The sequence below is a fragment of the Arachis hypogaea genome, chromosome 1, assembly GCF_003086295.3.
Source record: "Arachis hypogaea cultivar Tifrunner chromosome 1, arahy.Tifrunner.gnm2.J5K5, whole genome shotgun sequence".
Lineage (NCBI taxonomy): Eukaryota > Viridiplantae > Streptophyta > Magnoliopsida > Fabales > Fabaceae > Arachis > Arachis hypogaea.
Window position 1 is genome coordinate 10,112,154 of NC_092036.1, and position 69,954 is coordinate 10,182,107.

At 33.5% G+C, this 69,954-nt stretch overlaps 9 protein-coding genes and 1 long non-coding RNA gene across 22 annotated transcripts; 6 read left to right on the forward strand and 4 right to left on the reverse strand.

Moving 5' to 3' along the window:
* Window positions 1-1,128: 1,128 nt before the first annotated feature.
* Window positions 1,129-8,283, reverse strand: LOC112795754 (cytosolic sulfotransferase 12). Its single transcript, XM_025837896.3, has 3 exons — window positions 7,509-8,283; window positions 2,168-3,366; window positions 1,129-1,789 (listed from the first exon to the last, which is right to left on the reverse strand). The coding sequence occupies exons 1-2, from the start codon at window positions 8,195-8,197 to the stop codon at window positions 3,270-3,272; spliced, it is 786 nt and encodes a 261-aa protein (XP_025693681.2). The 5' UTR covers window positions 8,198-8,283; the 3' UTR covers window positions 1,129-1,789; window positions 2,168-3,269.
* Window positions 8,284-12,507: 4,224 nt separating this feature from the next.
* Window positions 12,508-13,092, reverse strand: LOC112801991 (cytosolic sulfotransferase 12). The gene has a single exon (XM_025844999.1). The coding sequence runs from the start codon at window positions 13,090-13,092 to the stop codon at window positions 12,508-12,510; it is 585 nt and encodes a 194-aa protein (XP_025700784.1).
* Window positions 13,093-13,394: 302 nt separating this feature from the next.
* LOC112795764 (uncharacterized) lies at window positions 13,395-22,078 on the reverse strand. 4 transcript variants are annotated; one of them, XM_072237270.1, is made up of 8 exons: window positions 21,715-22,010; window positions 21,493-21,602; window positions 20,635-20,714; window positions 19,988-20,129; window positions 19,763-19,912; window positions 19,274-19,475; window positions 18,327-18,428; window positions 13,395-13,724 (listed from the first exon to the last, which is right to left on the reverse strand). In XM_072237270.1, exons 1-7 carry the CDS (start codon window positions 21,797-21,799, stop codon window positions 18,328-18,330), a joined length of 870 nt encoding a protein of 289 aa, XP_072093371.1. In that variant the 5' UTR covers window positions 21,800-22,010; the 3' UTR covers window positions 13,395-13,724; window position 18,327. The 4 variants fall into 4 exon arrangements, with proteins under 4 accessions (XP_072093371.1, XP_025693701.1, XP_025693694.1 ...); XM_025837916.3 differs by having other exon boundaries at window positions 21,493-21,636; window positions 21,715-21,850; XM_025837909.3 differs by lacking the exon at window positions 13,395-13,724 and adding an exon at window positions 17,945-18,205 and having other exon boundaries at window positions 21,493-21,636; window positions 21,715-22,078.
* On the forward strand, window positions 16,087-17,094 carry LOC112802067 (cytosolic sulfotransferase 12-like). Its single transcript, XM_025845110.1, has one exon. The coding sequence runs from the start codon at window positions 16,087-16,089 to the stop codon at window positions 17,092-17,094; it is 1,008 nt and encodes a 335-aa protein (XP_025700895.1).
* A 431-nt stretch (window positions 22,079-22,509) lies between the features above and the next one.
* Window positions 22,510-28,130, forward strand: LOC112795782 (pentatricopeptide repeat-containing protein At5g06540-like). Of its 3 annotated transcripts, XM_029297461.2 has the most exons (5): window positions 22,510-24,725; window positions 24,811-25,507; window positions 27,434-27,539; window positions 27,660-27,755; window positions 27,844-28,130. In XM_029297461.2, exon 1 carries the CDS (start codon window positions 22,646-22,648, stop codon window positions 24,248-24,250), a length of 1,605 nt encoding a protein of 534 aa, XP_029153294.1. In that variant the 5' UTR covers window positions 22,510-22,645; the 3' UTR covers window positions 24,251-24,725; window positions 24,811-25,507; window positions 27,434-27,539; window positions 27,660-27,755; window positions 27,844-28,130. The 3 variants fall into 3 exon arrangements, 1 of the variants encoding a protein (XP_029153294.1); XR_011882141.1 differs by lacking the exons at window positions 22,510-24,725; window positions 24,811-25,507 and adding an exon at window positions 27,183-27,322; XR_011882150.1 differs by lacking the exons at window positions 22,510-24,725; window positions 24,811-25,507 and adding an exon at window positions 27,188-27,319.
* A 20-nt stretch (window positions 28,131-28,150) lies between these two features.
* On the forward strand, window positions 28,151-33,011 carry LOC112795792 (D-aminoacyl-tRNA deacylase). Its single transcript, XM_025837956.2, has 9 exons — window positions 28,151-29,006; window positions 29,265-29,448; window positions 30,000-30,142; window positions 30,409-30,472; window positions 31,256-31,308; window positions 31,494-31,549; window positions 31,905-31,979; window positions 32,080-32,265; window positions 32,678-33,011. The coding sequence occupies exons 1-9, from the start codon at window positions 28,680-28,682 to the stop codon at window positions 32,763-32,765; spliced, it is 1,176 nt and encodes a 391-aa protein (XP_025693741.1). The 5' UTR covers window positions 28,151-28,679; the 3' UTR covers window positions 32,766-33,011.
* Window positions 33,012-35,797: 2,786 nt separating this feature from the next.
* On the forward strand, window positions 35,798-38,092 carry LOC112717814 (uncharacterized). The gene is made up of 4 exons (XM_025770015.2): window positions 35,798-36,116; window positions 36,241-36,302; window positions 36,419-36,482; window positions 37,841-38,092. The coding sequence occupies exons 1-4, from the start codon at window positions 35,999-36,001 to the stop codon at window positions 37,999-38,001; spliced, it is 405 nt and encodes a 134-aa protein (XP_025625800.1). The 5' UTR covers window positions 35,798-35,998; the 3' UTR covers window positions 38,002-38,092.
* A 1,951-nt stretch (window positions 38,093-40,043) lies between these two features.
* Window positions 40,044-43,563, reverse strand: LOC112795800 (uncharacterized). 3 transcript variants are annotated; one of them, XR_003198947.3, is made up of 5 exons: window positions 43,143-43,563; window positions 43,013-43,068; window positions 42,345-42,427; window positions 41,246-41,338; window positions 40,044-40,263 (listed from the first exon to the last, which is right to left on the reverse strand). It is a non-coding gene; the product is annotated as an uncharacterized lncRNA (long non-coding RNA). The 3 variants fall into 3 exon arrangements; XR_003198948.2 differs by having other exon boundaries at window positions 40,044-40,260; window positions 43,143-43,487; XR_003817992.2 differs by lacking the exon at window positions 40,044-40,263 and adding an exon at window positions 40,981-41,103 and having other exon boundaries at window positions 43,143-43,455.
* Window positions 43,564-51,511: 7,948 nt separating this feature from the next.
* Window positions 51,512-54,497, forward strand: LOC112795811 (uncharacterized). Of its 6 annotated transcripts, none has more exons than XM_025838001.2 (8): window positions 51,512-51,734; window positions 51,817-52,004; window positions 52,136-52,475; window positions 52,752-52,946; window positions 53,063-53,152; window positions 53,309-53,367; window positions 53,850-54,000; window positions 54,146-54,497. In XM_025838001.2, the coding sequence occupies exons 3-8, from the start codon at window positions 52,167-52,169 to the stop codon at window positions 54,227-54,229; spliced, it is 888 nt and encodes a 295-aa protein (XP_025693786.1). In that variant the 5' UTR covers window positions 51,512-51,734; window positions 51,817-52,004; window positions 52,136-52,166; the 3' UTR covers window positions 54,230-54,497. The 6 variants fall into 6 exon arrangements, with proteins under 6 accessions (XP_025693786.1, XP_025693769.1, XP_025693778.1 ...); XM_025837984.2 differs by having other exon boundaries at window positions 51,837-52,004; XM_025837993.2 differs by having other exon boundaries at window positions 51,560-51,734; window positions 51,837-51,972.
* A 2,166-nt stretch (window positions 54,498-56,663) lies between these two features.
* Window positions 56,664-60,109, forward strand: LOC112795835 (phosphatidylinositol 4-kinase gamma 5). The gene is made up of 2 exons (XM_025838019.3): window positions 56,664-56,955; window positions 57,539-60,109. Exon 2 carries the CDS (start codon window positions 57,817-57,819, stop codon window positions 59,746-59,748), a length of 1,932 nt encoding a protein of 643 aa, XP_025693804.1. The 5' UTR covers window positions 56,664-56,955; window positions 57,539-57,816; the 3' UTR covers window positions 59,749-60,109.
* The last annotated feature ends 9,845 nt before the right edge of the window (window positions 60,110-69,954 follow it).

The following is a 69,954-nucleotide window of genomic DNA, read 5'->3' on the forward strand; positions in this document are numbered from 1 at the left end:
TATTTTTTTCGAAAAAACATTGTTGAAAAAACGAAAAAGAAAAGAAAAATTTTTGAAAAGGATTTTTGAAAAGAAAATTACCTAATCTGAGCAACAAGATGAACCGTCAGTTGTCCATACTCGAACAATCCCCGGCAACGGCGCCAAAAACTTGGTGGACGAAATTGTGATCATTGTTCTTTAAGTTGTATGAAATTATTATTGTGGCACCAGTTGAATTCACAACTCCGTTCAACTAACCAGCAAGTGTACTGGGTCGTCCAAGTAATAAACCTTACGTGAGTAAGGGTCGATCCCACAGAGATTGTTGGTATGAAGCAAGCTATGGTCATCTTGTAGATCTCAGTTAGTGAGTGGAATCATAGAGTCAAATGGAATTAAATTGGATAAATAAAATAAATAAAAGGGATAGAAATACTTATGTAAATCAATAGTGGGAATTTCAGACAAGCGAATGGAGATACTGTATGGCTCAAGGACGCCTACTTTCCTACTGCTTCAACTCAATCCTTCTTACTCCTTTCCATGGCAAGCTGTGTATAGGGGTTCACCATCAGCGGTGGCTACTTTCAATCCTCTCGGGAAAATGATCCTATGCGGCTGTCACTCGCATGGCTAATCGTCTGGAGGCATCACCCATGGTTGATGCCTACATCCCATCCTCGCAGTGAAAACTACGCTCACGCGCTCTGTCACAGCACGGCTAATCACTGGTTGGTTCCTGCGCCTACTGGAATAGAATCCCTTGATTCTTTTGCGTCTGTCACTAACGCCCAGCACTTGCAAGTTTGAAGCACGTCACAGTCATTCATTACCGGAATCCTACTCGGAATACCACAGACAAGGTGAGACCTTCCAGATTCCCAGGATCCTACTCGGAATACCACAGACAAGGTGAGACTTTCCGGATCCTCATAAATGCCGCCATATATCTAGCTTATACCACGAAGATTCTGTTGGGGAATCTAAGAGATACACATTCAAGCTCTGTTGCATGTAGAACGGAAGTGGTTGTCAATCACGTGCGTTCATAAGTGAGAATGATAATGATCGTCACTTTCATCATTACACTCATCATGTTCTTGGGTACGAATGAATATCTTGGAATAAGAATAAGGGAGATTTGAATAAAAGAAAATAGAATTGCATTAATACTTGAGGTACAGCAGAGCTCCACACCCTTAATTTATGGTGTGCAGAAACTCCACCGTTGAAGATACATAAGTGAAAGAGGTTCAGGCATGGCCGAATGGCCAGCCCTCTCCATGATCAAGTGACCGAATATTCAAGAGATTAAACTGTCAAAAGATGTCTAATACAATAGTAACTTATCCTATTTATACTAGACTAGCTACTAGGGTTTACATGAGTAAGTATTTGATGCATAAATCCACTTTCGGGGCCCACTTGGTGTATGCTTGGGCTGAGCTTGATCAATCCACGAGCTGAGGCTTCTCTTGGAGTTGAACTCCGAGTTATGACGTGTTTTGGGCGTTCAACTCCGGATCATGACGTTTTTCTGGCGTTTAACTCCAGACAGCAGCATGTACTTGGCATTCAACGCCAAGTTACGTCGTCAATCTCCGAATAAAGTATGGACTATTATATATTGCTGGAAAGTTCTGGATGTCTACTTTCCAACGCCGTTGAGAGCGCGCCATTTGGAGTTCTGTAGCTCCAGAAAATCCATTTTGAGTGCAGGGAGGTCAGATTCCAATAGCATCAGCAGTCCTTTTGTCAGCCTTCTTCAGAGTTTTGCTCAAGTCCCTCAATTTCAGCTAGAATTTACCTGAAATCACAGAAAAGCACACAAACTCATAGTAAAGTCCAGAAATGTGAATTTAACATAAAAACTAATGAAAACGTCCCTAAAAGTAGCTCAAACTTACTAAAAACTATATAAAAACAATGCCAAAAAACGTATAAATTATCCGCTCATCAACCATATTGGTGCCCAAACTTAAATCTGGAGGACCAGTATAGGTAACTTAGAATTTCGGAGACTAAAATGAGTAATCGCGTAAATCTCAAGGACCAAAATGGGAATTTAGTCCATTGAGATGGTAAAGTGCAATAAATTAACAGAATCGTGTAACTTGTTTAGTGTTGGTCGCGTATTGATAGATGCATGTATGTTCGATATGATCAACGAGTGAATTCATGTTACCATCGGTGCGAGCGAGTTTGACGTTCTAGTGAAAGAGGCAGCTGAAGAGGTGTATCGAGAAGAATGTTTTGCAGAAAAGAAGACCGACCAAAGAGAGAAGCGCATAGTGGTCAGAGAAGATGTGCAGCATGTTGATATAAGGGATGTAGTCGATAGTGGTGTTGAGCCGATGATGGCAAGCTTGGATCCAGTGGCGGGGCTTATGGTGGAGAATCGATTGAATGACGAACAAGATAAGGGCAAAGTCGTGATTTTGGCTTCTGATTTGAATGAATGGAATTTTCAGATTTCAAATTGTCATTATGAGAGTAATGATCAAGCGTTAACAAAGGGGAAGGAAATATTGGTGGGCCCGATGCAATTATACAGGAGATTGACTCGGAGGGCACATTCTCGTGCAATTATGTAGGGGTTCAAAATGAGTCCTCAAATATTCATGGAAGGGAGCTGTTTGGGTTTATGGCACATTGGCCAATGTGTCAAAAATAAAGGAAGGCAAATATAAGAAGAACAAGGCTTTTTTGAAGGAATGGAGCATTGGGCTTGCCAAGTCCAAACCGAATAGGAATGACCCAATAGAGAACATAACCCGGTGGAATGGAGGAACATTGAGTGAAGCATGCCTCCATGTTGGTAACCAGCTGCAGCGTGGAAGAGAAGACGAGGTGAGTCAGGGTGAGAATGAAGCCGCACAAGGTCAATGCTGTGTAGCGCAGGGAGCCGGGGATGACACAGCAAATGATGGGCAGGATGCCGGTGCTAACAAAGCTGCTTTGTCCCTTGCCGGCAAGAATTTTGCACGAAACAAGGAGAACCAAGACCGGACCCATGAGAAGATCACAACATCACACTATCTTGAAGAAGGGTACCTTTAGAGAAGGAATATCGAAGGGAACGAGACGGCAGGAAGACGGATGACTAAAGCAAACCAGGAGGGACCGGAACCCAACGATGTGGGGGGTATTTCCTTGGACGCGGGACTGGGAGAAACAAACAGTGATGGACAGAGAGGGGAAAACAACGATCAGGTAGAACAAGAGACTGACCCAGAGGCGGGTAAGAATGAAGGCTTGGCGATGTACAGTGGCATACAAATCCAGAGTCAGGAAGAAGAAATTGCAGAGAACAAAGAGGCTTGGAAGTTGGCGGTAGAATCAGGGACGATCCCGTGCAGTGATGAAGAGGACATAATAGCAGCCCTTCAAGAACAAAATGAAGTAATAGCCATGAAACGGAGACAGGCAAAACAAAAAGAGAAAATCAGAAGAAGTCGTCCAAAAATCCGTAAACATGTGTGTAATAAAATTTATAAATGATTATAAGCTCTTGGAATGTTATGGGTTAATTTAAGAGGAGTTGCAAAATTCAATATGATAAAAAAAACTTTAAAAATAAATATAGAGTTGATATGTTGGGTTTGACAGAAACAAAAAAAGAGGTGGTGAATAAATTTGACGTAGCAAATATTTGGGGTAATGATAGAGCTAGTTGGGAGTGTATTAATTCAATTGGAGCATCGGGAGGTTTACTGTTAATATGGGATGAATCTGTTTTTAAATTGATAAACTGCTACAAAGGAGATAGGTAGTGGTTATGTGTAGAAGGAATGCTGACTAGAGATAACTTTCACTGTGATGTTTTTCTGGTATATGGACTGCATGTGAGAGATGAAAAACTTCTACTATGGGAGGAATTACTTTTTGTTACTTGGGGGACTTCAATGAAGTTGTGCATACAGAGGAAAGGAAAGGGGCGACTAGCTTGTCAGCAACTGCTGAAGAATTCAAAGCGTGGATAAATGATATGGAGTTGATGGACTTGACTCTTAATGATCGCAAGTTTACATGGTTTAGAGGTCAATCTTATAGCCGTATTGATAAAAGCCTGGTTAGTATGGAGTGGTTAGACACGTACTCGGATATTCGACTTACAGGAGGGCCAAGAGGGTTATCAGATCATTGCCCTTTGATAGTGGAAGATAGAAGAATAGCCCAGGTTCCAAGACCTTTTCGAAGCCTAGACTCGTGGTTCACACATGAAGGCTTCCTAAGGATGATGAAGGAATAATGGAGGAGTTTGGGAGATGCACAATTTTTGGATAAGTTGAAGGCGTTGTCGAAACCACTGGGGAGATGGCACAGGCAGCACTTTGGGAATATAGCTGGGAAGATAAAAATATTTGAGGACTGGATCAAGAAAGTAGATGATATGGTTAGTAACGGGATATATGACGGTACGGTAGAAGCAAGAAGAAAGGCGTTAGTAAGATGTTGTGAGGTATGGTATACGAGTCAAGATATTTATTGGAAGCAAATACCTAGATGTCGACATGCTAAGGAAATGGACCGGAACACAAGATATTTTCACAATATCGCATCGGCAAGAAAAAGGAATAACCGAATTGAGTCTCTGGTGATTAATAGGAGACTGATAAGAAATCATGCAAGAATTAAAGTTGCCACTAGGAATTTTTATAGGAAATTGTACCAACAGAAAGCTTCGCCAAATATTAGCTTTCAAGATGGTATAGTCAATCGGTTGGAGACGGAGGAAGCTCAAGCGTTAGAAGTGTTACCGTCGGAGGAGGAAATAAAGGAGGCAGTATGGAATTGCGAATCATCTAAGGCACCGGGTAGTAACGGATACAACATGAACTTTATAAAACAGTGCTGGGAGGAGATTGGAGTGGAGTTTACTAAAGTTGTGACAACTTTTTTGAGACGGCAAGGCTACCAGCAGGCTCTAATGTTACTTGGGTAGCACTGGCATCAAAATTTGTAGGTGCAAAGGAGATAAAGAACCTCAGACCGATCAGTATGGTTGGATGCATTTATAAGGTGATATCAAAAGTGTTGACAAGAAGAATGAGGAGCGTAATGTCGGAATTAGTTGATGAATCATATAGTGCTTTTGTGAAGGGTAGGAGGATACACAATGGAGCTTTAATAGCATGTGAAATAGTACAATGGCTAAAACTAAAGAGAAGGGCGTCAGCAATCATCAAACTGGACTTCTAGAAAGCCTATGACAGAATCAAGTGGAACTTTGTTGATATTGTGCTAGAAAAGATGGAGTTCGGTAGAAGATGGAGGGTATGGATTAGATAGTGTATTAGGACAGCATCTATTTCCATAATGGTCAATGGGTCACCTTGGAAACCGTTCAAGATGGAAAGGGGACTCCGGCAAGGCGATCATTTATCACCATTTCTGTTCGTGCTTGTTGTAGATGTGTTGAATAGGATGATTGGGAAGGCAGAAAGAAATAGAGAATAACTCCTCTTTCAGTCGGAAGGGATAATGTAGAGTTATCGCATCTCTAATTTGCTGATGACACTATATTATTCTGCCCATTGGAAGAGGAAACAGTAAAAAACTACAAGAGACTATTAAGGTGTTTTGAAATTATGTCTGGATTGAGCATCAACTTTGAGAAGTCCAGTTTGATTTTGAGATTATTTTTTTAAAAAAAATTAAAATAAATTGTTAATAACAAATTCAGTAAAGAGAGAAAAGGTGGGAGAAAAATTAAGAATCGTTGGATTATTGATTAACGACTGAAATTAATGTCTGAATCTGAGACTACTAATTTTATAGTGCCAAAAATTCTAAAAAAAAAATTAGTCTATTTAAAATCGTTAATTACATTTTATTTTATTTTTTGTTTCTTTCTAAAATTGTTAATCACAATTTTTTGTGACAATGATAACTTTCATATCAATGCATTACACTAAATTAGTGTAATAACATCACCCTATTATACTCGTTTTATAATATCCAAAAAAAATTATATATATATATATATATATATATATATATATATATATATATATGGGTACATTTTAAATTTGATCTCTTTCTATTCCGATAAAAACCTGTTTAATATAGAGTCAGGTAATTATATACTTTAATAAGGTATAAGTGTAGATTGAATATCTATAAATACGAATTGCGTTGTTATTCCTAGAGTTAAGATTTTTTTTAGCTATAAAATGCCACATTGTTGTATAGCTATTAGAATTGAAGTTAGTTAAAATTCTTTAGATTATTGTTGTATACCTGCTGCCTAATCAAATAGTATATATATATATATATATATATATATATATATATATATATATATATATATATATGTTTCTGTTACAATTTTAATTTACCACATTAGTAGTCCTAAAGCACATAGAATAATAATATATAATATCATAAGAAGCTTATCACGTATTGTTGTATTTGAATAGAACATGTTATTCTATTTTTTTTAATCATTCATATTTAATATAATTTTTTTTGTAGATCTATACAAAAAATATAATTTTTTTTGTAGATCTATACAAAAAATAATGCACATTGAAGATTAAACCGTTCTAGCCTTTCTTAAATTTAGAAGGCTGAATCTGTCTTATTTATTTAATTTTATTAAAAGCTGACACTATGTTTTGGACTTTTAAATATAGTTAATGTTTAAAGCCTTTAATAAATCATAGATCTAAGAGTCTATATTAAAATAGATATTATAAAATAATTTTATAAATAAGAATGACTTACTATTAAAATTTTGTCATCATATTTAGATTGTTTTAATAATTTATAGCTATAATAAAAGTATTTTTTATTGAAAAAAAAAATGAACATTGGTTGTACCCAACAATTATTAGTAGAATATTTTAGATGTATATGCAACCATTAATTTCTATTTATTTGAATTTAGAAACACCATCTAAAGTCCATTATTTTCTATTTTTGTTCCACCTTTAGATGTTATATTAGCTGTGAACCATGTTTTTAAACCAACAATTTTGTCAATTTACCCCAAAAATTAGGGTTATTTTAGTCTTTTTCATATTGACTATAGGATAAATCTAAACTTGGTTACCTGTTGGTGTAATTACATGGGTAAAGGAAAAATCAAATGAATTATAAAAAAAAAAATTAAAATTTTACTGCATCAACGCTTCATTAATATACATTACAATAATCAACCAAAATAAGTACGTATGCGTAAAATAAATTATACCATGGTAAAATTCTCAAAATTTAGGCCATATTGAGAGAATTTCTTTTGAGTAATAGTGTTTATTTTCTCAACCATTTCCATTGTGAGAAAATTCTTCCCATCACCAATTTCACCACGGCGGAAGAAACTTTTGTTTTCTATATCAAAACCAAACATTGATATTGTTCCTTTTTTATTCGCCTCCAAATTTCTCAAGTTATCAAAACTACACAACTTTAAGATATCATCAAGCATGCCATTATCTAACTCTTGTTTGGAAAATGGACACCCTAAAAATTCAGCTAACTTTTTCAAAACCAAAGTAGGATGCAATTTCATTTGTTCATACCTTAGAAACATTATTTTTTCTGGCCTTTTCAAGCTTTCTTTCCAATACTCCAACACATGCTCCCAAAATGGTCCATATAGATTCACTCCTCTACAAAACAACTCAAAAAATTCATCAAACAAGTTGGATCCTCTAATTTCCGGCATAAGCGTCTCCATAAATTTCCACATCGAAACAGATATATCTTTCGGATCTCTACACAGATACACTATCTTACAGTTGGACTCTTTCGCCGATTTCGGCAATGAAACATAAGGAGCATGAATGGATAGTAGCCTTGGAGAGGGAAATTGGCTAAGGTTTGAAACAATATACTTCTCATCATAGAATAGAGACTCTAAAAAGGGTACAAGAATATGAGGGTTGGTAACAAGCAAAGGATGATTTTTTTGTGTATGTGGATGTTTATTCCTATTAAGCAATGCAAAAGTCAAAGCCTTAAGCCAAGTGGTGCCTGATTTGGGAGTGGTAACAAGGATGATATCTTTGTCATTGGCTTCAAAGTGCTTTTGACAAGATAAGATTCCTTGAAGAGCCCAAGATCCATACCAAAAACCTTGGTATTGGTAGAGTTTGTATGTTGGCTCCATTGGCAAGGTTGACATCAAGTCCTTACACTCTTGCCTTAAGTCTTCATCTTTTAGGAGTTTGGGGAGATTGGAGGGTTCACCACTTATTACTTCCTCCATTTTTGTATCATTAACTTTATTGTTAGCTAGAGATTTTTTGTTTGAATATATGGTTATGTTTTACGGTGCACATTGTTGTCCATATTCATAGGATGGAATCTAAGTTTAATAATATAAGCAAAAAAATAAACCGACGTTTTGAAAATCGAAGCCGTCATTAAACTGATAGAATTAAAAATTAAAAAATTTAATTGGAATTGAATTGGTTATAATAAAATAATATATTTATATATATAATATATAATTTTTTTATAAAAAATATTTTTATATTATATTATTGTATACCGATTAAACGCTAAAAAAATATACCAATTTTACTAGTTAACTAATTCTTTAATCGATTTTTTAAAATTTTTTATCAGTTTCATTACCAATTAGTTTTTATTTGAATTGAATTGGTCTTACGATCGATTTTTGATTAATCTAATTAAATTGATTAATTCAATTCAAATTTTAAAATTATGAAATAAATCTGTTAAGATGCTTCTTTTATTTATTTACTTTTAGTTATTTAAATTTTTTTGTTTACATTATTAAATAAAAATATTTTAAATATTATAAAATTAATTACTTTGTCAGCATGTTAAATAATTGCCCAAAATAATGAACTTTCCTTTCAAAATTTAATGGTCCTAACTACCTTATCATGTGGGAATGACACAGTTGAATTATGGTGATAGTTGTCATATCACTATCAATGTGGGGTTGCTGCAACTATTCCTAAATATTAATACAATTTAAGAAAAATAAAATGATGCATACTGCATTGGTTTATATAGTTTATTTTAATCATTCACGATGATGATGGGATGATAAATGATATACCCAAAGGCAATGTTTGGATGCAAAATAGAAAATAGTTGGAAAAAAATTAGAAGAAAAAAAATAAAAAAAAAAAGAAAATGAGAGAAAAAATAAATTTTTATGTGTGTTGTTTGGATGAAGAGAAAATGATGAAAAGAAAATAAGAGAAATTTTTTTTTTATTTGGATAAAAAAAAGTAAAAAAAAAATTATATTGAGTAAAATTACATTAATATCCTTATTTATATTATATAAAATTATAATTTATATTAAATAAAGGGCAAATTGATAATTAAACCATTATGTACTTTTTTTTCATCCATTTTTATCTCATTGTTGGAGAGAAAACTTTTAAATGAGCCCCACACTATATTTTTCTTCTTCTCTTAGTTTTCTTGGATCATTCAAACAATAAAAAATTTTATTTTCCACTCATTTTCTTTCTCTTTATTTTCTTTCTCCCCTATTTCCCTTGAACCAAACGGCTCGAAAAAGAATTTTATTATCTAGACACTAAATATTTTTTTGTTAATTATGTATGAAATAGAACATTTTTAAGTTTTTTATATATTTAATATTACTAAAAACTTAAAATCTTATTATTTATTTAATTTATATAGAGGCGATGACGGTGACAACTGACAACAGTAGTGTCCGTATGTGAGGAGGAGATCAGTGGCGGATCCAGAAATCTTATAAAGAGGGGGCCGAAAAAAAAAAATTAAAAGTGTCAAATTAAAACTGAAAGTTTTAATAAAAAAATATTTGTATATTTTAATATTATTTTAAACTAAATTTAATTTTAAAAAAATCATTTATATCAAAGTTTTTTTTTCATAAAATTTTAATTTTTATCCTTATTATAAAAGATATAACATAAATAATATAAATTTGTTTCTCTAATAATTTTAATATATGTATTTAAAATAAATTAATAAATATAATATATAAAATATATTCATATTAATAAATAATTCACTTAATATATTTTGATTTTAATATTATACAAAATAAAATTTAATCTAATTTATTTTTATGTATATATTTTTTATTACATTCAATTAAAAATTATTATAAAAATTAAAGTATTTTTATATAATAATAGATAAAAAAATTATTAAAAAAAAACTTGAAAGAACAAAAGAAAATAAATTTTAAATGAATGATACGAGAGTTGAACCCATGTTTTGAAGTATAGAATACCTCTCTTTCTCCACTGAACTAGAAAGTATATTTGTCAAAACTTTTAATCATTATATATAATGTATTTTAAGTTTTGAAAATTTAGGGGGGGCCATGGCCTATGCTGGTCCCCCCTAAATCCGCCTCTATTAGTACAACGAACAATGTTGTCGTCACCGTTCATATTAAAATTGAAGCGATTACTGAATATTTGTTTGGAGAAAAATAGCTGAAGAAAGCGATCGGAGTGGTAGAATATATGGCCATGGAAATAATAGGCAGAGAAGGAGGGAGATGGCGATGACAACGGTGGGTCTTAACAAATCGGACTTGTTGTCTGGATTCATGGGATCCATTGAAGACGACAAGTATTTGAGAGACATAGTCATTAGTTTTCTGAGTATGAATTGTTTGAGAATAAGTTGAGAATTTTTCTTCATGTGAACATTGAAGTTACAGAGTGTGTATTTTGTAACTTGAAGTTGTAGTATTAGACTATTAAGATTATGAGAGATATGATAAAAATTGAAAGAGAACAACATCGTTTCCGAATAAAGAGAGTTAGGGATCATTTTATTTTTTGTTAGAGTTGACAGAACAAAGAATCTAAGCTATTGACAAAATTAATTATTAAAAACTAATTAAATAATTAATTTTAATTAAAAACTAAAGTGTTTAATGTAAAATTTGTAAAAAACAAAATGAGTAAATACTCTTTAAAAAATTAAATGAGTGAAAAGATTCGATTTCACTTTTGTAGTTCCCCATATACCCAATTCAGGAATATAATAAAAGATAAAAATATTATATTTATATATTAAAATTAATTATTAAAAAATTAATTATTATATATTTATTTATAAATATATATAATTTAATATATATTTTATATTAATAATTAATTTTAAAAATTAATTTTTGTGTATACCATGATTGAAATATAAATAATAAAGTATCAAAATAAAATATATAAAAAATAGTTACATTATTAATGGTTTTTGGGTACATTATACTAGAAAAATCCGGAGATAACTACTAGATAAATATAAGAGAACATGCAAGCTGACTATAGTTGGTTTTGACGATAGAATAGGATAGGATATTAAAAATAAAATATAAGAGATAAAAGATAAAAAAGTTATTTTTATATTTTATTTGAGAATAAATTAAATATAAAACAAAATAAATAATAAAATATTTATTTTTTTTATTTTTTCGTACAAAATTTAAGAAAATAAAATAACAAAATTTAATTGTAAAAATTTAATAATAACAATAAAAAAATAAAAAATAAATTATTTTTTTTAATATTTTTTTATTTTTTTATAAAAAATACAAAATATACTAATTTAATATTTTAAGATATAATATTTTTATTTATATCTTATATTTTTATATGTCAAACATAATTTTATATTTTTTATCTATATCTAAATATCGTATGCTTGTAAACATCTAATATTTATAATAGATCAATATGCATACACAAATAATAATGAAAAAAAATGAACTATGACTCAAATGGTATAATCTTTTTATTCTCATTTAGAGATTTAAAATTCGAGTCTCACTTTTAACTTAAAAAAAAAAGAGGACATGAAATTTAAAGAACAACTCAACCAATAACATAAAATGTAAGGGCTTTTTTATTTTAACGTTTGTAATGTTTATTTCTAGTGTTTTTGCTTTTAAAATTTTATTTGAAAAAATTAATTTTTATCTTTATCTTTTATTTTAATGTTTTTTTCGTAAAATTATAAAAGTAAAAACATTAAAAATAAAACATAAAATAAAAACACAAGAAGTTCTTGGATTTCTTAATTTTGCAGAGTTTACAATAGCATATCAAACAACTTAATTCTATTGCTATACTAGCGTGTAATAAAAGCTAAAATCTTAATCCATGTTTAACCAATTTATTTTCTGTAATCTTATTCAATCGTCCAATCATTTCACTTGAGAGAAACTTTTCTCCATCACCAATTTGACCTCGGCGAAAGTAACTTTTGTTTTCAATATGAAATAGTGGTGATATTCCGGTTTTGTTGACCTCCAAGTTACTCAAATTATCAAAACTACATAATTTCAAGATATCTTCAAGCATGCCTTCATCTAATTCTTCTTTGGAAAATGGGCACCCTATAAACTCAGCCAATTCTTTCAAAATTAAAGTAGGATGTAATTTCATTTCTTCATACCTTAGAAACATAATTTTCTTTGGCCTTTCCAAGCTTTCTTTCCAATACCCTAATACATGCTCCCAAAATGGTCCACATGGACTCACTCCTTTACAAAATTGCTCGAAATACTCATCAACCGATTTCTTTACCTGAGTTTCCGGCCTAAGTTTGCGAAATGCCACAGCGAAATAAATGTGTCTTTCGGATCCCTACATAGATACACTATTTTACAACTCGACTCTTTCAGTGATTTCGGCAATGAGACATAAGCGAGATGAGTGGCAAATAATGATGATTCAATAAGGTTATTAGGGTTAATCTCTACTTTATCATCATCAAAATTACCAAAGAGATTGAGTTCTAAAAAGGGTACAAGAACATGAGGGTTGGTAGTGAGCAAAGGGTGATTTTCATGTGTATTTGGATATGTGTTGCGGTTAAGTAATGAAAAAGTCAAAGCCTTAAGCCAAGTAGTACCTGATTTTGGAATGGTAGCAAGGATTATGATATCATTATTAATGTCATGGGATTGAAAATGTTTTTGACAAGATAGGAGGCCTTGAATCTGCCTAAGGTTGTACCAAAATCCTTGGTATTGGTAGACATGGTTTGCAATCCAACCTTGTTCCTTTGGCAATGTTGATATCATGTCTCTACATTCTTGGCTTAAGTCTTCATCATCTTGCAAGTGTTTTGGCACAAGAGACGGTTGACCAAGCTGTGATGACATTTTTTGTATGATGTGCACACATTGATATGTCTAACTGAAAACACATGTTTATATATAAGTGAAGGATTTGGCTATGGTGGTGAAAATATCAGGTGGTCCTTAAAAGATACTTTAATTTGATTCTAAATGTGTGGTTGTTAATCAATCATATTCATACAGGTTAGTATGTGTATTTATATTCTTACCCAAAGTTTATAATAATTATAAAGAAGCCTCAATCATTAATGAAAGCATTGTTATTTAGATGTAATTAAGAAAGGGTTAAGTTTATGGGTTTTTTTTTGTAACTTGGACTTTTAACAGACGTGTATAAAGAACAAATATTTTAAACTAATATTGGACACTGGTTAACAAAATTGTAACGCTACTACTTACTCTTTTATGAAAAAAAAACTCATAAAACAAATTATAAACAAGAAAAAAAAACTCACAAGCAAAAGTGTCCACTATAATAATAATAATAATAATATAATAATAATAAACCAAGTTGAGTTGGTCTAGTGCTTAGCTCACTAGTCCGCTTAAGCAAGTGTCGGGGGTTCGAATCTCGCCTTGTTCATACAGCAACCCATTGACCAGCGGCAAACCCTTAAATGGAGCTCATTACCGCGAAGGATCTTCCGTCGGCTTAGCTGTATTTGGTTTTTAAAATAGGATGAGACAAGACTTCGAATTATATTTTATTTGATGATAAACTAGCACAGTTTATAAAAATTTAAATTATTATCATTTTTTAATTAATAAATTTGGAAAAAAATATAATAATAAAAAATATAATTATAATAAATTAAAAAATAATAAAATAAAAAATAAAATGTGTCTCTTGTTAGTGTCTCTGTGTCCTCTTATCAGAGTGGACACAAAAATAATTTAAAATTGGACCAAACTCTTAAAAATAGAACGTTTCAAATAATAGGAAAGATGAACAATTTAACATAATAAAAAAGTTAAACAGTCTATTTTAAATAATAAAAAAGATAAATCATCTATTTAAATTAATAAATACGCTACCAATTATTTATTTTGATAATTAAAATAAATAAATTATTTATTTTAAAAAAAGCCCAGTTAAGATGAGCATAATATTAGAACATAGGAGAACTAACGAAAAGAAGAAACGGGAAAACAGAAAGGCACTGTTCCCGCCATTTGAAAACCCAAAATTTCATTTTCATTTTTTTGAGTGAAGCAACCAAATTTTTCTCAACTCATCTTTATTTATAAATCAACCCCTACAACTTTTTTATTTTATAAAACCTCTCAAGTCCTTAAAGGACCGTATTATTCTTTCCCCATAGTAGAACCAGCCGTGAGTGAAATCTCAGGTGTAGTTAACTTCGCATGAAATTGACAGTCGAAAATCGTTAAATGATTTGACTAAATTTTCATCTAGCGACTCTCAATTATCAATTTTACGTGAAGTTGATTACACTTGAATTTTCACCTTATATATATGCTTGGAAAATAATAAAAATCAATTTTACGTGAAGTTGATTACACTTGAATTCTCAGTAAATTAAATTATGCTAACTATATAATATTGTCATTTATTTGATTTATATTTTAATTTTTATTTTTTTTCAATGTTTCTTTTAGAAATTTTTTTTTCTTTTAAGGAGAAAACGAAAAATATGATTATACTAATTTTCTTTTTCTATTTTTACATTTTCTTTGCACAATCTTAAAAGTAGTAAATATATAGAAAAATTGAAAACTGATAATATTTTACAACTACTTCTTGCGACCTTATCCTTATAAATTTTCATTCTTATTGTTTTAGCAAGTCTTAGAAAAATCAAACCATAGATTTTCTGCTAATATATATATATATATACACAAACACTAACAACAATTTAAAACCGTTTCGCAAAGCTTGCATGTCCCTTTAATTTCATGCTCTTTACCCGCTTTGCACATACAGCAATTCATTAGCCAGCAGTAAATCTTTAAATGAAGTTTTGATCTGTGACAGATTAGTCTTTAGTCTGTCAAATTGAAAGATACCATGAAAAATTAACAAAAAATGTTTGAACCAATCACCAGTTTTAAATAGTCTCCATTGTTACGAATAGTATTAAGGATAAAGTATTCTTTTAGTTCCTAAAATAAATTCTCCTTTTGAAAGACCAAAATCTTAACAGGCCAAAATGTGGGAAAAAAAATTCGAGCATATATAACAATGAAGCGAAAACATAATAGAAAATAAAAACAAACATTTTATCAAACTTTCTCCAAATTCTAAGCTAAGCTTGTTTACGAAATGCTATGCTAAGGATCCCTACATACATATATAGATACACTATATCTTACAAGTTGACTCTTAAACCAGGTTGTGCTTGATTTTTTTGGAAGGGTAACAGGGATGATAATATCATTTGTCTTTGGCATGAAAGTGGTTTAATTTTGACATATAATAGTGCTTGAAGGATTATTTGTGAGCCAACACCTTATGTTTGAGCAAGATATTCTTGTATTATTATGTGATGCAATTTGAATGAATAATCATAATAGCACTGGAGAATATCAAGGAGAGATCTATCATAAACAGGGGATGTTTTTTTTTTTTTGGTAAGAAACAGGGGATGTTTTGTTATTATTTTCAGGAGGAGGTTGCTATTAGGAATTTATAGCCCTAATTTTTTTTAACCCAATCTAATCTTTTTATGTCTAAGGCTTCTTTTCTTTTTTAGTTTGTCTATCTTTCTCTATCCTAAATAATTATCTATTTAAATAAAGTGATATATTAAAACATTAGTTGTCTAAATATAAATTATGTTTTATGTTTAATACATTGATAAATAGCAAATGCTCTTCCTATATAAGATTATCCAAATATAAATTGTCCATTTAAATAAAGTGATATATTAAAAGAATTATTTATCTAAATTTAATAAGATACAAATAGCAATACTAGTTCATATATAATGAGAGATGAAGGTGAACCTTAGAAACATCATCATACATGCATAAATTCAACCCTAGAGACTTATCAAAATGGCAATGGCTCAACTCTCTAATAATGTGATCAAATGTGTTGAAGAAGAAGAAAAAGAAGAAGACTACTTATTAAGTAAAGAATGGAAGGGATTGGTATCAACCTTGCCAAAAGAGCAAGGATGGCTTTCAAGGAACATATACAAATACCAAGGTTTTTGGTATGACACTAAGCACATTCAAGGAGTCTTATCTCTCCAAAAACACTTTAAAGCCAAAGAAAAAGATATCATCCTTGTTACAACTCCCAAATCAGGATCAACTTGGATCAAAGCTTTAGCATTTGCATTGCTAAACCGCCACAAATATCCAAATGCTCAAAAGAATCATCCTTTGCTTACTAACAACCCTCATCTTCTTGTACCCTTTTTAGAGATTAGTCTCTATTCTAAAAAAGACTTTGTTCCTAACCTTGATTCAATTCCCTCTCCGAGATTATTATCTACTCATCTTCCTTTTGTGTCTTTGCCAGAATCAATTAAGAATGTAAATTGTAAGATAGTGTATCTTTGTAGAGATCCTAAAGATGTATTCGTTTCGCTATGGCATTTTACAAACAAACTTGGGCCAGAAACTAGGTCAATTGATGAATCGTTCAAGCAGTTCTGTAGGGGAGTCAGTCCGTTCGGACCGTTTTGGGAGCATGCATTAGGGTATCAGAAAGAAAGCTTGAAAAGGTCGGACAAGATAATGATTCTAACATTTGAGAAAATGAAATTGCATCCTGAATTGGTTTTGAAAGAATTAGCTAAGTTTATAGGATGTCCATTTTCTAAAGAAGAGTTATCTAAGGGCATGGTGGATGATATCTTGAACTTGTGTAGCTTTGATAACCTAAGCAATTTAGAGGTGAATAAGAATGGAAAATTACCAAATGGTGCAGAAGCTAAAGTTTTCTTTCGTCGTGGTAAAATTGGTGATTGGAAAAACTATCTCACTACTCAAAAGATTCAGAAATTGGACACAATTATTGAAAATACTTTGGCTAAACATGGGTTAACGTTTTAGCTTGCTTGGGTGAGGATATAATTAATTATTGTTGCAAATTGCAACTTAATATAACCTAGGAATTTAAGTTTAGGGTTTAAGATTCTCTAGTGAGGCATATGTTAATTTGTCTTTGAAATACTCATTATGATGAAGCATCAATAGTGAATTAAATTTCCCTTATATTTTTCTTTTTGTGCCTTGTTATACTTCTTAGTTGCTCATGCGGAGAGGTTAAAAAAGAGTTTTTTTTTTTTTTAAAACAAAACTAAAATAGATTAATAAATACTAGCATGTCTATTATCCCTCCTTTTTTATTTTTAATGCTAAAGTAGCTAGCAATAATAAAAATATAAATTATTACCATTTGTTGTCAATACTAATTGTATAATTTAGTGTTAATTTTCCATCTCATGTATGATATTCAATTCTGAAAATACAGTGATTTAGTTTCAGAAAACCTGCATTATGAAAACTGCTTTTCTTTTTGGGTAGATATTATCATAACTCTTTAGTGACTTGAAACTAATATATTGGTCTAGTGCAATGGCAAAATAAACACAACAAATAACAATAGGGTTTAAAACAACAAATATTTATAAAAGCTTGTGTTTATATCTAATTGAAAAAGATATTACAAGGGCCAAATAATTTTTTTTCTAATAATAATAATAATAACAAGAAAACTTAGGTGCAGGAAAGTTTCAACTCTGAAACTGAAATGGTAAATAGTGAAACAATTTTCTAAGAGAATTTTTTTAACTATTGCTTTAGAAACATTTACAACCAATTAGATTCTAAATACTACTCTACAATGGCTAATTTATGCTTAATTAGTTAGTTATATGGATTAAATGCCAAAACGAAGACATAGACACAATGATGTATAGCTACTAGATTTTGTGATAAAGTAGAAAGGAACATGGATGTTAATATCATTGCATAATTCAAACTTCCTGTCAATGATTTCTTTAATCTCAAAATATCTAGTACAAGCTAACCCTAAGATTATGCGGTCAGCTCAAACTTTACCAATAAAATGGCGCAACTGTTCGTGCCATGTTTGATGAGAACAAAGTGCAAAATTTCCTTGCCGATATTGTTGATATTGATTTAGTGCAGTGATATCAACCTTAAAAATTTAAACATTCAATGGATTGCTGTTATATGTAAACTCCGGCTTCGTTGGAAATCGTTAAATAGAAAATTGGCAACTTAAATGAAGGAAGATGGCGACAGAAGAATTGACATACCTCATAGTTCGATATCTGCGACTCCAACTAAGAAAGAACCCGGATCATCGGATCCAAGGAGTGGAATATACTCTGATCCTCTCACATGAACACTAAAGCAAGCTACATTAAGAAACATTTGTTAGCAAGATTTTGGGTGAAAGTTGAATACATTAGAAGATCTGAAACATTTTCAAGACAAACTAAAAAGTTCATTATATGAGTAGAGAATGCATAGGTAGAAATCATCATTATCATCATTCATGCACGCATCATAATTAAAGGGCAAGAACAACTCTAGATGTAAATACATTATAAAAATTAAGAAGATACACTTCTGATAAGCATCAAGTACATGTATGCAGGAATAACATCAAGCACTTAAGGGTTGACTTAAGAGAACAGAGCACTTTTTTTTATCATCTAGAGGCTATATCACAAAATTTTCAAAATAAAATAACTTGGCTAAAAAATATTTGAGGGACTTAAATATAAATTTTTAAATCATTGGAACTACAAATGTTTAACATATAGGTCCCTAAAAAAGGGCAGCCCGGCATACAAGCATCCCACATTAACGTAAAGTCCGAGGAAAGACAGCACCCAAAGAGAATAATGTAGGCAGTCTAACCTGAACCTGATAATTGCATCAGGTGGCTGATTCCACAGCTTAAACTAGTGACTTTGAAGTCACACGGAGACAATTCAACCATTGCTCCAAGGTTTTCTTCAAATTATAGGACCCTAATTGAAAACTTTTATACAATATAAGACTTTATTACAAACTTCTAAATTTTAAGGACCTAACTGAAAATACAATGAAACTATAAGAAAATGACCCCAAAAGTAGTTTAACCTTTTTCTTTCTCCATCAATTGCTATATTACTCTCTTCGTGACTCAAGCAAGACTTTTAAATTTAAGGCATAAAAGTTTATAGAATGAAATTTTCAGTGTTGCTAACATTACCATTCTCTATTTTCATGACACTTTGGAGCATTATTTCCATCTTTGTCTTCATATCATGACTATCATCCATATGTGGCACTACAAGCGTAAGCTCCCTGTATATATCACGTGCAAATCTGCATATCTTCTGAGCGAATTCAAGCTCACCATCTGATATCCTACCGATAGCCAGACGCATCAGTTCTCCAGTCAAATCTGCAAGCTGTAAGAAAATGTTCAGCACCTTCAAAAAACAGCGTCGGGGGAAAATCACAATTTGATTTAAAGCATATTTCATGTTCTATAAAAATCATATAACTGTATTTAGAAAGAAGGCCAACATAATTGGTTATATTCATTATAAACAAATCAAGCACTTGTAATAATCTCTTTGAATGGCAACATATTGTTATATGGTGTTAGTGTATGTGTTATATCTACTAATATTCTATTAACAGCATAAATAAGTCACTGACATGGATAATAAATTAAAGGGAAAAATATATTCACCCCTAATAGATAGTCAAGGATATTTATTTGTAGAGGCTGAAGTGATGGATCACTAAGTGGTAACAATGTGTTGTTTATCTCGTCAAGCGTCAAAAGCGTTCCATTTTTACAGAAACCGCAGAAAGTAGCTGCTTCAACATACTCTTGTATCTACAAACACCAAAGGCATGTATCAGATGAAAGTATTTTTGTCCTCAACCAATAAAAAAGTTACATTAAGCATACCCCAGGTGAGTATGCTCGTCGTAGCTTCCAAAAATCGGTACCCTGCAATTCTTTGACTAATCGAGACATGTACTGATTTGTCACTGCTGCTAGATCCTTTTCAGCTTTCTGAAGTACTTCCTCTTTATTATACTTACTCATCCTAGTTAAGACATTAAAATAAAATATTGCCAATAATATCAGAAAGATCAACATTACATGAAAGAATAAATCAGTAGCCATCACAAGTAGATTTTGGTTTCACATTTCTTATAATTTTTTTTTTGTTTTAATTAAGATAGAACATTTTAAAACTCACACTGTTCACAGATTTAACAAAGAACAAAGGAAAGCAACGGATATGTATAAAGTCTGAATATGAGGATAATGTGATTATTAAGATAAACTTACTACTAATAGAAAATAAACTCATTGTAGTACATCCAGGGAACAAAATGAGAAGTTGATTCAGATGACCAATTGAAAGTATATATAATAAAGCATTGGCAAAAATAATCAAAACAAAGGCCGCATAACGATCATGTTTATGTAATTTAGCTGATCCGAGACGGCACTTGAATCAGTTGAAGATCCTAAAATATCCAACCAATCATTCACACGGCACAAGAGAGAAACAGAGAGAGAAGAATGGAAAAGCGAAAGCTAACCTGTGAACTTGAAATATGACTTTTTTGCTGTTCATTGTTACGTCACGACTTGCTTTAACCACTCTTTCCCGTTTCTCATTCTACAAACATAAGTTACAAACAATGAGCAGTGTATACAGAACATGCACGGCTTCTCGATATCCATATGTTTTTCAACATGCCTATTAAGATAAAGCATGTTTCAAGATATCATCATTGAAAGAATTTTCTTAAAGGGCCACGTTGTGTGTGCTAAGTTTATCAATTCTAAACATCCAGAATGAATTGAAACCACTACTCTTGAGAAAGTAAACTAGTAACACAACATTTTAGGTGAGCTTGTCTGTTGTGCAATGCTTCCTACATAAACAAACCCTCCCACTTCAAAGCACTAATCCTTTAGAGCGTGTTTCTGAGTTGGGGTGTTGGAGAGAAGAACAAACAAAAACAATCAGTGATTCTAATTTAATATCCCAAAACTCCCATTTCTAATGCAATGATCAAACAGTTCACCACTCTCCCAAGCATAAGTTTGGAGAGAGAAATTTTCATTTCAATTCAAGTAAATATAATTATTTAGAAAACAAAATGCTATGAATAACATGATATTGCCAATTAAACCTTCCAGTGATCCCTCAATCACTTCCTAAACACTTCATAATGCTTCAAATATACATCATCTAAAAATAAATTATAAATTTATGCACCTGAATATTTACACTTCAGCTAAGTTCAACTCAATTTCCACTAGCTACTGAAAATCTATCAGAGTGTCGTACAAACTAAAATAACGAATCATCAAAAAGAAAAAATTGAAACTTCGAATGAAACAAGAGCAAAATAGTTAAAGTAGGGTATGAAATCAATAAGAATACTTACAAGGTCATTGAGATATTCAACATATTTGGTGAAAGGAGCCTTCATTGCTGACTCAGTAGCCATAGTTCTTGCCCTCTTTACCGTTGAAGCTTGAACGTTACCACCTGCAACTGCCACAACCGAAATCCCCCAAAAAAAGCGTAACTTTTCATTTTTTCAATGTTAGTGACTCAATGAGAGAGAGAGAGAGAGAGAGAGAGAGAGAGAGAGAGAGAGATTTACTTTGATGGAGACGTTGAGGTTTGGAATTGGAAGCCATGAGGAAGAGAGAAACCCTGAAGAATGAAGCGGTGAATGAATGCAACATCTGTTATACATAGATTTGGGGTTTTGGGGTTTTGAAACATTTTCAGGAAAAAAGAGGGTCAAAAAGTTTGGTTTGTATTTCAATTTATTGTTACTAAAGAATTTCTATAAACAAAATTACGGTTTTTTATTTAAATAAAATGTATATTATTTAAGAAAATGTGTAAAGATTGAAAAAAAAAATTTTGTAGGTATGAATATGATAATGAAATAAGTGGAATATTTTTTAAATGGATTTTGCATATTTAGTGTGAAATATGACAAACTACGAAATGATTATTATTTTTCACGTTCACTAGCGAAATATCACAAAAGAATAGATTGATATTCGTAATTTTAAGTTAATATTTCTATTAATTTTAAAACATTAAGAAAAATAAAATATAAAAAAGATTCAAAAAATTTTAAAATACTAAAAAATTACTCATAAAATAAACTTATAAGATAAATTTATATTGATAAAAATATTGTGAAAATTCAAGTACTTATGTAAAGTTAATAACAAAGAGTTATTAGATAAAAATTTAGTTAAATTATTTAAATTATTTAATAATTCTCAACTATCAATTATATATGAAGTTGAATGCACTTGAGTTTTTACTTAAAAATATTCAAATATCAAATTTTTATTGATTTTATTAAAAATTAAATAAAATTTTTAAATAAAATAATTGAATATAAATATTAGAATAATGATTTGAAGAATTAAATTTTTAAGAAAGCAGTATATGAAACCGAGCTTATGCATGTTTTCTTGATCAAGTTTGCTTCCTACAATGAAGAAGAGATTGTTGTGAATTTATGAGCTTCATTGTTTAAAACCTGAATTTGTTCTTCGCTCTCTGCTATGTGCTCAATTCCACCATGGCTTCGTCTCTTGCAAGGAACCATAAATCGAAGCACGAGAGAGTTAAAGCGAATCCACGCCCACGCCATCACCAATGGCCTTGCAAGATTCTCCTACGTCTCCAGCAGACTCTTGGCCTTCTATTTCCGACACCACCAGCGCAACCGCCGCGATATGCGCTGTTTAGAGGCCTTTTTCATTCACATGCCAATTCACACTGTGTTTGACTTCAATGTCATGATAACAGCTTTTTCAAGAGATTCACAGTTTTACAACTGTTTTCTGCTTTTCAAACGAATGCTAGCCACTGGTGTTAGGCCTAACTCTCACACCTTCACCATGTTCGTCAAGTCTTGCCGTGGATCTTTGTCTCTCCTCCAACAAGCCCATGCCCAAGTGGTGAAGTTGGGGAGTGTGGATTATGACGCTTTTGTAGTGAGTTCTTTGATTGGTGTTTATTGTGATCATGGAGAAGTTGGTGCTGCACGGCAGGTGTTCGATGAAAGTTCCAACAAGAATGTGGTGTGTTGGACTGGTCTTGTTACTGGTTATTGTAATAATGGTTTAGTTGAGGAAGCAAGGCTGTTGTTTGATGAGATGCCGCAAAGGAATGAGGTATCCTACAGCGCCATGGTGTCTGGGTATGTGAGGAATGGTTGTTTCAATGAGGGCATTCAAGTTTTCCATGAGCTCAAGTGTTGTGGAAATGTTATTAATTTGAATGGCTCTCTTCTGGTGAGTGTGCTCAATGCATGTGCTGCTGTGGGTGCATTTGAAGAAGGCAAATGGATTCACAGTTACATTGAAGAAAATGGTTTGGAGTATGAACTCGAACTGGGGACTGCATTGATTGATTTCTACACCAAGTGTGGGTGGGTGGAAGAGGCAGAGACAGTGTTTGATAGTATGCCTAGTAAGGATGTTGCCACTTGGAGTGCTATGATCTTGGGTTTGGCTATTAATGGAAAGAATTATATGGCTCTTGAGCTTTTCGATAAGATGGAGAAGGTTGGACCCAAACCCAATGCAGTTACTTTTGTTGGTGTTCTAACTTCCTGCAATCACAAGGACTTGTTGACTAAAGCGTGGTGGTTTTTTGAACAAATGAGTAGAAAATATGGCATCCTACCATCCATTGAACACTATGGATGCATGGTTGATGTTTTGGCGCGAGGCGGGCGAATCAAAGATGCTTTAGCGTTAGTTGCTAGGATGCCAATAGAACCGGATGGAGCCATATGGGGGTCTTTGCTCAACGGATGCATGATGCATTGTCATGTTGAACTGGCACATAGAGTTGGGAAGTATTTGATAGAATTGGAGCCTCAACGTAGTGGATATTACATCCTTCTAGCAAACATGTATGCAAGTACGGGCAAATGGGAAGGCGTCTCCGAGATGAGAAGACTTATGAAAAAAAGGGGAGTGTCAACCATTTCTGCTTGGAGTTTCATAGAAATTGACCAGTCCATCCACAAATTTGTTGCTGATGATAAGTGTTGTACATATTCAGAAGAAATTTACGGAGTTTTAAACCACTTGAGTAAGGGATTCGAGGATTTCTCCAGATCAAAAGATGCATTCTATTTATTTGAAGTAATATAACTTAAAAAATAGTGGTCTCAGACTCATATTGCATATCAATTTCAAGATATTCTCAGACTTATTGATCTGATCAGCCATCTGTACATTATGGAATTCAGTTTGGCTTCTGAAAATTGAAGGGCTCATTCTTTATTTCAACACTAAAGTTGGTTGTTGAGACTACCAAACTCACTTTATGGCTAATGAAATGGTCTTGAGGTCTAAACTCATTTGGAGAAGGTTAGTTATCAGTATCTTCAAATTCGATACTTTCCATTAGAACAGGAGCATCAGCCACTGATGTCTATGAAGAATGGTCATGTTGTGATGCTGACAAACAAGGAAGATTTGGAATTAAATTTAATAGTTGCACAGATCATTGAGCAGAACATGTTGGAATTCCAAACATCAAATTGAAAGAGCTGTTTAAAGGCCATGGAGTCCTCTAAAACCTATTGCAATGGAAGAAGCCCTTAATTTTGTCCTCAAGATTAAGGTACAAACCCTTTGCTTCATATCTATCTATCATAAATAGAAAGCTCGTGAGTTCTTCGCTGATTCGGAATTTTCTCTGCATTCAGAATTTCTTTTAAAAGGTGAAAATTGTCACCATCCGTGGTTGATGTCAGCGATGATGATGGCTTGCGGTTTCAAATGGTTAGGGTTGGTAAGGAATCGGGAAATGGTGCTCGCTGCACACATTAGTCACTGTTGGTACGGCCTGCTGCGATGTTGCATCTGAATCATGCTCTGGTTCTGTCCCACCGCTTGACCCTGTTGTTTCTGTGTTTTGTGTGTTGGATTGTTGTGTGTTTTCTTGCCAATTGATTTGTTAGGGTTTGTGGTTTGCAATTTGTTCATGTGTGTATGCCAATTCTGGAGTTTGATCCTTGTGTTCTTAATCTTTGCATATGGAATTGCTTTTTGTATTTGTGTATTGAATCTCCGGTTATATCATTCCATCTTCTGTTTCCCTCATTGTTCTTCCTTGATCATTGTTTGAATGTGGGATGTTGAAACTTGCATGTTTTTGGTGGGTATTTTGGAGAGTGAGAATGAAGTAGATGATGTTCTTGTTGACAATGCTTAGCTCATGGTTTCTTGACTGGTCCGATGTGCAGGGTATGGCTTGCTTATGTAACTTCCTTGAACAGTTTACAATTGTTTGCTTGATTATGTAGAATTCTAATTCATGGGAAGTTTGAAGAAGTTTTCAGTTGGAGTTTTGACTGTTCCTGTTTAGTGGAGGAATGTCAATGGTGTCCTTTTTCATGAGATGTAAGTGTTTTATGTTTTATTAAGTTGATATCAATTAGGGTTGCTTTTAGGCACATGCTGCATTGTCCAATTGTTGGGTTCATAATATTGTAGTGCTCTGTTTTTAATGTGGCAAAATTCAGTTTGGTTTTGGAGTGATGTATTGTGGAAGAGAAATTCTCCATATACAAGCATTTTTTTATACAAGTCTTTACAAGTTATTATATTAACGCGCTTGAACGTTATTGCACATTCTTCTTCCTCTTCTTCTTCTTCTTCTTTTCTTTCGTTTCTTGCTTTCTCTTTCTCCTTCTTCAAACGTTACTGCACAATTTCACTGCACCGTCTTCTTCTTCTTGCTGCACATTCTTCTTCCTCTTCCTCCTCTTCTTCTTCTTCTTTTCTTTCGTTTTTTGCCTTCTCTTTCTCCTTCTTCATTTACGTGCTTTTCTCTTTGTTTTCTTTTTTCGTTATTCTTGATTTTCATTATTTTTTTATATCAAGCTCTGAAATCATTTTTGAAGAAGAAGAAGCAGCAGAATATGAGGAGGAGAAAGAGAAAGAGTTCTGAATTATGCATAAGGTGTCCTTTGGGTGTATTTCTGTAATCGTTTGGGTGTATTTCTATAATCGTTTGGGTGTATTTCTGAAGTTTCATTATTTTTCAAAACGATTTCAAAGCTTGATTTCAGAAACCATGAAAATCGAAAAAAAAGAAGCAAGAATACCAGTAATAAACGAGTAAAACAACTAATGAAAAGGCAAAGAGAATAACGAAGAAATATCGTTTGGGTGTATTTCTGTAATCGTTTGAGTGTATTTCTATAATCGTTTGGGTGTATTTCTGAAGTTCTATTATTTTCAAAACGATTTCAAAGTTTGATTTCAGAAACCATGAAAATCGAAAAAAAAAGAAGCAAGAATACCAGTAATAAATGCAAGTAAAACAACTAATGAAAAGGCAAAGAGAATAACGAAGAAATATCGTTTGGGTGTATTTCTGTAATCGTTTGGGTGTATTTCTGAAGTTCCATTATCTTCAAAATGATTTCAAAGCTTGATTTCAGAAACCATGAAAATCGAAAAAAAACGAAGCAAGAATACCAGTAATAAACGCAAGTAAAACAACTAATGAAAAGGCAAAGAGAATAATGAAGAAATACATGGAGGAAGAGGAAGAGGAAGAGGAGTTGTTCATAATCCACGGTGAGTGAAGAAGAAGAAGAAGAAGAAGAGGAAGAGGAAGAGGAAGAGGAGTCGTTCATAATTCACGGTGAGTGTAGCGCTTTGGAAACTGAATAACGCATTAAAAGACCCTAATGTGTAACAATTTGTAAAACTTGTAAGTCAAAAAGACTTGTATGTGTAGCAAGCCTCTAATTGTGGAATAAGTGTTGAAAGAGTATGTTTTTTGTAGGTGTTTTTATTGACTATTGAATCTTGCTATTTGTGTCTTCATAATGGTTTTGGAGTTTTGGTTACTTGGTTATATGTAGATACTATTGGGAGTAAATTGCTTGGATGTTTATATAAAATTCCTCCTCATTTTTTTAAATATTGTTTCCTCTCCGGAACATGGGGGCAATTGATATTTAGATATACATTTTGTGTTTAACTTTATTTGAATATTTTATACTTTTTCTCATCGAGAACTCATTTTATAAGTGTTAAATAACAACAAATTGCATAGCTATAGAGAGAAGAGAACAAAAATTTAGACTTAGAGACAAAGCTCTAATATGAAATGATGAGATCCATATCCATACTGTAGTGCATTAGGAGAGACTTGGGTGGAAACTTCGGGCAGGAATGTTAATTCATTGTGTTTTTAAAGTTGTGAGCAAGATGTTTTTCGTTTTGGGTTCACTTTTTTTTAGCATAAGTTGCATAAATTTTTGTTGGTATCATTTGATGTAATTGAGAGTGACTAATTATATATTCCTGCAGTTCCTTGTGCTCAGTATTGCTAGGAAAGCAATTTGGAGAAGTCAGACTTGGATCCAGGCATCCAGCTTTGAAAGCTCCGAAGGATAGGTCGATGACCAAGAATGTGGTATGTATCTGTTATGGACCCTGTTTTTGTTTCCTCTTGTATATCTAATAAGTGGTTTATATTAAGCTACTTTTGCTCTATGAAACTGGCTAATTTTTTCCACACTGCTATCACTTTTAGGCTGAGGAAATAGCTGAGAAACCATGTGAATCAATGGCAGCAAGTCTTGAAGGCAAGAAGCTAGCTTCATTTACAAGGATCTCTTCAACAGTGCATGTATGAACCAGTCTCCCCCTTAATTCTGGCCTTTCTTTTTAATTATTATAAGGCATGTACTGACGCTGTGGTTCAAAAATCAAAACAGGCAGCAATGGAAGAAGCCCCTGTTCGTATTTAAGTTTTTAACCCCTAGACACTATTCAGGGATGTGCATGCTGCCAAGGAGCTAAGGAAACCATATGTTGTTGTATTTGTTGGAGTTAATGTTGTTGGAAAATCTACTAATCTTGCTAAGGTGAAGGAGAATAATATTTATTGGGCTTTTTCAACTGTTCAAATTAATTGACAAGAAGTCAATTTGTATCACTTTAATGTTCATTGAGCTTGTGCTAATTTGTGCTATTTAATATTAATTTTTTTTGTTCAAATTAATCGGCAAGAAGTCAATTTCTGTTGTGTGTGATCTCGGGAATATGCAGGTCAAAATCTTGTATGGTCTAATCTCCATTTCTATCTGCTGATATTCATAAATTGCTCTCTTCGTTTAGCTTTTTAGATATTTTTGCTTCACCAAAAGGGGAATCAATGAAGACGATCGATATATCTATATAAAGTTTTTTGTTATTCTTATATAATAGATATTTGTCTCTAAAATTTAAAATTTTTAGATCCGTCACTACACAAAGTTAAATGCTTTTCTTGATTTTTTTGGAAGGAAATTTTTTGACCAAAAATTGTCTAGATCTAATATTGTATTTATTTTTGTTAAGATGCAAGAGAAGCATAAGTTCATGAATGTGATTAAAGTGAATGGAAAATAGCGAAAATGCAAAAAAATTCCTGCTGATTTGGGATTTATCATTTTGTATGTCCAAAAAAACACATTTTTTTAATAAAAAAAAGCCTCCAAATTCCAAAACCAATTTAGAGTTTTACTCCTTAGTCCTTGGTCCTTGGTAAATCAGTGGCAGAAGACATAACATGCTACTTCGTACGATTGGTTTTTGTGGGACAACAGCTGCAGCCGCCAGTGTTCCACTTTTCATTACTAGCACTTACCTTAACCGTGTGCTACCACCTTTTTCTTCAATACCGCTTTCAAATTCCAAACCATTATTATTCCCTTCACCTTCTTCTTCTACTTCTTCTTCTTCTTCTTCATCATCATCAAATTCAATTCAAGTGAAGCACCACCACCACTCAGCAATGGTGACTCTTCTTGTTGCTACAACCTCCGACCCTGCTTCCATCAACCCTGCCAATGCCCTCTTGGCCATGCCAGCTTGGCAACCAGGTCCCCATCTGCAGGTTCAATTATCAATACTTCATTTTCAAATTGATTCTGATAGATATGATAGTAAATCAATTTGAGGTATTTCATGTTTCGAGAACTGAATTAACAACTGTTTTGACTATTAACCGTTTTCTACTGTAGATATCATTGAGTTAGTTAGATATTAGTTAGTAATGTTTCTTATAATTAGTAAAAATTCATTTCTAGGTTGTTTTCTATGAATTATTTATTCTGATCTAATGGATTGCAACACCTTTGATTCTTTATTATAGGATGATATGAAGAGTTTCTGTAATGAAGGGGTGAGGGTTTTGCTTCATGGGAAGAGCATAGTGGTGGAGGATGACTTGGACAAGAGGTGGGAAGAGAAGACTGGTGAGGTTGTTGATGAGGTCATCTTCTTCAGCAAGCACACTGCTGTTTCTAACAAACCTGCCCTCACTGTTCATCCCATTGGTATTAATTTCTTGTCTTGATTGCCCTCTTCTTCTGTTCTTGCTTGGGATAGCAACTTGTATAGTTCTTTCATGTTTCTTTAATATGTTTTGTCTAGTTCTCAATTCTAGCTATGATAAGTGGACTTCTTTTTTTTTTTTTTTTGTTAGACATGAGTTAGATTAAGGGCTTTGTGTCCCCGGATGTATCTGTATTTTTATCCTAAGGCAATATCCAAATGCAACCTAAAAGTTGAAAGGGTGACTCTTTCACGAGGAAAATGTCCCCTTCGACCCTTAGTCGATATGAAATTTGGATGTAACGGATATAACAAACTTGATCTAATTTTTACACTTGTGTTGTGTTTCTTAATCAAGAAATGATAAGTAGATTTTTTCTTTTCAGACATGTGTTACCTTAAAATTTGAAAGGGTGAGTCTTCATGCCCTTGGTTGATTCAAGAATCGAATATAATGGATATAACGGACTTGATCTACTCTTTATCTTCTTTTTTATATTATGTGGAGTAAAAATGTGTGTGTCGATCATTTTTTGGTGGAACGTGTGCGCAGGAGTTCCTCATTTGCGCGAGGGTGATGTTCCACCGCAGGGTGGGAAACCGGGATGGGCTGCACTGCCGAATCCTCGGATAGGTCCTTGGCTTCGACTTTTGAAGAAATTGGCTCAAGCTCATAATCTGGTCCCTGAATTTGAGGTGTGTTTCCTTTTGAGCAATTGAAATTCAGAATGCCTTTCTTTAGAGCCTTTTGATTCTTTCCTGCATGTCAATTTTCACTACGAGAAATGAGCCTTTTTCCAATTATATTTCGAGCATTTCTTCTTAAATTTAGCACTTTTCAAAACTACATGCCTTCTTTCCCGTTGGACAAAAATGGCTTATTGTCAAATTGTGTTTTTGATAATGGGATTGTACTTTTCAAAAGCTATGCTATCAGAATTTGATATGTTTCCTCAATTTAGATTACTTTGGAGGCCACTCATCACGGGCCATTCACGAATAAGCCAACAATGTTTCTTGAGATTGGTGAGTGCTCTTTTCTTCCTCTTAGATCTGTTCTGAATTGATGGATTTGATATACCATATATCATAAGTACATTGCATAATCTATTATTAGGGTATAAATTCATTACTATTCCCCCAATGTTTGGTTTCCAAATCAAGACCGTCTTTCTTTATCTTGATGTTTAATCTCACATTCAATTCATATTCATCTTTCCCTTTTGCGAGTACTTGTTAGTCGTGTAGAAGGTTCCATCTTTCAAGTTTTTTGGGTGGGAGAAAAAAAAAACTGATGTTCAAAGAGAAATATAGGTGAAGCTTGTAATCATCAGTGTTATTGTAGTTTAATACTTGGTGGAGGAACATGATTTCGGGTTATTGGAATTGTTGACTGTCCTTAAGTTGGTCCTCAATTAACCATCTCTCACCTGTACCGATACCCTTTTATGTGTTGGAATCCTTTTTTTTTTTGGGTACAACGCTAATATCTTTTGGTTCTTTTAAGTAATTTGCGCCATCTCAACAGCATTCTCATGTTTCATTAGAAGCTGTTAGCTATGACTTTAGGGGGGAAAGGGGGGAAGATAAATACATTTGAATTTTGAATGAATAAATTAAGATGGTATAATTTCTCTCTCGGTGATTTGATGACGACTTGTAGAATACTTAGAAAAGTATCACTAAAGAGAGTAGACCTTAATACAAAATATACGAAATCACTAAGGAGTTATTTGATTTGGTTATGACTTGTGAAAACACTTTGTTGTTGAATAGCTTAATATAAACTGGTTTTCTTTTATGGTATAGGCAGTACCGAAGATTATTGGAAAAGACAGGATGCTGCTCAAGTAATGGCTCAGGTTGAATGGATTTGTGCTTTCTTCACTTTGCATCGATATGTAGAATTTTGCTTCTACGAAATTCCTTCGATAAGGAATTTTATCTCTTAACTATCTATACCTAAATAAATGGAGTAGGGTAGGAGCTGATTAGGAATAATATAGTTATTTTGTTTACTGAGATGATGGTGTTTGTGTTGTTGTAGTTAGTATGGGAAGGACTTGGACTCAGAGGAGGGACAGATGTCGGAAACTGGAGCAGGTAGAATGATGAAGCCAATTGCACTTTTGTTCCGTATTTGGTGTTTACATGAGGTCATGTGTAATGTGTTTTCAGATAGCATCATTCAGTCATTCTCACTCTGTTTCGCAAGATGGAAAATATGTTTAACTATAGTCTTCCAATTTTCACGCTCGACTTCGTGGACTATAATTTAGCATCTGCTCTTGATTTCTTTTAAAATTGTTCTAATGCTGCCGACATTGCATAATGCATCTTATGGAGTATAGTTCTTGAGAAAGATCATGTTTGTTTTCTTTAATGTAATATCTTCGTGCTGCAGTTTTCAAAATTTGTTCTAACTTCTAAGCTGAATCTATATCTCATGATCTTGTAGGGAGAATGATAAGAAGAAAGTCCTTCTTGGGATAGGTGGTGGACACTACACGCCTCGGCATATGGATGTAGTATTGTGAGCAGTCATTATCCTTGTAATTTAATTTTTCTCTCTGACTTTTGATAGACATTGTATCTTCTCGTTAATGCATGTTTTTGTGTAAAACAATATACAGGAGAGACGATGTTTGGGTGGGTCACCTCCTTTCCGGATATTCAATTCCGATGGAAGATCCGAACCAAGCGAAAGGAGAAGCAAATGCGGAGATTGGTGGAACTTGGAGACAGTCTATATTAGCTGCATATGAGGCCACTAGAGTTGCTTTCCCGGGTGGCGAAATTCTCGCACATCTCGACCACAAGTGAGCTTTACTAACCTTTATGCCTTTTGCATACAAAACAAAAACTCAATCTTGCTATCTTTCCTCGGACATCATGTTAGAATATCTCATAAAATAAGCTAAATGACTCATGTTATCTGTATCATATCATGGAACCGATTATCTATATCGTATGTGGAACCAATATCATAGATAATCGCTTAGGTAGCGTAGGGTAAGCGTCTTAAAATGAAAAACAAGGAGACATTGGGACTGTAGATTAATTTGCTTATTCCATTAGGATTAGTTAGTTTACAATTAGCATAAAAATATAGATTAATTACAATGCTTTCTTGCCTGGCTATGATATGGCTGATAGGCTTTACAGGCTTTACGCTTTGGCGATTCCTTGTTGCTCAAGTTAGTATTGACCCTAAAAACTGCTTTGTTTCAGGAGTTTCAAGAGCTGGCAGAAGAATGCTATAACAGCATTCCTTACTGAACAGAACATAAAAATTGGAAAGCCAACTAATTTTTACTGAGTATTGATTTTGAAGTGTGTTTCGGTGCGGCGACAGGTGCGCGCGAAGAATTTTTTGTAAGACCAGATTAGCCATTTGGTCAAGTCCATTTGAGATAATTGGGGTAAGTGAAATTTGAGGCAAAATGGTAGATAAATTCTAATTTACAATGAAAAACAGAGCAGAATATTGTTTATACAAGTCAAACACTAGGGATCCTTAGCATTTATGCAATGTAATGCTTGCAAAATTTATTTTGCAGAAATTGTTTTCCCTACACTTGTAATGAATTACTGAACAGGAAGGAGAATAAAAAAAAAAACAGGTTTTGAAAATTATGATAAAAAATGATTTGGCTTTTCATATCATTGTTGTGTATTATTTTAAGAGGCATTCTTTGATTTCTTTCTGTCATGGAGTAAGAAAGAGAAAAGAAACAAGAGAAAAAACAATAAATTGGTGATAGATATAGTAATGGAAGAAGAAACTATTTTACATTATAGACAAAACAAGATTTTTTCTTATTTTAATATATGCTTGATGCTGATGACTGATTTTTCCAGAATGTTTAAGATGTTTCTGGCAAAAAAAGATTGTTTTCGGAACTCAAAATTGTGTTTTAAAAATGGGTTGTATTTTTTTTTGATGTTTTATATTTTTAAGGTTTAAAAAAAAGGTAAAAATAATAAATTTTGTTCTTTGTTTTGACCTTTTGGTTTTTCTTTACAAAATTCTAAAAATAAAAATACAAATTAAATACACCATTATTTCTTAATTTTTTTTTTAAGTTAAATATTATTGAGTAGTTTCTTTTGGAGCATACAAACTCATATGGTATTAACGGATTTAAATTTTTTAAATTTTGAATTTCACTTTAGAGTCTTAAGTTAATCTCTTACCATTTATTTCATAAGTAGGATAAAAAAAAATATGAGAAAAAAACTATTCAAAGGTGAAAAATCACAAGTGAAAATTTAAAATTTAAAAAATCCAAATTCGGTATTAACATAGGTCATGTGTCTTATTCAAGAACAAATGCTAATGTGTTCCAATTAATTTTCAGAATGTAATACTCACTATAAAATGACATGCTATCAGTCTCAGAGATAATAAATAAAGTAATGAGTAAGGAGTATTCGGCTTTTTTTTTTTTTACAGTAATGAGTATTCGTTTTTTTTTTTTTTTTGACATTAAAAAATAATTAATTTAATTAACAGATTATCCATTTAAATCTTAATCATTCAAATAAAACATAACAAAGCAAAGCATTAAAATTATCTAATTAATAAAGAGAAGACAAATGAACCAATTTAATATCTAAAGAGGAGAAAGATCATTTATCTGAAATGACATTTTTAAATAAGTGACCTACTATATACATGGCTTCTTTTCTGAAACACAAAAAATAAGGATTTATACAAAATCATTACCTAACTCAGGGTCATGAAAACGGTGCTTATGTTTTTTGCACCATTGCACTTTTAACTATAATAATGCATGTGCTTTAGCTTTGGTAACAGCAAGAGTTTCCATGAATGATGCTTTGGTGTAGCTGCATGTCTCTTGAATTATATTTTATTTTTTTGTGACGGTTACTCATGTGAAAGTAGGGTTGTAAGTAATCGAATTGGATCGAAAATTAATGCAAAATCTAATTGAAATTTGCTACAACTGAGCTTAAAATCGAAAAAATTGATTTTTTTTTTTTTTGTTCAGTTCAATTGTAGCATAAACAGCAAATTGATTGGTTGATGTTATACATAAATTGAATTGGTTGGTTCAGTTGGTTTTCAACCCAAAATCGAATTAATCACATTTTTGTATAAAATTATTTTTATGTGAAGATAATAACTAAAATATTTATATATAATATATTAAATAATTTAGTAAAATATGTCAAATTATTTAACATTTTTCAATTATCATTAAGAATCTGACTAATCCGACCTAATTTTGCAGAAATATCGTAATGAAAATTTTTTCATATCCAATGTTTAAAATTGAAACGTCTAATTAAGAGATCAAGTCACAGTCTTCATTGGTGTACGTCTCTTGAATTTGACAAGGAAACATGTGATCTTAGTTTATAAATTTGAAACAATTCCCAGTTCCCACTACATATACAAACCACAAGACAAAAACCCTAACTATTATTTTCTTGGCTTGCATCAATGTCGGTCAACTGGGGTGATTTCTTCGAGGGTTCAATTCAACAATAATATGTATAATCTTTACCATATAAATATTTGGAACCATTGGGAGTATAATACAGAATTTAACAAGTTTTCAACACTTTTTTTTGTATTTTGATTGCATACATAATTAAATACATGTATAAATAGAGCTTTTAACACATTAATACTTTTCAACATTCAAGTTGAAAAGTTTCTGTATTTTATTTGAAACACAAAATTATATAATTTTTTGTTTGGAAAAAGAATAGGATAAAATACTTTATTAGTCTCTAATATTTAGGTTAATTTCTAATTTTGATCCTATAGTTTAAAACATTATATTTTTATTTCGAATATTCTCTTATCAAAATTAAATTTTTTTTTTAAAAATTATTGTTTTTTATTATTATCTTTTTCTTTCTCTTATTCCTTTACATTTTTACCTTTAAATTACTATCATTACTATTATCACCACTATCATTATGATTGTTGTCGTTATTCAGAAGAAGAGATGATAATGAAAAAAATAGTAATTTTGGAAGAAAGAATAATGTTATCAAAGAATTAAAATAGGATAAAATAAAATAAAAAAATAAAAAATAAAATATTATAAATATTAAAGATAAAATTAAAATTTAGCACAATATTAAAAATTAAAATAATTATCCAACTATATCTATAACAGTATATTTACATTAGAAATATACACATATATGTACAAAATTAGATATTAATAATTCTTTTAAAAAATACTATATGTGCACCAAAATTATCCACCATCTATTTGTGTATAAATATATTTACAGTTTAACTTATTTTTATGTGTATTTTATATTATTAACTGATTGTAATGACTGATTTTAGTATACACATAACTTAGTTGTATGTTTTTTAGTGCCTAATGTAAAGTTGTAAACTAATCTTGGTTATTATATTAGAAAAAAAAAAAAAAAAAGAAACCAAGGGCCCTATTAATGTTCTTTTACTTGTTTCGGAGCTCTTCACTTTTTGGAGTGTTTGGTCTCTCTTCTCATGTTAATGCTATTTCTCAAGCTTGAATAGAGTAATTAAGAGTAAAAATGGTGCTCATAACCATCATTACTTTGCTAAGCATAATTTTCATCTCTTATATGCTACCACATTCTTCTGCTTCTTTTCCATCAACTACTCAATTTCAACCTTCATTCCAACATCAAGGTACGCAATAATAATAACAATAATAATATTAATTAATTAATATGTAAATCTTTTTTTTTATTCTTGTATATATATATGAGTAATCCAATAAATAATTATCATTTCTTATCATCCTTTTGATTAGCCAATAATGCACACAGTAATCACCCAAGGCTGGTAAGAAAGTTAATAAGGGCTACTGAGAAGGTACTTCCTAATTATTTATAAGCATCTATATATATAAATATAATAATTAATTCTTCTTCTTCATCATATTTGACTATTCATCAGCATTATTTTTACGTTTATATATGTTGTTTAAGGGACATAATGAAGATAGAGACTTCATTGCATCACAATACAATAAGCAGAAGGGTTACCTTTCAGGTAATAATTATTAATTTAATTAAGAAGTTAATTTTTTCAGTTAATTTTTTTTATCGTGAATTCTAAATTTTAAATGTTAAACTTTAAATTATATGTCCTAAATTTTATAATAAACCCTCAATTCTAATTTTAAATCCTAAATTTCCAAAATGTGAAAGTTAAAAAAAATAATTTAATAATAAAATATTAGTTAATATTAACTAATTAAACATTAATTCGCTGTACTTATTCAATAGTTATTAAATTACCGATCAATATCTAATGATTAATTATATACACTCGTTAAGGTTAATACCAAAGAAAATTTTTAAACTAGTAACAAATTCAATGTTGTTGAAATTATGAATAATTTCAAGTGTGATAATAAATTGTTACAAACGATTAAAAATGGATTAATATACTTTTATTAAATTTTGTGAAGGTCTTATGGCCTCAATTATGTTTACTACTATTGTTGTCCAAATTAAAGTTTGACTCGTTGTATTTATTGCCTCTTCACACTACGAAAAAAAGTGGCAGGTAATGGGTTTTAGCGGCGGTTTCAAAAAAACGTTGTTAAATAAAAATGGCAATGTTTGACGCAACAAAAAAGAGAAGGTTTCCAATAGTTTGTTATTTTAGTAGTTACTATAAATCATCGCTAAGGGTTTTACCCCTCTTTTTCTTGGAACGGATTATCAACTGCTGCTATCCGTTCTCTGATAGTTAAAAAACGTCGGTATCTACCAGAAGTAATGTAGTGTCATTTAACTTATTTCTATAATTAATTAAGTTATTAAGATATTTTGATGCATGATACTTGAAATTTCAACATGCATGTATAGCTCACAAAACTTCATCTTAATAATTAGTGAACCTTTTAGAATTATTCATGCATCAAATAAGGTAATTGCTTTTGTTACTTTGGTTATGATGATATTCATTTTTTCTTTGTCAAATTCTTCCCTTTTTTTGTTATCAACATTATTTAATTTATAGAGAAGAGAACTCTTTATTTGTGTGAATTATACTCTTAGTTTGTTTAGTTCACCTTCCAAAATACACTTCTAAATTTGATAATAATTGAAACTCATCAACATAATATATTTTTGATAATATAAAAAAAAATTACACAGACATGCAATTTTATATTATTACATTATTAAAAATAATTAATTTTTAAATTTATTATTTAAAAAGTTATTTAAATTCATGAATTTAATTAGATAAAATCATTTATACTGCTAATACATTAAAATTAAATTCTTTAAAATATATATAAATAAAGATGATTCCAACTAGAGATGTATAATTATACATGCAAGATCCTTTAATAAAACTCATTCTTTTTCAATGAATATGCAACTTTTTTTTTTCAGGGAAAGTACAACATAGGAAGAAAAATATGGTGGCCGGAAAGAAGGAGACAAAAGAAGAAAAATATGATGGAGAAGACCCTTCACAATATTTTGCTAAGGATTATTCCCATGTTGGAGGGAGACGTCCCATACACAATAAGAATTTGCCAATTGGTCCCTAGAATGGCATCATTGTGATATTGGTTAGAAGATAGTTAGATATATGTTCTTACTATTTCGTATTACAAAAATACTATTAGTACATTAAAATTAGTCAATAAAATTAGTCATTAATATATTTGTGTATAAATATATGTATGCTTTAAAAAATTTGACCACCAATCAGATGGTCCGATTTGTGTGGTAATAAGAATTTGAATTTCGGCTTACCATCCGATTTTTATATATATCAAGTTTTTTTTTTATTTTGCGAAAATCAAATCCGATGTTCCGAGTTAATTATTTTATCATTTTTTTGAATCAGTTAAAACTAATCGCTGGGTCCGATATATATAAGTGTGTGTAAGTCGTAAATCACTTCTCATATCTCCTCTTGTTCTTCTTGTTCTGCTTGTTCTTCTTCTTTCCTTAGCTCTTATATCTCTCTTCTTTCGTATGAACTAAAAAAATTTGATAGTGAAGTTTCTATTTATGCGAATGAAGAAATGAATGATAGAGTCCTTTTAAAAGTATATTATTTTGGTCAGATTTTGTTACAAACATCTGAAGGAGTAAAATTTACTTGTAAAAATCCGTTAAATGTTGTTATTTCCTTCACAGTCTCATTTGAAGAGCTTAAATGTGTGATTTGTGAGAAGATATATTCTGAGATTTCAAGGAAAATATCATGTATTTTATACAGATATCCCATACTAGTATTTGGTGGATTCGTTCAGTTTCAAACCAAATATATAACTGACGAAGTGAGTATGCAAGAGATATTTTCAATGTATATAGAAAGTCGCGCTCAGATCTTGTTCATCATGTTGTCATTGAATTCGAAAAATCTGAGGCCGACTGAAATATTAAACTAGAAGATTACAAGAGTGATAGTGAGGAAGAGTTCGAAAGCAATTATGAAGTTGTTGGTCCAGACGGAGATGAAGATCAAACTGACGGCACTATGGCTCTAAATGTGACAGACGTGGCAAATGCACTCGCAAATGAAGTGCTGTTTGAGGAGCCATCTTTCATGCAAGTTTTGGATTTGGAAGCCATGCATGCTCCGGAGTTTCCGGAATATATGAGTACAGATACCACCACAAAAAAAAAGGTCTATGGTCACGGTGAAAAACCGTGACCATAGCTAGTGAAAAGGGTGACCATAGGTCTATGGTCACGGTTTTTGACCTATGGTCACGGTTTTTCTGCCGTGGCCTATTCTCTCGTGGCTATAGACCTATGGTCACGGTTTTTTTATCTATAGTCACGGTTTCTATGGCCACGGTTGTAATGTTCAAATTCTGGCACTTTAGGCCACGTTTTTTTACCGTGACCATAGGTTAATCTATGGTCACGCGATAAAACCGTGACCATAGCCCATCTATGGTCACGGTTTTGGCCGTGACCATAGTCTCTATGGTCACCCCTTCCCAAAACCGTGACCATAGATAAGGCTATGGTCACGGTTTTGGCCGTGACCATAGCCTCTATGGTCACTCCACCCAAAACCGTGATCATAGCCATATCTATGGTCACGGTTTTGACCGTGACCATAGCCTCTATGGTCACCCCTTCCCAAAACCGTGACCATAGCCATATCTATGGTCACGGTTTTGGCCGTGACCATAGCCTCTATGGTCACTCAACCAAAAACCGTGACCATAGCCTTATCTATGGTCACGGTTTTGGCCGTGACCATAGCCTCTATGGTCACTCTACCTAAAACCGTGACCATAGCCTTATTTATGGTCACAGTTTTGGCCGTGACCATAGCCTCTATGGTCACCCCACATGAAAACCGTGACCATAGCCTTATCTATGGTCACGGTTTTTTACCGTGACCATAGCCTCTATGGTCACCCCACATGAAAACCGTGACCATAGCCTTATCTATGGTCACGGTTTTTCACCGTGGCCATAGCTTATCTATGGTCACCCCTCCTTAAAACGGTGGCCATAACTTATCTATGGTAACCTGTTTTATTTTATAATTTTTTTTAAAGCATAATCACATTCCAAAATGATGATAATCACAAAATAAATCTAAGAATGAGAAATTCAATAAATGTAAATCATAAAAGTTTCATTAAAAAGTAGATATCCATTACAACACTAATCAAAAGAGAGTGTAATTTATCCATTACATGTATTATCGAATAAAATCTCTTATCAAAATGTAAAGAAGACATCAAAATAATACATTTAGATAACCAAAATCATTATAAGACCCATCCCATCTTATATTTGTATTGAACATATTTTCTTCACATCATATCCTCCTGCTAGCAAAAGAAATAAAGAAGTTAGAACAGAACAAAAATATTATTGATGATACATGCAGTGCAGTTGAGTAATGAATATGGAGCACAAGTTAAGTAAGTCAATCAGTATGAAAATTTCAACCACTAAATAACAAGGAGCATTTGCATGTGGTTTTGAGCCATTTGGTAATGTTTATATGTTTTTAATCTATCTTTGAGTGGAACTTCAACTCCCCTGTTGAAGTCGCTTAAAACTGAAAAAAATCCAGCACAAAGAAACAACCACAACCAAAATAAAAGCTTAAAAAACAAGGTAATACCGAAATACTATTATTAGCTTCCAACCCATCAAACAAATCAAGTAATCAACACCAGCGAAACAGAAAAACCAGATTGAGTGTGATAAACGATAGTCTCGAAAATCCAGTAGTACAATTCGGATATAATTCTTGACTTGCTTCATCTACGAGCTTATAAAATCTCTTCACATCTTCATTCAACCCATTGTTCTCCTCTTCAATATTTGTCATATTTCCGAATGCATCACGCAGTAACCCGTCAATATCATCAACGCCCCCTCGATCATCCATGTCACTGTTTACAACTGTTGGAATTACCGATTCTCCATGATTAATCCATCGTTTATAACCTTCGACAAACCCATAGCAAATAAGATGCTCATGTACGTCTTCTCGTTCACGCCAATAAGTGTTTCCACACTTTGCACAAGGACATTGGATTTCTTTTCCAACCGGTTTTCCAATTACGAAGGCAAACTCTAAAAAATTATTTACACCAACTATGTACTCGTTCTCAAATCTTGGTAAATCCATCCAATCTTTTGACAAAACATGATTAAACCTAAGAATGCAAATATCTGAACTTACTAAACATGATCTAATAAGTCAATTATAGAGACAATCTAGCTACCATATATCCGCTTACTACCCTAGTTAAATGTGCTATCAAATTATTATATATGGCAATTACGAGATAAACTTACTGCTTAGTTCCTTCATTTTGAGATGCCATATGAAGTTGTTATAAACGGTGCCGCAGCAACTTCTGTTGTCTTTACCAGTACGAAAAAATTATCCTGTACACAAAACAAAGTCAAAATAATCACCTCTAAATTAAATCAATCCAGTAGCATAACAAGATCACTAATCACTAATCACAAATCACAAATCACTTGTCATAAATTCAAAATTCAAAACACTCAGTGCCATAAGCCTATAACAAAACTGCAGCTTAACAAGTCACTAATCAACATTTTATTATTACTTTATTTATTTTGTGTAAACTATCTACTAGAGTGTGCATCTAAAAATATTTTCAAGCTTACAGAAATTTTAAAAGTTGAAAGTAATGCTAATATTAAGAATCGTTTTTTTTCTTTTTGGGTTTTGGAGAATAAAGTTATTTGTAAGAAGGCTATTATAAGAAATCTCCAATTTGAAGGCCATGTTATCCACGGTGACTGTGGCCTATCTACACAATATATATATATATATATATATATATATATATATATATATATATATATATATATATATATATATATATATATATATATATATATAAGAGGCTATTATAATAAGAGTTCTCCAATTTGAAGGCCATGTTATCCACGGTGACTGTGGCCAATTTACACAATATATATATATATATTTTTTTTTTCTTTTGCAGAACTTGGGTCTAGTGAACTTGGGTCTAGTGACCTGGATTCAAATTCAATTGTAGCCTTTGAAAAATAAAAAATCATTTAGTTGGAACTATGATATGGGCTTTATGCTAGAAATGTATCATTTAGTCTTAAGAATCAAACACAAAAATTAGTATTTTTATATTAAAGTCAATTTACAAGTATTTTTTTTTCATTCAAGTCACTCATGGAAGGGGTTCACTCAATGGACCATAATTGAAACCAAAAATATTGAAACTTAACTAAATGATCGTATGAACATAAATTTTTTATTCCTGCTCACTGTACAAATACATATGTAAACTACTATTGACAAGAGTTTAAATACAAGTAAGAATATCATTAGCTATTGATTTGAATATGGGAAAAATAAAAGTTCATTAACCATACATCTAACCTCCAATATTCCAGGGAAGCAAAAAGAGAGAAGATCCAGGCATTTAAGCGGCCACTTTTTTATGGAGGATAGAAAAATAAGACCTGAAAAAATTTGAATATGACTGTTAAAAGGTACTCAGAATCATAGATAGTTAAAGAAAAAAATTGGTATAAGATAAATTGAACTAGGATTGAGACATTGAACACATTGGTAGAAGGCTTGGTATAAGAGTTTAAATGCAAGCAAGAATTTGAATGCGTACGTCAGACCAGGGATCAAAAACAAATCTACAACTTGGATTTGGAACAAGGACAATAATGTTAAAGGAATAGGCAAATTAAAGGCTTGGTGAAGAACTTGCTACTAAATTTGACAAGTCTAAAAGCCACCCTGCTGCTTTGGCAAACCCAAGTATGGAGTGGCAAAATGGGAACTCTCAAAAGCTTGCTTATCAAGAGAATATTTACTCATGAAACGCAATTCCTTTACCTATATCTTCAAATTTTGCCAAGTATGTCTTAACATTATTATTCGAGTTTTATAATTAAGTTTCAAATCCATTACTAATTAATGAACTGAAATGCACCGAGATTCATGAAATCAGTAGCTCAAGGTGCCAAGAACCATGTGAAATCAGCACAACAGAAGGCTAATAGCAACAATTTTATTTCATATATGGCTCGTACCTAATGAGATTCGTGGAAGTGATTCGGGGAGCCTTGATTGCAGCACGTAAATCCCTCTTCGCAATCCAAAAAGAAGATTATCAGGAAAATAAATTAACAAAATCTAAAACGAAAAAGGGAAACGGCGTACCAAGCAGCAATGAGAACTGAGACACCGATGGAGACGCCGATGGCGACGACGGAAAAGGTGTAAGGAGAGATCTTAACGAGCGCAGTACCCCAAGAGCGGACGCCACGCCACTAACCTTCGACGAACGGAGAAGCCAAGGAAGATAAAGACGATGTCCTTAGAGCTTGGAACGGCGGCGGCGCCAACAAGCTTCGGACGGCGGCGACAATGGGGGCTAGGGTTATGAATTGGGGAAAGAAAGAAGGGGGGTTGTTTCAATTTCCTTAAGTTCACGCGGTTCTATTTCCTTCAGTTTTCCACTATAGCATAGCTTAAGAAAATGAGTTTATTTTAATTTTTTTAAATTAAGATAATAAAATTGATATATTATATATAATGAGCCTTATATTTTTATTTTTTACAAATTTATTTTATCTAACATACCAAGAATTAATTTATCATACGCATTTAAATAAACAAATAAAATTAACCACTCAAGTAATTTAAATTAATTACGATATGATGAATCTTTTATTTTAATATTCTACAATCATTTTAAAAAGTTTTAAATTATTTTTTAATTTAAAATTATTAATAGTATTCAACCTAATTTTATATTTATAAAATTAGATATAAAATTTTAATATTTAAAGTAAATTATATAAAATTATTATTAGTTTTTAATTATTAAAACTTTTTTATTTTAAAAAGAAAAAAATTTAAATTAATAAAAAATACTTAAAAATTTTACTTAATTAAAACTCAAATGATTAAAACTATGACTATAGACTCCTTTAGATCACTCCCAAAACCGTGACCATAAACCCTTTTAGGCCACCCTTCCGAAAAACTGTGACCATAGATCCTTTTTGGTCACTGTAAAAAACCGTGACCATAGACACCTTTAGGCTACCCCCCAAAACCGTGACCATAGACCCTTTTAGGCCACCCTTCCGAAAAACCGTGACCATAGACCCTTTTTGGTCACTGTAAATAACTGTGACCATAGACACCTTTAGGCCACCCTCCAAAACTGTGACCATAGACCCTTTTAGGCCACCCTTAAAATCGTGACCATAGACCGCTTTAGGTCACCCCCCAAAACCGTGACCATAGACCCTTTTAGGTCACCCTTTTTGAAAAACCGTGACCATAGACTCTTTTAGGCCACCCCCAAAAACCGTGACCATAGACACTTTTAGGCCACCCACCAAAATCGTGACCATAGACCCTTTTAGGCCACCCTCAAAACCGTGACCATAGACCCCTTTAGGTCACCCCCCAAAACCGTGACCATAGACCCTTTTAGGTCACCCCTTTTTAAAAACCGTGACCATAACCCCTTTTTGGTCACTGTAAAAAACCGTGACCATAGACCCCTTTAGGTCACCTCAAAAACCGTGACCATAGACCCTTTTAGGCCACCCCCCAAAACCGTGACCATAGACCCCTTTAGGCCACCCCCGAAAACCGTGACCATAGACCCTTTTAGGTTACCCTTTTTTGAAAAACCGTGACCATAATCTCCTTTTGGTCACTGTAAAAAACCGTGACCATAGACCCCTTTAGGTCACCCCTCAAAACCGTGACCATAGACCCTTTTAGGGCACCATTTTTTAAAAAATCGTGACCATAGGTACTCTATGGTCACCCTTTCCAAAAAAACCGTGACCATAGCTTTTTTTTTTGGTCACCCTAAAAAACCGTGACCATAGATGGTCTATGGTCACAGTTTTTTACCGTGACCAAAAAAATCGTGGCCATAGACCCAAAATATTGTAGTGTACGTAATTGCCTGTATTTATACGAAAGATTAGAATTTTGTAATAATTTATATTGAATAATGGACCAAATAGTTAAGTGATATGTGAAAATATACTCAATTAGCATTTGTTTATGCGTTTATTTAGTTAAATTTAAGATAATAATATTTTTAGTGAGTTATTGATTTAGTTAAATATTAATTAGTATTTATTAATCAATATTTATTTGTGTCTTTATTTTTTTTCTTAAGATTGAGTTAATAACCTGATGTAAAGTTTATTTATATTAGTATTAATGCAGTGAGTGTTGATTTACTTTTAATTTCGGTTATTAAATACTTGTGTATTAAATATTTATCGTATGGCTGTCGTCGTGGCAGAAATTTCTATTGTCGCAGATGGTGAATTTGCCGTGGAAATGGAATTTAGTTCCAGAAAAGTTGTTACTATGGCGATGAAAGATTATACCATCCGAAGATGTGTAGACTACCAGGTGTATGAGTCGGAGTCGTTGACATTGTATGCCAAATTTACACAGTATGGGTCAGAGTGTGATTGGATTATCAGGGTTAGCATGATCAACAGAAAGTACTGTTGTGTTATAATGAGATATAATGGTAGTCACACTTGTACCAGAGCCACCATTTCTCAAAATCATTTGAAGCTGGATTCGAACACAATTGCAAAAGCAATAACAGTAAGACTAAACCCAAAACAAATACTTCTTTAATGAAAACACATCTAGCCTTCTTGAATCTCATCCAATGACTTCGTAAAGTGAGCAAGAGTAAGAAATCTATAACGTCGGTCTCCATGGTTCTAGTTACGCCACCAAATATGATTTATTTCATTAACACAACTAAAACATAAATATGAAGATACGATGTAAGTAGATAATGTTACTTGTTTGTAAGCGAAAAAACTGCGGAGTTCCCTAGGAATCAGCGCAAAATACGGTAGACGGATCTAAGCCCAAGTTAGCAGAAGTGTTAGCGGGCCATCGATTTTCTTACAGTCAAAACAAGATGTCATGCATGGCGCCCTGTATAGGTGTTCTAGGCATGCCGATCCCCAGCCATACTGTCTGATACTGCCAAAGAATCACGAAAAAAAGACAGAAACTTTCAGTGCACAGATGCTCCAGACTTGTCTCCAAATAAGATCGTACCAAATAACAACATAATGTGGCACTTCACGTACCTCAGAATACTGTTTTCGTCAATCAACTGTAAACGTTCTTTTAAATCTCGAAGCCACGTCAATTTTATGCAGCTTCCTCTGTAGTTTGACTTTCTCGTTGCAATCCCAAATTAGTACAAACACTCAACTTCTAAGGTTTCAAAATTGCTCTTAATCATTCCTGTGACTGGAAGACCGTTCGTCGGAAGATCAAGAATTACAGTCACATCTTCCAGTGTCACAGCACACTCACCAACCGGAAGGTGAAAGGTGTGTGTGTCTGGATGCCACCTTTCAACTAGAGTATTTACCAGTGCTTACTGATATTGAACTATTCCAATATGAGAAACATGATAAAAACTAGTAAATTATAAATGTTTTTCTGCATTTTCATGGTATCGATCCGGAGGTAATGAGTGATTACATATCAAAATCCGTGAACTCTACAAACACATAACAAACTATTAGTCAAATCATTAATAATTACTAATTTACTACTAAAAATTAATATTTTTCTAATTAGAGTAACTAATTTATTAAACTAATGCAAAATTTTCTATTAATTAGCTAATTTAGTAACTACCATGTATCAATAAAGACAACTAAAACAAATAATTTTATTACATCCAATTTAGTACACAGTTCACTACACAAGACATATTAATTAAATTTACACAGCTATCATAAATAAAAACCAATTAAAATAAATAATTTTACTAAATCCAATTTACTAAACTCCCGAGTAATAATAATTTAACTTCTAAATTTAATTAATAATCCTACAAATTATTGCGAATGCTTTTTAATTTTTAAAAATTACGATATTATTATGCATATTAATTATTTTAGCCATACTGTTTCCTAAAGTAAACATTGAATTGTTTCTTACATAATTATTTATTTATGAGAAAAGGACAAATAGATCCCTGACCTTTTGTCCCGCAGACATTTTTGTCCCTAACCATTTGAAAATACTTTTAAATCCCTGACTTTCACAAAACTTAGACGAATGAGTCCCTCCGTCCAAATGCCTCCGTCAGACTCAACGAAAAAGTTTGACATGGCTCCCGTTCTAATGACCTGGCGTGACAGATTGACACATGGATTAATGACTGGAAGGGTACTTTCAAAAATTGGACAAATAAGTCCCTGAAACTAAAGCCTACTTTGTTTTGCGTTTGGCCCTAATCCTTAAACTAATTACTTTTCTTTGTGGAGGTTAGTGGTGAGGATCCCTATCTTAAATTGATGCAGATAGAATGGTGGTGTTGAGCTGATTTCTGGTTTGGATTCGAGTGACCCGATTGGTTTTGGAATGGATCCGGGTGCGATGATGAACAAGGGCTCGTTTGGGAATGGGGGAGGCAATACGGTGCCATTTAGCTTGGCGGAGATCTGGCTGTTCCCGCAGGCCGTCAACGCTGCTGGAGGCGGTGTCTTGGGACTCAGGAGGCTGCAGTTTGGCTTGGGACAGTTTGGAAATTTCATTGCCAGTCCCAACCGGGAACCTGGACTGGTTGCTTCAGAATAGAAGGCGGCCAGCGGTGGCAGTAGTGGTGGTAGTAGAAAGAGGCGTGAATCAGAGGAGGAATCCCCTAAGGGTATTTCCATCAGCAATGTTGCACCTAATGTCGTGGTAATTTTCATTATTGCCTCTGTTTATCCAATTATTACAACTAATTTACTGTGTCTCGAATTAATAAGAGAGAATTAAATGAAAAAAACATGTTCAATGCTAGTATTTTTTATCTCTGTTTCAGTTGAAATAATGAAAATGGATTTGCATATAGTTCATGTTATACTTTCTAGTTGCAATTTGTTTATGTAGTTTGAATTAATTGTAGTGAAAGTATTGTGAATTGAATTCATGTGTGAGTGTCTATGTGGTTTGGGCAGAATGATAGGGATGGAAAAGGCTTAAAGGAGGAGGAGGAGTGTTTGGGGGCAGGAATGAAAGCCGTGACGCGAAAGTTTAGGGAGGGCCAAATGCAAAACAATGCAGTTTTTAGGTTTAGTGACTTATTTATCCGATTTTCGAAAGTATCCTTCCAGTCATCAGTTTATGTGTCAATCCGTCACGTCAGGTCATCAGAACGGGAGCCACATCAGACTTTTTCGTCGGGTCTGACGGAGGCATTTGAACGGAGGGACTCATCCGTCCAAGTTTTGTGAAAGTCAGGGATTTAAAAATAATTTCAAATGGTCAGAGACGAAAATGTCCGTGAAACAAAAGGTCAGGACCTATTTATCCTTTTCTCTTTATTTATTTAGTCATATATAATTTACTGAAAAATAATTCCTATATCACTAATACAATTTCTAACTTACTATTAACAATAATAACTAATAGATAAATCCAATTCTTATTTAACTAATAATGTCCTACTTAATTATTAAAACCTCAACTACAATAATATATTTATGTCAGTTAAAAAACTAACAATAAACAAATAATTATTACCGAAAAATAAATATATTATATTTTACAAAATCTAATTATTAATCAAAATTTCCAATATTATTACAAAAAGTATACACCAATTTAGTTTATTTATTGTTACAAAAAATTATTATAATGTTAAAATTAATTATAAATTTTAATTAATTAATTATTATTGAGTTAAGAAATTAATAAATTTAATTAGTGATGACAAATATTATTTTTGAGCAAAATAAATAATTAGTGTTGATTAATTATAAGTGCATATTACTAATTATTTAATGTTGCAGGCCAAAACTCAATATTGCAACAACCTAATATAAAAGCAAGCAGCCCAAACTGATTGAAATCAAGAAACAAGGTTGGCGGGCTATAAAACAAGGAAAGCCCAAAGAAATCAAAGCAAGATAACTAATGGGCTGAATTTGAGTAGAACCCGATCCAAGCCCGAATTGATTTCAAATCCCTCTCACTGGCATTCACCAACTCAACGTTCTTCTCTTCTCTAATCATGTCAAATCACAAACTTAGAAAAGTAAGAAAGAGAAAGAGAAAGCTTCTTCCTTAAGGTGATCATCAAAGAAGTAAGAAAGAGAAAGTCCAAGCTTGAAACTCAGAAGTCTAATCACCCATTTCAAACCAAATCAAGTTTAGGTTAAAGATAACCCATTTCCTTTTACATGCAACACACTTTCTTCTCTTCATCTTCAACTCTCTGCCACTCCATTTCGGGTTATATGGAAAAGAGAATTTCTGTTCCTCACTACTGTGCATCAACGGTTGAGAATACGTCTTGGGGACCAAGTTGTGTTTCAATGGTCAAGATCTAGGTTTACCATTGAAGAAATCTTTTTTGATGTTAAAGTGGCTTTCGGTCAACCAAGGAAGGTCAGAAGCAAAGTTTCCATTATGAGGATTAATGGAAAAAAGTGAGACTGTGGGTTGGTGAAGCTCAAGACTCAAGGTATTGACCTTGGAAGAAGAACCCAGCAACATGCAAGGAGATAAAAGAGGTTTGCTGCTTATTCAGAAACTAAGGAGAGATAACCAGAGTATTGAGGTTTTGTTTCTGAGAAGTATTCTTTGAAAAGGTTCAACTAACTGGACAGTGTATCCTAATCAAAGGTGCATTCCGCCAGTATGAAGAACTGAATCAGAGGTTTGATGATCTGGTTTTCGCATAGCACAAAGGATGTTGATGAAGTCAATCTCCCTCATGTTTTACAGATTGTAATGTACTTTTCTATGTTTATCTTTCTGTAATTTTTTGTGAGAAAAGACATTGTGAGAAAGCTCAAGTAAAAGCCATGAGTGGAAAAAGGCTGAGTGATACACTTGAGAGAAAAGCCTAGAGTTACTTTCTGATTTCTTTAGGTTGGTTAAGTGTCTTGTATCTTGTACCTGTTAGGTATCCCTTTCTTAGTTGGGTTAGCACTAAGAGTGACTAGTTAGGTGTTAGCATAGCCAATGTCAAGTTAGGTTAGAACTTGAGTGTGAAATTAGTGTATGTAATACCTTTAACTATAGTGGAAATTCTTCCATTGTTGTGGAGGAGACTGGACGTAGGTTGCATAGCACAAGGCAACCGAACCAGGATATATGCTGGTGTTAGCTTTTCTCTTCTCTGCTATGTTCTATTTTCTGATATTCATGAGACAAAAATAAATTGTCTCATAAATTTCCGCTACTGAGTACAAACAGAATCAGAATTGAAAGTTTGATTTAAAAGGTCATAACAGCAACTTAAAAAGAAAGGCATAGATTCAACCCTCCTTTTCTAAGCCTACCACAACCTTCAATTATAATTTTTAAAATTATTACAAAATTTTTTTAAAATATTCTCTAACTAACTACATCTAAACATATATATTTCTATCTATTATTTAAACATATATTCTTAAATTTTTAATAATAATAATAATATTTCTGTCACATATATATGCCTAAATTCAATTTCTAACAACAATAATAAAAATTAAATTTCTAACAATAATAATTATAATTCTGAAATATAAAAAATTTAAAAAATAAACTTACATAATCAGAATGGCAGAAATAATTTACAATATGAAGTTCAGGACAATCAACATCTTTATATTTGTATTTCTTTGGCATTGTAATTTTTTTCATGCACCTAGAAAAAGAAGTTGCTAAACGATGAAGAAGAAGAAGAAGAGAGAATGGCTGCTGATGGATTGAAGGAGAAACTGATTTCGGAAGGATGGAATGGGTGCAGGAAGGGAGTATGTTGGGTTTAAGGGGCACCGTTATGGGGAGCTTGTCATGTGTGACACGTGGTGAAAATGGCACAACTCGGACCGTCCGTGAGGTCACCCTTAAATCGGACCGTCCGATTGGACAGCTTCAACTCGCACCATCTGATTTCTTCTCCCCTGACACCACACCCTGGTAAAGCACGCATGCACTCCATATTCACATCCTACTCTATCCCCCTCCATATGAAAATTAAAAAGCGTCTTGACCACTATACACTGAAAAAATAACTTTTTGCAAAACCATGTGGGGAGTTATAAAAAGGCCTTATGCCAGCATTTGTTTACATATTCAGATAGAGATACAAAATTATATTATTATGTTCAAAGACATTAAAATAGTATATTTTATATTTTTTTAATAAGAAGGTTCTTTCTAATAGGAAGCTACTTCTTATTAAAAAAGACATAGAGACATTAACAAGAGACACAATTATTTTTTTTATTGTTATTCTCATTAATTTTTTATAATTATGTTTTTTATTATTATATTTTTCTCTTCAAATTTTTTCTATGAAAAAAAAGTAAATTAAACTTTCATAATTTATTCTAATTTATTATCAAATAAATATAAAATACTAATTTTTATATCTCTATTTTTTTTGTGTCTTATTCTTAATATTTTATTTCGTACCAAAAATTAGAAGCCACCTGTAATCCTTTTTTTTGTCATACACTTGTAATCTCTTTAGTTCAAAAATTTTAAAAATAGAGATTAGGTCAACGGCCCAGCCCAATCAAATATTCTCTCATAAAAAAACGATAAAATTAAATTTTGAAACCGCCTTTAGGGAAAAAAAAAAAGAAGAGAAAACTCTCTTTCTTGTTTCTTCTTTCTTCTTTCTCTTCGCACCAAAAGCAACATCAGGACTTGGCGGTGGTGGCGACGGCGGCGAAAGTGACAACAGCCAACAGGAACGGCGGCGGAAAAATGTTTCTCAAATCAGTCCGTACACATGTAACCATTTGTCAATTTGAAAATTTAGGGTTTCATTTTGATAGCGTTTCTTGAGTTGTTTGATTATACTAACATAAGCTAGATTGATTGTGCTTGATGCAGATCGAAGTTTGCGTGATTGGACATGCTTAACAATAAGAACAAAAGCTTTTTCTCAATGAGCTGCGACGAGTTTATGGATCTTTCAAGAATATTGTGTTTGATGAGAATGCTCACACTTGAAGAAACTTGTGCCAGAGTATGATCAATTTTTTGTAACAAATTGATTACGTAAACCACTCTTTTCTCTGTCTAATTTTAGCTTTTAAATTATTTTGTGGAGAGGTTTCCTCAAGGTTCATTAGTTACTCATCATTTCTGTTAATTTAACTAGTCTTGTGTCTTGTGGTGGCTAATTGCAGTTATCAGTTTCTGTGATTCATTATTTTAGCCATGTCGGAAGCGTCGAAAAGTTTGGGTGGCCATGAAAGAGTAGGACCTGATTACTTTGGTTATTATTCTTCTGAAGTTGTTAATCTGTTGTCACAAGATGAGGATGCTTTGTCTGTTGCTACCGATGCGTCCGAGGTGCCTCAAAATAAGTGTGGAGAAGGAGAGAACAATGCAGTTGGCACCAATGGCAATTGTTCCGGGGAATTGTTCAGTGATGGCATTGGAGCTGGGCTTTCAGACCTGAAAAAGGACAGATTACGATCACTGCTCAGACAGAGTGTCACTACTCTTTCGTCCGAAGTTGATGAGGTATATCATGCAGCTTGAATCTGTTCTGGTTGTAATTAAAATAACTAAATAAGGCCCATTGATGATATGATATTACCAAGAATGTTCATCGCATAAGCTCTACAATTTTTCATATAGAAATTTAGATATTGACCAACAACATTGAATATTGATACAAAAACAATATTGATGCATGTTTTGAAGCTGCTTCAATCGATACATTGCATACCTGCTGAGTTGCTGTCTTGATTGTTTAAGGAGTTTGGGTATGTTACTGATTGTCAACCGAAAACGCAGGTGGTAGACCCTGTTTTTGCTATACATCAATTGCAATCTAAACAAAGAAGTAAAAAACAGACGCTGGATCATACAGCTGTTGCATCAAACAATGCTCAGCATATTCCTTGTAAAAAGTCAAAGATCTTATCACCGCCCTCTTCAGCTAGCCTCCATGAACAATTTAGTGATGTCAATCCCACATGCAGTACAGAGGTAAGAGGTATCATTTTCATTAAGATTCTAATTAACATGTGTCTGTAATTTAGTGTACTAATGTGCTCAAGTATTGCTAGAAACTAATTTTTTACTTCATCCCTTTTAACACTTAGGTGAATGATGATCTCCAGTTTCTATTAGAGAATGACAGTGTGGAGGTTCAGGAGATGGTGAAGAACTGTGCAAATGAACTGAATGGAACAGTAATTCTTGAAAATTCTGTGTCTAATATTGATCGTCTTCTTTTAGCTTTTAGATTTCTGTGTCAAAATCATTGCATTTGTCATTTGATGTTTGTATTATATATAGTGCATGCATGTAATGCATGTATCTAATTGGTGTTTATTGTTGACTTTTAGTTGGAATACATGGAAAAACAACTGGAGGTACTACTTGATGCTGTAACGTCGAAGTGCAGGTATGCTGTGATACTCTGTCAATATGTGAAGAATGCTGATTCTTGCATGCTTTATTATGTGTCCTGATAAGTTGACATTGGCATAATATTGCAATCAATCTTAATATAACAAGTGAGATAAATATATCAGTGGTGAACTTTTCTGCTGTTTCTTTCACGAATGCATTGTTGGCTTGAAATCTAAGTGTCCACCTTTCACCACCTTATCAATCCCAAATGTAAATTGGCATTGGATTTTGATAAATGGTGAACATACTTTACTCTGGAACTTGAGATTAAAGTCTCATGCATGGCCTTGAATGAGAACAGTAGTGAGGAATCCTCTTTCCACCTTTGATTCTTCACCTAAACAGAGCTTCTAGCCTATTTTGTAACTGCTATAATATCAAACTTATTTGTCCTTTGTGGTGGTTATGAACTATAGTCCCCCCTTCCCCCTCCAATATGAAAAAAAAAAATCTGCATAATTCTAAAACTTACAGGCCCATGACCCTTGGTGAGAGGCAACAGCTTCAGAGAATGATTCAGAAACTACCAGCAAAAAATCTTGACCGAATCGCTGAGATAATTTGTCGAAGTAGGCCTACAGAACAACCAAATTGTGATAAAATCTTTGTTGATCTGGAAAAAGAGGTACTACAATTGGGATTATGATATGATGATATATTTCTTGGTTCCATTGTTATATTGCTTAGTGACTTAGTGTAATTTGGGTTATGGATTATGATCATGATTTACATTATAAGTTGCTTATTATGTTATGTTACATATTCTGCAGGATAATGCTACACTTTGGAGACTGTATTATTATGTTGAAGCTGTTGAGAAAGCCAAAACACTCTCTTGCACTCAAGAGGTTTAGTTTTATAAGTGCTTTTTGAAAACTTGACCTCTAATTCTAGTTCATTAGAATTCAATATCAACATTAAGAAAATTCATTTGTGCTGAGTATATAGATTTTCATCTTTCTAATGTAGAGGGGGTTTGGTGATACCAAATGAAGTATCAACCATACTTTGTGCCCCAAATTGGAAGCATTTGACATTTAATTAGAATTTTTTTTGAGCCCCTCTTTCCCTATCTTGACATTTATATTTTGAAGAAATTAAATGCAAAAAATTCATTTACAAGATGGTTATGTACTTATGACTTTTTTTTTTTTTGGTCGGTAGTTATGTACTTATGACTTATGTGTCTATTTTTTTGGGTCAACTTATTTCTTGCTTCTTTTCTTTTTTGGGTCATGGTCACAAATGGGCCTACCATGTTCTGCTTTCTTGGGTCATGGATTCTCTTTCATGAAGACTGGGTTACTACTTTGACTCTAAAAGAGAGTTTAATTTACAGCCCAAAAAAGGGTTAACTAAAAGACCGATAAGAAAAACAGAGGTCAATTTAATACTACCAATGCATTAGGCTTTCTCAAAGATCAGATACTTGACCAACTCATCTGGGTTTTTTGGATTATCAATAGTTTAATTGTTGAAAATTATCTTTATTCATTTTAATCTTTGTGTATGAGTGACATTTTTGTATTTATATAACGGTGCAGATCAAAAAATAAATGTGACAGATATACTAACTAAATTCCGATATTAAATTAGATTGTCCTGTTATTATTACACTTCTGTTCTACCTGTTGTACAGTTATGACAGAAATTGTACCACTCCTATAAATCAAGGAACATGCGGTAAACAATGATTATGTGCTGATATTGTCATTTTTTAAATTTTGCAGGAACTGTTTGTATTTTTTGAGATTATTTTTTTGTTAATAGTATAAATTTTTGAGTATTATCTAAGTAGTCTATCTAAAAATTAAATAACTAAAATAAATGAATGATAGCGATATTTCTATTATAACAACTTGATTGGTTCTTAATAATATTTTTTAAACTTGTAATATTTCAACAACTAATTCTTTTACTATTAATTGATTCCATATGTATTAACAAAATACTCTTTCATTAGTGATTAAATTAAATCGGTCTGTTAACTACTAATTTATAAACTTACTGATTTGTTTTGTTACATTTTGAGATCTAAATTGCCAAAATAATAGTTGAAAAACCACTATAAATAAATAAATAGATTTAACTAATTTATGTTCTAAAAGCACATTTTAAAAATATAATAATAAAATTTTAAATATTTTTAATGTATTTAATACATTCAATACATAAAAATAATAATTTTATAAATTTTTTATAAAATTTTCTTTTATAATATACTTATGCCTTTTTAAGACATAAGTTAGCAAAAATTCTAAATAAATTACCCCAAATTCAGTGATTTGGAGGAAATTCCAAGGTTGTCAGGGTACTATAGGAATTTCACATGGCGCGAATCCATTGGCCATTAAGCTGTGCGCGCTCACAGGATTACTCAACGATGATCACTCTACGGGAATGGGCCCCAATAATTGCGATAAAGCGCCCCATTCATTCGCTGACATTGCTCCCTTTGACCGTGACACAATGACACGTCACTGTCCAATCCGTTTTCGCCACGTCATCATGTTAGACGGTTCTGATCTCTCCTTCCTTCAGGATCAACGGTATCTGATCTCATATTCTAGACTATTCTTCTCACGTTTGATCGTAGAGAGAGAAACCATGCAAGTAAAAAAGAGTGTACTTATTTTTTTTTCTTTTTTCTTAACTTAATAAATCTAGGTCAAGGAAAGAAAGAGTTGAGGAATGTAACAGATTCTTATTTAAGATTGGAATTTGAAAATAAAAAATATAAAAGTAGTGCCTTTTCTTAACAAAGTAAAATTTTAAAACTATGTCAATTAGCTTGCCATTTGTTAATAGTATAAATATACAAAAAAATATTTTTTCTATAAAAATCTACTATTTATATTTTAAATTATCACTATAAATATTTAATTACGTATCATTAAATATGAAGACTGTTTTTAAATTAGGGGATGTAAGAGAAGATTTAATTACATATCAATAAATGTGAAGATTGTTTATAAATTAGTAATTCTTTTACTAATATAAAATTTCACAATCCACAATTAAAATATGTTTTTGGCTTTTTACTTCTTAACCTGTTAAGCTTACTTAATTTAAGACAAGAATTCATATTCAATAATTAAGACCCCCATTAAATATTTACAGCACACGTGTCCGAATCCAATATGTCAGAAGAAAACATAAACAGTGCGTGTCTTTCATCACAGAAAAAAGAATGAGTAAGAGAGAGAGAATGAGGGTTAGTTTTAACCGTGGTTAGTTTTCGACCACGAGTCAATGATTCATGAACCCGTTTGAGTTAAAGAACGTTCTGAGCAACGAGGAACCAAAAATCAATGAATAGAAAAAGAAGAATAAAACCATTACTCACACGTAAATATAAAAAGAGAGAGAAAGGGTTTTCTTCTTTTTCTGAATTCATGTTGTGAATTTTAATCAAACCCTTCCTTCTCCTCCGAGTTAACTCGGAACGAGTCCTTTCCCCCTAATACACACACAACTCGCACTTCTTCTTCTTCTTCTCCTTCTCCTTCTTCTTCTTCTTCTTCTTCTTCTTCTTCCGATTCGATCCCCAAATGGCAACAACAATAATCATCATCATGTGGTAAATAATAATAATTTCTTCGCAGTTCTTTTTTTTCCCTTTCGATTTCTTCGATCCTTTTTTTTTCTCAGCTCAATTTTATGGTTTCGATTTTGGAAGCCTTCTTTTATTTAGCGTCAATTTTGTGTTTGTTCTTTTGAGTGTTTGATAAATCTTGCATCTTTTCCTTTTTTTCTTTAATATATCATTCAAATGCTTATCGGTTTTTTCAGGTTTGTTTTAATTTATTCATTTTTAAAAATAATTTATTAAATTTTAATGCTCGGGAGCTTGACAAAAGAGAAAAAAAAAAGCAAAAAATTTGTGCATGAAATGCTTAATTTTTTAACTTGTGATGATGAAAATGAATTTTAGGAAGCATGAATTTGCCGAGTCTGGATCTGTGTTTCTATGTTGGGAATTAGGATTTTGTGAATAGTTCCCATATAGGAGAACCGTGTGTGGCAATAGAAATAAGCAATCAAGAAGCCTTTGATATTAATATAAGCTCATTCATGTATGAACCAAGTTTGATTTTTCTGTTTGTAATATTTATTATGTTGTTATGAATTATGATGGAAAATATTGGTATTATTATCTGCAGATTTATTGTTCTTCCATGTGGGGATAATGATGATGGCTTCAATGTAGAAAACCAGCTAGAATCTATCTCCATTTTGTTCAACTCTGGATCTGTGCTGATATTTGGATCAAATTCCCTTCCAATTAATGATTGTTGGGGAACAAGAGATCCGTCCCTCAAAATCGCCGTTGGCTTTGGAGTTCTTGGCAACTACTGCGAGGGAAGAAGCTTTCTTCCATCGCCGCCAGCTCTGTCGCCGTCTGTGAAAACTGTCTGATCTCAGCCGTCAACCACGGTTCATGTCTAGTAAATTGGACAGCCCAATTCAAACCCAGATGGCTGTGGCAGTGATGAGGAGCCCTTTAAGCACGGAGTACCGTGGGGGGAACAAGAGCATTGAAGGAGAGAAGCAACCTGCTGGGAGGAGAAGGGTTTTTGTGCAAACCGATACCGGGTGTGTCTTGAGCATGGAATTGGATCGAGGTGACAATGCACATACTGTGAAGAGGAGGCTGCAGGTTGCCCTTAATGTGCCTACTGAACAGAGCTCACTAACATTTGGGGATTTGGTCTTGAAGAACGACCTTAGTGCTGTACGGAAGGATTCACCCCTTCTTCTCACAAGGAATCTTATTCATAGGAGCTCATCCACACCGTGCTTGTCACCTACCGGACGTGATATGCAGCAAAGGGACAAGAGTGGGATTATTGAGATATTGGGGCAGTCAAATCACCTTAATAGGATGAAAGATATGGTTAAAGACATTGTGAAGGCAATTAAGATGGGGGCAGATCCAATTCCTGTTCATAGTGGGCTTGGGGGTGCTTACTATTTCCTGAATAGCCGTGGTGAGAATGCAGCAATTGTGAAACCAACTGATGAGGAGCCTTTTGCCCCAAACAATCCGAAAGGTTTTGTTGGTAAAGCTCTTGGACAACCAGGTCTGAAGCGCTCGGTTCGGGTGGGGGAAACAGGGTTCAGGGAGGTTGCTGCTTATCTTCTTGACTATGAACATTTTGCAAATGTGCCTCCCACTGCCTTGGTGAAGATAACTCACTCAATTTTTAACGTCAATGATGGGGTCAATGGGAACAACACACAAAGGAAAAAGCTGGTTAGCAAGATTGCCTCTTTCCAGCAGTTCATACCTCATGACTATGATGCAAGCGACCACGGGACATCAAGCTTCCCAGTCGCTGCTGTGCACCGTATAGGGATATTAGACATTAGGATTCTTAACACAGATAGGCATGCTGGCAATTTGTTAGTTAGAAAGCTTGGGAGTTTTGATCAAGTAGATTTAATTCCCATTGATCATGGTCTTTGCCTACCAGAAGCTTTGGAGGATCCTTATTTTGAATGGATTCATTGGCCTCAGGCTTCAATTCCTTTCTCTGAGGACGAACTATCTTACATTGCGAAGCTGGATCCTGCTCAAGATTGTGACATGTTACGTGCTGAACTTCCCATGATCCGAGAGGCGTGTCTTCGGGTCTTAGTACTCTGCACCATTTTCCTCAAGGAAGCAGCTGCTTTTGGTCTGTGTCTTGCTGAAATTGGTGAGATGATGACTAGGGAATTTCGCAGTGGTGAGGAGGAACCCAGTGAGTTGGAGGTTGTTTGTTTGGAGGCAAGGAAGATGCTGGTGGAGAGGGAAGAACTGTCTCCCTCCCCGAGGACTGACTTGGGAGAAGACTACTTCCAGTTTGATATAGACTGTGATGAAGCTGGGTCTGATTTCAATCCAAAGATGGCCATGGATGATCCTTTAACAAGATCACCTAAACCCATTTTTGGGAATGGGTATGCTCGCAGCCCCCTCTCAAAACTGGATGAGAGCATTGAAGAGGGAGAAGAGGGCAGTGATGGCGAATATCCTGAAGGTCCTGCCAATCCTACCCATGATGGAAATATCCCACCCGTTTCAAAACTTTCTGTGTCACTGAAGAACACCATGCTAAGCGAGGCAAGCCAGAAACATCAGACATACTTTGGAGGGAAATCCGATACTGATGCCTATTTTGCAAATACATCATCTGGTCATAGGAGTGCCAATGAGCAGCTTCCTGCAAGCATAAGCTTTGTGAAGTTGGTTGATATGACTGAGGATGAATGGACTATGTTTCTGGAGAAGTTTGTAGATCTGCTGTATCCGGCATTTGCGAGGAGGAAATCCATAACCTTAGGTCAAAGACAGAGGCAGAGGCTTGGTACGTCGTGCCAGTTTTGAAGTTGAGCTTATATACTTTGTTCTGATAGAGAGTGACTATAGAATGAAGAATAAGGCTTTTATAGGTTTTCCGGGAATGAAGGGTTTGCTAGGATAGTGTTATGGTTTGATGATATATATGGATGAAGAGGATGAGTGTTTTTAGTGTTTGGGAGTGAGGGTAGGATGAAGAACTGATGTAAATATGCTTGGTATCAGCCAAGTGGTAGGCCAAGTAGAATTGCTTGTAGTTTGATCTTATGATTTCATTTCTTCTTTTCTCCAATCACTTTGTGTTGTCTGATAAATAATATGTAGGATTAAAATCTTGAAATGAAGCTTATGTATATAATGAAAAATGTCTTTCCCTTTTTGTTCTTAATTTGTTTGCTCCTTCAATCTACATTTATTCTCAGCTCTAAACTTAGATGCATAACTAGTGACTGGGATAAGGGGTCCTGATTTCCAGTTTCCATTTTCCCATGATTGTGTTACCAATTCATTTTAAGGATAAACTTTCCAGCGTTATTCTTATACATTTGTAATCAAATCTGCTTACTTATCCATTTTCTAGAGTTATGCCAAATACTACAGATTAAAAGAGTTTCTTGAAACATACAACTTTTAATTTGTGGACAATATTCTTTTTTTTTTTTTGGGTACCCGATAGGTCAGGGACTAATCTGTCGCGGATATGAGCTCTATTTAAGGGTATGCCGCTGGTTAATGGGTTGCTGCATGCACAAGGCGCGATTCGAACTCCTGACACTTGTTTAAGCGGACGAATGAACTGACTACTCGACTAACCCAAGTTGGTTAATTTGCGGAAAATATCTTTATTGATTCTAAAACTTAAATAAGGATGATTGTGCTTACCCAATAATAATACAGCTAATATGGAATCTTACTTTATTTTCCAAGAAAGTTTCATAAGACTCTTAATTTTTTATAAATCAATGCTAAACCTCACACATCCGTTATTGTGTAATTACTAACAATTGGTGTTCTCGATTATAAGCTATTTGATAATAGATTTAGTTTTGATATTTACGTATTAAATCTTTTGTTATATAGTTACATAAATGAACTCAGCCTGTTCTGTTAGATTTTTTATATTCAACGTAAAATTTTGTCTAATTTCAATAAGATGAATATAGAAACTAATATTGTATAATTAAAACATAACAAATTGAATGTCTTTGATAATAATAATAATAATAATAATAATAATAATAATAATAATGTGTATCCATCAATCCTAGGCAAGTTGTGTCAAAAATTTCAAAAGAATGATTCATTTTAGTCACTTTCTTATCTTAAAAGCACGTTTGATAAAGCCCCAATATAGGTGGGGTTGGAGGAATCATCAAATCACTAATTTGGACTTTGGACTCCAAATCCAAATCATCAAAACTGTGAATACTTTCTGTTTGCATTTGTTGTGTTCTGCTGCTTCCATGTAAGTCTAAACCGCCCAACACATATTATTGTCATCAAATATATGCTCTTTATTCATTCATCAATATGTTCGAATAATTAGTTTATTCATTCGTTTAAATAAATATTTAAAATTTGAATCTCATCTCATATTTGTAATAATTTATTAGTTAATAATAGATTATTAAATAATTTTTTTTATTTTATTTTTAAAAAAACCTTTATGTAAGTAGGTTTGATACAGGTCATTTAGGATTAAGTGACTAAGTCATATCTTCTTTGAGTATTTATAAGTATTGATAGTAAGAATTGAATTTATAAATTATAAAATTGAAAATAAAAAAGAGAAAGTTTAGGGAGCGAATACTTTTATTAAAATTTTGTCAATACTTAACCAGCAAAAGGAAAAATAAGTAATCTAACATCATTGGATATAATATCACACTATTAAAAATATTAATGATTTAATTAATGACTACAAATCACAAAACTTATTGATTTCCTAGCACTCCTCAATTAAAAAATACACCTTATTTAAAGATAAATAAAATGAGTTAACATAACATACATATTAATATCCAATACAAAAATATATGAACTAAATATTTCTTTATGCAATTAATTGGCTGTCATCAGCAATCTGATTTTTTTTCACTGAATAGTGACACAAAAATTTTGTTATTGCTAAGCAAAGATAAGTGTGGAAGCAAGTTTTATTTTCGATATTTTCTATGTTTGTGACTCATTATTTGCACTGTACTCTGTTAATTAATAATTCAGAAATGGACACTTTATTTAAAATCTTTAAATAATTGAACACTGACTAAGAAATAGTTGAGGAGGTAAACAATCTTAACCTTATATGAAGAAGATGATGTAAGTTCAACTTTTAATAAGTCAACTTTTGTGAAAATATTAACACTAACATTAATATATAAATAAAAAATTATTTTTGAAAATAATTTAGAAATATTATACTTATAGAAGTACAATTTGTACGGCTTAAATATTTAAATTTTCTATATTTTTAAATTCGTTTACAAATATGTTTTCACTTGGATATATTCTCAACGAAGTTGATCAAAGTAAAAAATAAAAGAAATAAAACGAAAAAAATGTAGCTAGCACATCATTATCAAGACTTAACAAATATATATTATTCAAGTTGGCAAAATATTTTTTTAAAAAAAGGGATAAACATACATAGAGATTTGGTGATGTATTCTTGATCACTGATCAGTGATCATCACATCATTTTAGTAAATCTTTTCTTTTTTTAATTGGTGGGCCGGCGATGATTTTTCATCATAGCTTATGTCCTTAGTTGGAACATTATTTTAATTATGTAAGAACAATATGTTTATAATTAATTGATATTGATATAAAAAAAACCAAAATGATGGTTATTTAATTCAGATAATAGGTAGAATACGCCAAACTTGGTTGCCTATATTATTTTTATATATTTCTATTGAGAGAGTGCTTTTATTAAAATTCTGGAGCACTTCCATCACTCCAATAATAATGAAATTTTATTATGAGAAGTGTAGTATTATAAACTTTAAAAATAAAAATAAACATAAATAAATAAAGATAAAGAATGGTGCATTTGGTTGGGTGCATTATTATTGTCTCCTAATAGATTGTATTTGTTTATGAGATAGTGTGATAGAAATACAGATATATAAAATCATATTTAGTATATAAAACATACATAAAAATATTAAAATTGTATATTTTGTATCTATTTTAATAAAAAAATACAAAAACATTAATAAAAAAAATTATTTTATTTTTATTTTTTATTATTTTTATTATTTTTATAATTATATTTTTTTCAAATTTTTAAATAAAAAATAAAAATAAATTAAACTTTTATAATTTATTTTAATTTACTACCAAATAAAATAAAAATATTAATTTTTATATATCTATTTTTTGTATTTTATTTTTAGTATTTCATTTTATAACTTTATATACATAGTTAGAATGATATATGAAATAACTACTCTAGTTGATACCACTAAATAGGATAAGATTATATATATATATATATTCAGTCTTTATTAGTTATGTATATTGTAAAGCTGCTAGGATTAACATTATAAAAACCAAAACTAATTTCAAGTGATTCGTAGTAATAAATATAACAAAGTACAATGTTATGTATTGAGTTTATGATTGTTATATATACACCAATAAGTGTTCGTGATATTTTAGTCATCAAAAATCTATTTAATCAAATAATCTTGTATGATATAACAAGTAAAGAAAAATTATTACAAGAGCAGCATCGATCAAGAATATGTTTTCTATAGTGTTTATGTGATGTAATCATTATTTTTTGAACTAATTTTTAAAATTGAATTAGATTTAACAATTAATTCCAATCAAATATGCATGGTATTAAAATTTATCCGATTCAACTTAATAGAATTACCCATTTTTTAAATTTCATATTTCAAACGTTCAACCTTCACCTTTTGAACTTGTTTTCTAGGGTTGATATTTGAGATACCATAATATAAAATTATATAAAAAAATGTCATTGAGAGTTAAAAGTTGTTCATACCCTGACCCAATATTATAGCTCGAGTCCAAATACACCAAAAGGTTCAGTCTAAAAATTGGCCTTCACCACCCACTGATCTCGTTAGAAGAAGTCGGATCCAACACAAAATCCACCTCAAAGAAGTCGGGCTCGAAAGATAGCTGGCAGATAACACTTATTCAAATAAGTAACTGCCCCTAAAATTTTTCAAACCACTTCTAGGAACCATATCTCAACTACCCTAAGATAAAAAGGACGGTTATCCACCTTAAAAGGTAGAACTACTCCAACGATGGTTATTGGATCATCACTATAAATACACTGATATCCCTCAGGTATCTCTAAGTTCCAATACTCTCAAAACCTGCTAAACCCTTTGCTGACTTAGGCATCAGAGTGTCTTTGTAGGTACCACCCCCCATTTTTTAAATTTCATATTTCAAACGTTCAACCTTCACCTTTTGAACTTGTTTTCTAGGGTTGATATTTGAGATACCATAATATAAAATTATATAAAAAAATGTCATTGAGAGTTAAAAGTTGTTCATACCCTGACCCAATATTATAGCTCGAGTCCAAATACACCAAAAGGTTCAGTCTAAAAATCGGCCTTCACCACCCACTGATCTCGTTAGAAGAAGTCGGATCCAACACAAAATCCACCTCAAAGAAGTCGGGCTCGAAAGATAGCTGGCAGATAACACTTATTCAAATAAGTAACTGCCCCTAAAATTTTCCAACCCACTTCTAGGAACCATATCTCAACTACCCTAAGATAAAAAGGACGGTTATCCACCTTAAAAGGTAGAACTACTCCAACGATGGTTATTGGATCACCACTATAAATACACTGATATCCCTCAGGTATCTCTAAGTTCCAATACTCTCAAAACCTGCTAAACCCTTTGCTGACTTAGGCATCAGAGTGTCTTTGTAGGTACCACCCCCCATTCCTTCATACACACAAGTCAGACGGCGGCTCTCAGACATAAACCAAGTCGAAGACCACCTCATCTCGACATTTGGACCAACCTTACAAGCCTAATCCATTAAGTTCAGGTTAACTACGTAACATTGGCGCCGTTGCCGAGAACCTGGAGACTAGCCCATGATGGCGGACAACTTAAACGAGGATAGAAACACAGCGTCCAATTCTGAGCAAGAGAATCAAGACACTGGTAACAATGATAGAGCCATAGTCACTCACTAAGGGGTGACTAATCAGCACAGAGAAGACACCTCAGGGGTAAAGGACCCAAAGGGAAACTTCTCTGAGGGTCACAAATCCGGAAAAGAGGGACAACCCCATGCAGCTGAATTAATGGTATTGTTCCATGGCCACCAAGGACAGCTGGAACAGCTAGAGCAAGAACTGGAACGACAGCGAGAGGCAGAGAGAAGCTTGAGGAGAGAGATCGAGCGACGAAAATAGCTCGAAGAAAAGCTCTTGAGATTAGAATCTAATCTCCGAGGTAGGAACTCTCGTAGCGATCGAGAAGATTCTCCCTTGGGAGGAGAATACCCGTTCAGTGAGGACATAATGAGGGCAAAAGTTCCAAGGAACTTCAAAAGTCCCGATATGGACCTATATGACGGGACTACCGACCCGAAGCATCACCTGAGCAATTTTAAAAGTCGGATGTACCTAGCCGATGCCTCTGATGCTACTCGCTGCAAAGCCTTCCCGACAACTCTGACGAAAGCAGCGATGAAGTGGTTCGATAGCCTCCCCCCAAGTCGGTCACCAGCTTCAACGACCTTTTGCGTAAGTTCCTTATGCGATTTTTGATCCAGAAGGATAAGTAAAGCACGCACCAAGTCTCCTGGGAGTAGAACAGGAGGCCAGAGAACCTTTGAGGGACTACATGGAAAGGTTCAAGAAAGCGTGCTTAGAAATTCAAGACCTGCCAACGAAGGCAGTGATTATGGGCCTAGTAAATGGACTTCGAGAAGGTCCCTTCTCCCATTCCATCTCAAAAAGGCACCCGACTTCTTTGAGTGATGTACTAGAAAGAGCAGAGAAGTACATCAACATGGAGAAAAATGCCAGGCTAAGAGAGCCGAGCTGGCGACTTGGAAATTCTCACTCTTCAAAGGAAAAGGAAAGGGAGCCCAGGAGATATCACTCCTACACTCCTCTACGAGTTTTCTTAGTCGATGTCTACAGAAAAATTTGTCACACTGAAAGGCTACCTCTCCCTAGGCCCATCAAGAACAAAATGGGGGGAAGCCGTAGCGAATACTGTGAGTACCATAAACTATACGGTCACTCAATGAATGATTGTTACGACCTGAAAAATGTGATAGAAAAGCTGGCCAGGGAAGGTCGGCTTGACAGATATCTCATGGAAAGGTCGGACCATCATGGCAAGAGGAAGCGATATGAGGAAGATCGAAGAGACCCACCACCACAGACCCCGAAAAGACATATACATATGATCTCGGGGGGTTCGCTGGGGGCGGTCTCACAAAGTCATCTCGCAAGAGACACTTGAAGGAAGTCTACCAAGTCGGGGGCGAAGTCCCCGACCTTCCAACCATCTCTTTCACTAAAGAAGATGGGTAAGGCATCGTTCCCGGACATAATGATCCGGTAGTGATCACTATGATCCTTGCCAACGCCCATCTACACAGAACCCTGTAGGATCAGAGGAGCTCGGCCGACATCCTGTTCAAACCAGCATTTGATAAGTTGGGATTGGATGAAAATGAATTAAGAGCTTACTCTGATACCCTATATGGGTTGGGAGATACACCAATAAAGCCACTAGGATTCATACCCCTACACACAACTTTCGAAAAGGGGATGAAATCCAAGACTCTGAGTATAGATTTCATAGTAGTCAATGTGGGTTCAACCTATAATGCTTTAATAGGCAGAACAACCCTAAATCGGCTCGGAGCAGTAGTGTCCACCCCCCACCTTTGCATGAAATTCCCAATGCCAGAGGGAATCGCAACCATCAGGGGAGACCAGAAACTGGTAAGAAAGTGCTACAACGAGAGCCTAAACCTGAGAGAAAAGGGCAAGGAGGTTCAAACCATTGAGCTCGGAGGAGTTCGAGCTAAGGAAGAGCTACGACCACAGCCCGGGGGAAAAATTGAAGGGGTACAGGTCGAAAAGGAGGAAGGAAAGAATAATAACATAGGAGCCAATCTGAAAGAAGATTTGAAGCAAAAGCTTACAAGGCTCCTACAAGAGAATTCCGACCTCTTTGCCTGGAAAGCCTCTGACATGCCAGGAATAGATCCTGAGCTCATGTCGCATAAACTGTCAGTGTACCCCGGATCGCGACCTAAGCAGCAAAGAAGATGGAAGCTCAGACGTGGACGGACCCAAGTGGTGGAAGAACAAGTACAAGGCCTCCTAGAAGCCGGCTTTATCAAAGAGGTCAAATATCTAACTTGGCTGGCAAATGTGGTGCTGGTCAAGAAGCAAAATGGCAAGTGGAGGATGTTTGTAGACTCCAGCTCGCGGTATCAATACTTGTCGTTCATGGACGCATACTCATGATATAACCAAATTCTGATGTACAAGCTGGATCAAGAAAAAACATCTTTCATCACGTCAAGAGCAAATTATTGCTATGTAGTTATGCCTTTTGGACTAAAAAATGCAGGAGCCACATATCAAAGGCTGATGAATAAGGTATTTTTACTTCACCTTGGGAATCTAATGGAGGTATACGTGGACGACATGTTAGTAAAAACCAACGACGAGACCAACCTCTTGACTGACCTCTCGCAAGTCTTCAACACCATTAGAATGCGTGGGATGAGGTTGAATCCCATAAAATGCACCTTCGCGGTAGAGGCTGGAAAATTTTTGAGATTTATGCTAACACAAAGGGGGATTGGATCCAACCCCAACAAGTGTAGAGCAGTCCTAGAAATGAAAAGTTCGACTTGCTTAAGGGAGGTCCAGCAATTAAACGTTCGACTTGCAACCCTTTCTAGGTTTTTGGCGGGATCAGCATTAAGATCCCTACCACTCTTCTCCCTACTAAGAAAAGGATGCCAGTTCGAATGGACTCCTGAATGCAAAGAAGCGTTCTAGGAGTTCAAAAGGTTTTTAAGCCAACCTTCGATTCTGACCCGACCTAAAATCAGGGAGGAACTCATCTTGTACTTGTCTGTAGCCGACAAAGCTGTAGCATCAGCTCTAATACGGGAAGATGAAGTCGGGCAACATCCTGTGTACTTCACCAGCAAGGTCCTACAAGGCCCCGAGTTAAGGTACCAAAAACTCGAGAAGTTTGCATATGCCTTAATAGTGGCCTCTCAAAGGCTACGGCCTTATTTCCAAGCCCATATAATAAAGGTCCGAACGAACCAGCCCATGAAGCAAATACTTCAAAAAATAGACATTACGGGCAAAATGGTTCAATGGGCCATAGAGCTGTTCGAGTTTGACCTTAGGTATGAAACTCGGATGGCAAACAAAGCTCAATGCTTCACCGACTTCGTAGCAGAATGTGCAGGAGACCAAGAGGAAGCCGCCACAGCATGGGAGCTATACGTGGATGGGTCCTCCAATAAGGTCGAAAGCGGTGCAGGCATAATATTGGTCAACCAAGAGGCAAATAAAAGTCTCTCTCAAATTTGAATTCCCGACTTCTAACAATCAGGCATAGTATGAAGCCTTGATTATCGGATTAAAGCTGGCAGAAGAAGTCGGCGCGACCAAAGTAGTCGTGTTCAGCAACCCTCAGGTGGTGACCTCCCAAATAAATGGAGAATATCAGGCTAAAGACTCCAATATAAAGAGGTACTTGGACAAAACCTTGGAACATCTTGGGCGGTTCTCGAAAATTAAGGTAAAATATATAACTCGGGTTCTCAACAGCAGAGCAGACGCCCTATCCAAGCTAGCAAGTACCAAGTTAGGAGGGAATAATAGAAGCCTGATCCAAGAAACTCTCCGTGAACCTTCAGTCACAAAAATATAGGGTAGACAGGATGTCTATGAAGTATCCGGATTGGACCTCGGATGGATGAATCCACTAATCGAATACATGAAATTTGACATCCTACCCAAAGAAGAAAAAGATGCCAAAAAATACGGAGGGAAATATAAAACTACACTTTGGTGAAAAATATCCTCTATAAAAGGGGAATATCCACACCATTATTAAAGTGCGTCCCGACCTCAAAGACAACGGAAGTCCTAGAGGAAGTCCACAATGGTATCTGCGAAAACCATCTCGGAGCAAGGTCTTTTGGCTAGGAAAGTCATACAAGCTGGGTTCTACTGGCTGATCTTGCAGAAAGATGCCACCGAGTTCGTAAAGAAGTGTCAGCCATGCCAAATGCATGCAAACTTCCACGTTGCTCCCACCGAGGAGTTCATTAGCATAACTTCTCCATGACCTTTTACAAAATGGGGATTGGACCTATTAGGACCCTTTACCCAAGCGCCTGGACAAGTGAAATATCTAATAGTGGGAGTAAACTACTTCATGAAGTGGATTGAAGCAGAACCATTAGCCACCATCACAGCCCAGAGAAGTCGGAAGTTCCTCTACAAGAATATTATCACAAGGTATGGAGTCCCTCACTCCATCACCACTGATAATGGAATTCAGTTCACTGACTCTATCTTTAGAAACCTGGTAGCCAGCATGCAGATCAAACATCAGTTCACCTCGGTAGAGCACTGATGAGCGGATAATTTATACGCTTTTTGGCATTGTTTTTATATAGTTTTTAGTATGATTTAGTTAGTTTTTAGTATATTTTTATTAGTTTTTAAGAAAAATTCACATTTCTACACTTTACTATGAGTTTGTGTATTTTTCTGTGATTTTAGGTATTTTCTGGCTGAAATTGAGGGACCTGAGCAAAAATCTGATTCAGAGGCAGACAAAGGACTGCTGATGTTGTTGGATTCTGACCTTCCTGCACTCGAAGTGGATTTTCTGGAGCTACAGAACTCCAAATGGTGCACTCTCAATTACGTTGGAAAGTAGACATCTAGGGCTTTCCAGAAATATATAATAGTCCATACTTTGCGCAATTTTTGATAACGTAAAATGGCGTCAAAATGCCAACTCTCTGCCCTTTTCTGGCGTCAAAACGCCAGAACTGGCATAAAAGTTGGAGTTAAACGCCCAAACTGGCATCAAAGCTGGTGTTTAACTCCAAGGAAGACCTCTACATGTGAAAGCTTCAATGCTCAGCCCAAGCACACACCAAGTGGGCCCGGAAGTGGATTTCTACATCATTTACCTATTTCTGTA

Coding starts and splice junctions, on each gene's coding strand:
- LOC112795754 (XM_025837896.3), bottom strand. CDS start 8,197: ATGGAGGAAGTAATAAGTGGTGAACCCTCCAATCTCCCCAAACTCCTA. Junction 3,367..7,508: donor GAAAAAATAATGTTTCTAAG/GTATGAACAAAT, acceptor TTGTTCTTGAAG/GGCTGCTATTATGTCCTCTT.
- LOC112795764 (XM_025837916.3), bottom strand. CDS start 21,810: ATGTATAACAGATGTTGCATTCATTCACCGCTTCATTCTTCAGGGTTT. Junction 19,476..19,762: donor TCCTTGACTATCTATTAGGG/GTGAATATATTT, acceptor ATTTTCTTACAG/CTTGCAGATTTGACTGGAGA. Junction 18,429..19,273: donor TGTCATGAAAATAGAGAATG/GTAATGTTAGCA, acceptor TTCTTAATGTAG/CTTGCTTTAGTGTTCATGTG.
- LOC112801991 (XM_025844999.1), bottom strand. CDS start 13,092: ATGTCATCACAGCTTGGTCAACCGTCTCTTGTGCCAAAACACTTGCAA.
- LOC112795792 (XM_025837956.2), top strand. CDS start 28,680: ATGCTACTTCGTACGATTGGTTTTTGTGGGACAACAGCTGCAGCCGCC. Junction 29,007..29,264: donor AACCAGGTCCCCATCTGCAG/GTTCAATTATCA, acceptor TCTTTATTATAG/GATGATATGAAGAGTTTCTG. Junction 30,473..31,255: donor AACAATGTTTCTTGAGATTG/GTGAGTGCTCTT, acceptor TTTATGGTATAG/GCAGTACCGAAGATTATTGG.
- LOC112795811 (XM_025838001.2), top strand. CDS start 52,167: ATGTCGGAAGCGTCGAAAAGTTTGGGTGGCCATGAAAGAGTAGGACCT. Junction 53,153..53,308: donor CAAATGAACTGAATGGAACA/GTAATTCTTGAA, acceptor GTTGACTTTTAG/TTGGAATACATGGAAAAACA. Junction 53,368..53,849: donor GCTGTAACGTCGAAGTGCAG/GTATGCTGTGAT, acceptor TAAAACTTACAG/GCCCATGACCCTTGGTGAGA.
- LOC112795782 (XM_029297461.2), top strand. CDS start 22,646: ATGTGCTCAATTCCACCATGGCTTCGTCTCTTGCAAGGAACCATAAAT.
- LOC112802067 (XM_025845110.1), top strand. CDS start 16,087: ATGGCAATGGCTCAACTCTCTAATAATGTGATCAAATGTGTTGAAGAA.
- LOC112717814 (XM_025770015.2), top strand. CDS start 35,999: ATGGTGCTCATAACCATCATTACTTTGCTAAGCATAATTTTCATCTCT. Junction 36,303..36,418: donor TAATAAGGGCTACTGAGAAG/GTACTTCCTAAT, acceptor ATGTTGTTTAAG/GGACATAATGAAGATAGAGA. Junction 36,483..37,840: donor GCAGAAGGGTTACCTTTCAG/GTAATAATTATT, acceptor TTTTTTTTTCAG/GGAAAGTACAACATAGGAAG.
- LOC112795835 (XM_025838019.3), top strand. CDS start 57,817: ATGTCTAGTAAATTGGACAGCCCAATTCAAACCCAGATGGCTGTGGCA.